The sequence below is a fragment of the Serinus canaria genome, chromosome 4 (genome assembly GCF_022539315.1).
Source record: "Serinus canaria isolate serCan28SL12 chromosome 4, serCan2020, whole genome shotgun sequence".
Lineage (NCBI taxonomy): Eukaryota > Metazoa > Chordata > Aves > Passeriformes > Fringillidae > Serinus > Serinus canaria.
In genome coordinates this window covers 47,772,580-47,843,934 of record NC_066317.1, presented here as the reverse complement: position 1 = coordinate 47,843,934, position 71,355 = coordinate 47,772,580, and the positions used below count along the sequence as shown (strand labels likewise).

Genomic DNA, 71,355 nt, shown 5'->3' with positions numbered 1-71,355 from the left:
GGACAGTCTGTCAGAAGGCACATGGATGAGGTTTTCAGAAATGAGAATGTGAAGAGAGTATCTGTCCTACAAAAAAATCTTGTTCTATCACAATAGATAACAAGGTCAGCCAGTACTGTGTGAAGGTGCAGTATTTAGAATAAACAAACCATTATTCAATTTAACATTTAAAACACGTTTTAAAGCATTCTATCATCATATTAAATACTCATTAGTTAAGCCTAGTCTAGAGGCACAAGAGTATCTGTTAATTTTTACCAGTTGCTTTTCCTCTATGAAGGCTTTACTGAGCTGTGTGTAACTTCCTGATGTCAGCCTCCAGGCACTCCATTAGTCTGTAGTGTTCAGCGTCTCTGGAACCACGCTTTGTGCTCTTCCTACAGCCTAATTTTTTAGCAGGGAAGCCCCCCCAGTTCTGCTGTTCTGATGCTGCAGGCAGTGCTCAGTGACTGGTTGCAGACACTGTAAGGAGACACCCAGGTTATCTGTGAATGATCACATTTCACTCCTGCTAATTTACTCTTCTCAGAGAGCTTTAAAACTTCTCATTCGAATTACTTTTTTTAGAGGTATCTTTAATGACACTGTACTGAGCTGTGTAGTCAGACACTCCCTTAGGCAGGAGGGCAATCCTCAAGACCCTTCCCTGATCCATGAGTACCATGTTTCAGAAGAAGAGAGAGAGAGAAACACTATCAGCTTCCCCTCTGTGACCCAGAACATGTGTTGCCCTCCACAAAATCTGCCGAAGTATCTAAAGTATACAGATAACTGCATTTTCTCTGCTGTTAAATAAATCTGTTTACCAGCATTTCAGGACTTCCCCTCTGTTTATGTGCACCTCCCAGGTGACCACTGCTGACACTTACAAACTAGCTATCTCCCCACCCTGACTTCCCAAGAAGCAGGGTCTGGTGGTGGAGCACTGAACATGCTGGAGCTGCACCTCCACCACATTCCTCTAATTTCACCTCAGGCTCTTTTCAGGGGCTCCACCAGATGCAGTTAAAGTTGGTAATCTAGTCACTGGTCTTCTGTAGCAGCTTTCTGTGCAGAGACAGATGGTACTTAATAGACTGCATACTCCCTTATTTCCAGACTAATATTCGCTTAAACATCCAGGAGACGAACTCTTTTGTATTCAATCATTTTCAATATACCAAAAATAAATGGAAAAGGCAAACAATGTATATTTTTTACTAAAATATGTGTTTCTCCTACCTTCCCCATCCACAGCATTTGTCTCAGCCACTTTCAGTAATATGTTATAGACAGATATTTTGGCTGTAACTATGCAAATATTTGGAATATACAACTGAAATTACCTAAATTTCTTTTCAAATTTGCCATATGACATTAAGTCTGCTACTGCTGGAACAGACTACAAATCTATCAAGTTTAATAGCATTCTCTTTGAACCTTAAATCTTGGTATACAATGCAGAAAGTTTTTTATTGAAAACAAGCAACTGAAATGGCCCATTAGAACAGTTAGCCCAGAACCCTGCCTTGCCAGGTTCATTGCTTACAGTCAGGAGCAGAGGTATAATGCAATTATGTGGCTGTGTATTCTGCAGCATCTCAGGAAAATATATCTGATCATAAGCCTGTTTTTCTCTGGTAAAAAGAGCTTGTGGACAGCTTGATGGCAGAATATGGCTGGTCTTTGTGTGTGGCGATAGCCAGACTGATTGCAAGAATTAAAGACAAAATGCTGCAATTGCCTGTGATTTTATTTAGTTTTGAGTAACATTTGGAGTAATTTTTATATCTAAGGGGGGCTGTATATTTGCCCAGACCTATTCAATTTTTACAGTGCTCATTGGCAGATTTTTGGCCCATTCCAAGGGATGTATTTTATTTTGGGGGAAAATATGTACCTGGGACTGCTCCTAATAAATAGTCCTGGCAGGGTATATAGGCAGGGTTTGTATATTTTATCCGTATGCCCAGAAAAAGACCCAGGCCAATTTTATTTACTTATGTTGACAGCTATTTTCTCACAGTATCTTTTATAAATAGCTGAAAAATTAAGTAATTTCTTCTTGTCTGATTGTTTAATTTTGAGGAGATCTTTAGGTAAAGGTGTTGGACCAAGTAATTTCCTGCCATGGAGTTAAACATTCAGGAGAAACTAATTCCATTAGGACAAAATCAGAGTTTAGAGTATGATAAGTTTTCATTTACTTATAGCTTTTGTAAAAAAAATCTTGCAGCAGAAATGTCCTTAATTAGTACAGAAATTATTAGCTTATTAAGAGCAATTTTGATATTGAACAACAATTTCCTTTGTGCTGGGAAATTTCTTTTGAAACTTTCAGGAACTGCATAGAATTGATAGTGCTGATTTTCCCAGTTAAAATGTTCCATCAATAAAGCCACTCTGAGCCTCATGCATGGTATGGACATGGAAAAAAAGGATCAGAATACAGCATCTCTGTGATCTCTACAGCTCCTTAGTGTTAGTAATGGGCAAGAGTCCTGTTTGCTCAGGATAAGTCAGAAGGTGCCTGAGTACCAGTGTCTCTCAAAACTCTCACAGGATAGACAATCTGTACTGCTAAATTTAAAAGGACTAGACAGTATGACTGACTCCAAATGACCAAACAACCTTTGTCCACATTGGTTTTTGTCTCCTTTACAGATTCACTTTGAAGAAAATTTACGAAAGTAATCTAAACCAGAACAAGGACTGAAAGAGGAACTGTGGTCAGTCTATCACAACTTCTCAAATTCACTTTATGAATCTTTTTTATTAAACAGTTTAAATGCGTCCTGCATCATCCTGACTATCCTGGATTTCCTGGATGCAATGAGAAATGATGCTGTGGATTCAGCTCATGAATCTTTTTTATACTTTCTATGCTGGTCCAATCCAACTTCATCTAGGGACTGCCAGATGGCTCCATGGGATGGATTGCAGAGAGAGGCCAGGAGTCCAAACTTCTGAAATAGATAGGAAAAGTATATTTGCAGATAGGCCTTTGAATTAAGACTGCCATCACATTTTGTAAGGATATCCTTCAGCAGCCTCATAACAGTGAGTAGACTAAGGCACAGGGTTTCTGTCTTTCTCACCTAATGATTTACAACTGAACTTCCTCACTCATGGGTTCTTGTGGTAGTTTAACCATCACCCAAATTCTATTTCATCTAGAAAAATATTTGTCTTTTCTAGTTGCTTTTACTTTTAGATTGATAAACACACTGAATTGTGTGGAGACTTGATACCTGGACAAAAATCTACAAGGAACAAGTAGGAAACCACTAAGTTGATTTTCTCTCCTGGCTTCAAAACCAGTAGATAGTCTAATCAAAGATTAAACCCAAGTAAACTGTTTTATTAGCCTTAGGAATTTTATTCTTCATAAAATAAAGCTCTACTTTGATACCAGGTGTTAATTCCTTTACTAAAATTGATCTCAGCTGATAGCATTACTGAAAAAGCTTTCAGCAACTGATAGAAATTGAAACACTGTCTCTATTAATGTATAACTAATACATATGGTAGACATAATTTAAAGTATTTCTCGAACTAGCTGGCTTGATATTCAGTATTCAAATAGGAAAGAAAAACTATTCACACTGATCTCCAGAGCAGAGCAAAATCAGATGACTAGTGACTGAGCAAGCTAGGTTCATGAAAACAATCTTTTAATATTATGGGCTGAATATAAAGAATGCACAGAACAGATCAAATCCAGAATGCAATACTGTATTTCTATTCACTGGATATCAATGTGCCCCTTTTATTGGTCTTGCAGAATCTGAGGAAGTCATGATTAGATGGCATGAGTGTTCCATTTTCAAAAGAATAGATAAATAGCATGAAAGTTCTCTTATGACTTTAAGAAGAAATTCCCCCCACACTATTTCTGGTTCCTAGTAAACTTTGCTGTTCTTTGAGAAATACCATTCCTACAAGATATCATGCAATTCGACATCTGCAGATGCCAGAAATACTGGGATGCCAACACCACTGAAAAAGTCCTTCAATATATAAAATTCATCTCCTAACTATCCTTCTTGTAATAAATATTATTCACTATTCATTTCTAGTGACCTTTTTAGCAGTGTTAGATTGTTTTATACTTTAAACAAGAAGAATCTTAGTGAGAGGGTCTCCAGTGAAATTTTATGAGATAATTATACAATAAATGATGAACGTACTATTTGCAGTCATCACTGTTCTGTGTTTTATTGCTTTTGTAAGTACTACCTCTAAGGGCCTCAAATGAGGCTACTGAGACTTTGTTGAATGCTGGACTTGCTCAGATTAAAAGAAATCTTGGTGTTTTTGCTTTTGTTCCTGGGCTTTTGCAGTCTGAGGCCCTGACTGAAGTAGGTGGGTTCATATCAACCCACCTCTTATAGCTTACTGGAAAAGTACAAATGTACTGGTCTACTTAGTTTTCAAAACCAATGAGTAGACATAATGCAGTTTCAGGATAATTAGACATCTGGATTATCATAAATGACTTCACTTAAAAGGCATGGTAGGAGTTTAATTTTTCAGTACACATAGAATACAAACTGTCAGATCATAATGCTTTAAGTCTCCATTAAACTGAACCCTGAGAAAACTGCAGAAACAAGAAATTCACCCATGTTCATCACCCATTTACTGTGTAAGAGTTCTTATTAACTCCAGAATAACAAAATGTATTTCAAAACCAAGGTCACCACTGATTTGCTGTGTTACTCAAGTTTAGTGAGAGGAAGACTTGAATTGTCTGATAAGATGTTGTTATCACAACAGAATCAACTGAGAGGTATTCCAGCACTGACAGGGACATAATCAAAACAGATCTGTCTTCTGGCCCTGCTATCACTTGCTGAGCAAGATGTGGTATCTTCAGAGGAGATGTGAAATCTCAGCTTATTCTTTTGGCATAAAATAATATATTTGACCACTAATCATGCCTTTCCCTTTACCTGCTATTTGGTCCTCTATTCTTATTTTTATTAGTTTGCAGCATCTCATCTCTTCTCTAGGCCATGCACTAGTACAGAGGATAGCACCCTGACAGGAGGACATAAAAGACATTTGTGTCCTCATGATAGCCATGTATTTGACCAAGTAAAGAGGACAATTTTACTTTCTATTTATTTTCTTAGGCTGATTTTTTTCACGTATCACAAGGCTATTTTAAATTATATTTTAATTAAAGGTAAAACCCCTTTAGGAATAGAAATGTACTAACTTGATTACTCACTCATAATTTTAACATTTATCAAAAGTCATAGTTAGATCTCCAAACTCTTAATTCTATTATTTTTTGACTCATCTATGTTTTACCTTTGAATTATTTTTTTCCAGTTCTATTGCTATTTGATAAACCCTCTGATAAGCATGTGTAAAGCCAAGACAAATAAATATTTGACACAAGTTTTATTTTGTTGCATGAGGTGATGCTCACAGCTGAAAATAATTAAATTTTATGGTTTATGCCTGAGGCACCTTTGGTATAAAACTGCTCTAAAATACAGATCATGTTTAAGAGTTAGAAGTGTATACACTGCCACTATTGCATAGTAAGGTCACTAGATTAGCAAATGTTATCAATATTCATATTTTTTTTCTGGAACAACATCTTTAGTTGTTTCTTTTGAGCCAAGGTCTTCATAAAAACAGACACACTAGAAAACATTCTTGAGCAAGCAGGTTCTGTGAGCAGTCAAGGCCTTTTAAGGTTACCACGTTTTGAACTCTAGAATTCTGACAGCATCCTTATCTGAGTCATGGGCAACTCCACCATGTTAACTGAATGAATGTTTGGTGTCCTGGCCAAAAGTGTCAAATCTTTGTTGTGAATTTCAAGAGGACAAGCTCTGTGCCCTGCTCTCTGTCCATATTTCAGGCTGCTAGCTCATCAGTGCCTCAGGTCCAAAGCATCCATGTGCTACTGAGGAGAAGCTGATCTGGGGATATAGCTGAGGAATGAGGGGCTGACTTTCTTGGTGCCCAAAAGAGATCCAAAAGGAAGCCAATGACTGGAAACTCAGTGAAGTTTGAGAGACTGATGTTTGGAAATTCAGACAAAAGTCAAGATTTTACCTTGTGTTTGGAGACAGACTGTTCTCATGACTTGTGACTTGGTTTTTAGACACTTCTTAGAGGATTCTGTCCCCAGCTTGAAAGCAGGGGGCAAATTTTTAGGGACATTTTAATTGTTTGACTACAGAATCCACTATGCCATCTCATTTTAGTCACAGAACCTCAGAGATTCTTTTTTACAGACATCTTGCGAAATTGTTTTCTCTCAGAAATTGCAGAATTGCAACATTTCTGAGATTATTAAAATAAAATCACAAAAGAACAAATATGCATGATAGAGAAACACTTTTGCTATGAAAAATTAGTAATTATTTAGAGTTTTGATGTGGCAGCACTAGCAGCAGCAGTTCTCAAAGGATGCACTAACCACGGAAATATTCTTCATTATGTCAGTTTGTTCATAGTGTCCTTTAAAACAAAAGAGTAAAAACAATCATGTCTGATGTTGCCTCAAGCCTCCCAATGAATGGGTGAAATTAATTCCAACCCTCTATTGATGATTCAGAGACTTTCTTCTTAGCATCCCAGAAGGAATCATCTGGGTTTTCAAGCTCTATAAATTTACTAAACAGCATTTTAAGAGTATTTAGGTGTTTTAATTCCACTGTTTTCACTGTAAGGTTCTTCCAGATTCTTCTTGTTTCTACTCTAAATACATTATTAGCAATTTATACTCCTTTATTTTTATATAAACTTCAACCTAAGTAATTGCATGCCTGTCCTGCTGTTACCTAATACACAGCAATTCTCTTCTAATGTCCTCCCATAAAATCTCCTATGCCTCTGAATAATACAAATCTTTATAATCTGTTTCAGTTCCCTATTTTTTAACATATGTCACCAGCCTACACTCCTTAATATTGAGATTCTTTTTCCTTCCTGGACATTTTTAGAGACTGGGGAAGGGATTACAGACATTCTGCTGCAGCATATATAATTTTTTCTGATTTTACTTTTAATTGAATTTCTCTGAATGAATGACATCACTGGTAATTTACTTAATTTATTGATGGATATTCTTGTAAAATATAAAAAGCTTACAGAAATATCTTTTGTTTATTCAATTTATTTTGGACCATGTCAACTTGAAATTGTTTAGTCCAGTGTTATTCTCAACAAATAGTTATAATAGAAAATTTTTTATTTCCAAACCCAAGATTGGTGCAGCAGCTCAGCTTTTTGGTGCAGTATTGATGAGGAAGTTTGTGAGCTGTAGGATTTCAGAATAGCTGCACTGTATGAATACAAATAACTGTATTCTTGTGCCTATATTTTAGAAATCAGCACTTCTCATAATGACTGAATTCATTAAAACATTTATTCTGTTAATAACTTTCACTGTTACTCATCACTTTAATTCCCACGAATCTTTAAGACCCCTTATCCTTCAGTACTTCTTAATAACACGCCTGCTACTCCATGAGGTATTTGCTATCCTGACAATGGTGGGTGTCACACCCATCACTAGTTGTTCCAGTTTCTTCATTTTGCTGCTTAAGATTCTCACTTTGCACAAAACCAAACCAATATTGATTGGAAGGGATCCCAGGGACTAGGTGGTCCCACTCCCCCCTTGAAGTAGGACTATAGCTGAATCTTGAAAATCTTCAAGGATACAGATTCATATCCTGCTGCATGTAAATTATTCTCTCATTTCTTATTGTTCATCTCTCATTTGTCAAGCACATTCCTGTCACTATGCTTGCTACAGCTTTCTTCTTACAACTCAACCTTCTCCAGACTGACATTTCTTTAGCTATTTTAATACCTCTATTTCTTTGGTTTTGGGGGATTTTTTTAAATTGTGCTAAAATTAGTATACAAATTAAACTTTTCCCTTTTCATCTTCTTCTCCCATCTTCTTTTTGTCCCACATTGTCGGTCTTAATCCTAGAATGCTGCCCAAAATCCTTACAATTAATAACTCCTAGTGGCCAAACACCTTCCCCTTTTTCCTACCTCCCACATGAATTTATCTGCTGAGGATATTTTCTCATAGCTTCTGCCTCCTCAATGGGCTGACAGAGAATTATACTGAGAACTGTCTGGGTTTCTTCTCCTTTAAGGATATTTCCTGGGATATTATACATGCAGTCATTGAATTTTGTCACATTGGGTGAACTTCCAGAACTTTTTTTCCAGCTTCTGTCAGAATTATTTTAAATGTTACATCTGCACATTGTTTCTTGCTGCAGATAAAAGACTCTGAAGGAATCATGTGATGAGCTTGCTGGAGTTTTTAATATTTCAAGGTTTTTGATAAAGACCCTCTTCCTAATGTCATCCATGATGATTAAAACAAAACAAAGTTGCCATGTGAGAACTATTTGTAGTCGTCTTGACCAACTGCAATGTAAAGCAAACTTAAAGAACATTTTTATGAAATCTCTGTTTTCTCTTTCAATTAGGAGAATTTGCTTACTTTTCAGATCTGTGCAGCAGATTGAAATTCCTATCAGGAAGAATAAATGGCATAACTCACCAAAAGTCCCATTAAACCTCAGCAAAGAAGCTAAGAGTGAGTGTACTCAGTTTTCTACAGCCATGCCCTGAATTCCTTGTGTTTCTCTTCCCAAGTCACTGACTGATAATACATTAACTATTCAATTTCAGAAGCTGTCATGCATGTCAATAATCTTGCTCTGTGTTTAACTCTTCATTTTACTAGTGACCCTCTCCAGACTGCTTACATTTTTCCTTGTGTAAATGCCAAATATCTCCCTTGAACTCAAACCTCCCTGTGTTTTACCTTCCCAATGAAGTAATCACTACTGGCTCTATATAAACAAGCAAAGATTGCTAAAGAAGACAGGACATTTCTGCAAAACTCACACCATGGAATTCAATAAAAAGTTATGAGCCTCAAAGAATATCCTTCCATTACCAGTCACTCTGGTCAATATATAAATCAGAAGCTTTGTGACTGAGCAAGAAACTTATCCTTGACTTATCAAGTAGACTATCTGACTAATTGGTATCCTTGAGGATTTTTATATCTCAGTAAGAACATTTTCTGGGCTATGGACAGCTTGATTTCATTCAATTTCATGCCATTTCAGCACATGATTAAATGAGATTTAAATGGACGGACTTTACCTATGAGTGTTTGGAAGGACAAATTGAATTAACCTGATTGTCTTTCCATGTATTCTTTATCTTTTCTAAGTTTCAAGCTGTTACTGATTATCAGTGGCTACAAAAACCAGTTGGATAAAATATGTATATACCTTTTTTTGGCAATGATAATAAATTAATCTAACTAATTTATATAGAATAAAATTAAAAATACAGAGAATAATTTTATAAACTGGAACACTTGTCTGCTATGTCTGGAATTGGATATGCTGTGAATGAATAAACACCAATGAATAAAATATCCCCACCTCTGAAATAAGCAATAAAATATCTGTGGAACATGTCAGTGGACATGTTAGTCAACTGTGCTTTAAATTTAATAAACAATATCTAAGGTTAAAAAATACTTCTATATATTCCTATTATGTAATCACCCATCCAGTTTCTGTGACTGAATTTCTGAATGGGATCTATCGAAGAATGTAGAAAGTTACTGATTTCTGAGTTTATCAGTATTGCTAAGTGCCTTTGAAAATTCAGCACTTGGAGTATGTATTAAAAGATCAAGAACAATTTATGCAATATAATAAATGAGATCACTTAAACCTACCCTGGTTACGAAAACATACCAGATCATGTAAAAAACTGTCCAAAATCTAAAGCATTTCTCTGAAGCCTCCTCTAATTTTAATAAGGTCTTCTATACATACCTGTACACCTTTACTGCCTAGGACATTTATAACGATGGTTAGAGTACAGATGATGCAGACAGACATGATCAAAGGTCTAAAGATGCTTGTAAATGAAGCCAGAGGCAGCTTTGTGGCTGCAGAGAACAAAAAAGTGCAGCCCATTTGTTATAGATGTGTGAGAAACTTTTGTATGTGAATGGGACGAGATTCCCGACATACTGGCTGGTACACTTTTGTCAAAAGAAGTCTTTGGCTTTGTCACCTTCAGGAAAAAGCAAAAATATTTTTCAGAGGTTCATTTTTACTCAGTTTATACAGCTTGCAACCTTAATCATTTATCAGCAAACTTCTGCTTGCACTGAAGTGCAAGTGGCAGAATGGAATTATAATATCTCTGCTGAAGAAAACAGGACCACAGATTATAGTGTTATTAGTTTTTAGTTATTAGTACAGAACCATGTAAAGTGTTACATCAATCTTGATGGGGTTTTGCTCAGATCATTTAACAGCCAGTATTTTAAAAAGTGAATTACTTCATTTCACATTTCCCTGCATAAACAGCTAACATTCTCTGCATTGTAACAGAACTTCTTGTGAAAGCTCACAGGTTTGGGGTTTTGTCTTTTATCCTCTTTTGATTCCCTCATTGTAGCCTGTGATCAGTATGAGATAAAGAAACCATTTACCAGCAACCCAATACTGAGTTCAGCATCGATCAATACACTTTCAGATACCTCTCTGAGCTTGCAAGATGATGCTTATCAATCTCTCTTGCTGTGGTATTTATAATCAAACACTACAGGTAGTCGAAAGTTTACATCTATAATTCACTATGGTCCTCCATTTGTTGATATGGTCTCTTGCTGCAGATTTCTAAAATCCTCCTAATTTTCCATTAGTTAATTTTTAAAAGAACACTTGCCCATCTTGCTTTCCATTCTTAAATTTTCAATATTTTTCATGTCCTTAATGGGCAGGACATTGCAAATAAAATACACTGGCAAGGCTGCTCTCTGATTCAATCACATGACAATTATTGTGCCATGCCTTGAATCCTATAAAACACACAAATGAAGTTATCATATTTCTTTGTACTGTCTCAAGCTTACACTTGAAGATTCTGTGTCATTTATTTTATTAACACAGGGATATAACAAAATGCTGAGAGTTATGAAATGCTGACACAGAAAGCAACTCTAAGGAATTTTGCACATCTATTTCACACATCTTCAAAAACTGTGGTTTCTCTCTTTCACTGCTTTGGCACACACTCAGTAATTAAAAGGGTAATGCTTCTAGGAAGGGTGAGTAAATGGAAACTCCAGCTGCGAAGGAAAAGAAAAAAGAACATATTTGATATTGCTACAGACCGTCCAGCAAAAATCACAATGCAATCTGCTAGAGACAGAAGACTTCTGTTTCTTTTTCTGAAAAATGTAACAGGCTTTTACCCAATGTCCTTTATTGTTTCTTGAGATCTGGATAGCCAGCTTGAGATAACCTCAAACAAGAACCAAATTGTTCATAGAACTTTGCATAAAAACTTATTTTATCTTTGCATTATACACTAGTGATACAAATAATGGAGCTAGTTTGGCTACAAGGAACTGTAATCCTATCAATTTTGGAGGAATGTTCTCTCTTTTATTAGAAATAAATGAAAACTGCATACAGATGTTAGCAACAGTACCTTCTTTCAAATCAAGGACAAAAGAGATAAATCATTATTTGAACCTAAAGTGCCCCTTGCTGCAAGGTGATGAACACCACCTAAACAATGCTATGCCATCATCTGTTAAAATGATTGAGAACTGACGCCACTGGAGATTGCATGCTTGTGATGGTGATGCTATTAAAAAGACAATAAAAAATTCAAATTTAAACAACCTTTAATGCAAAATACTGGTTCTATAAAGTATTTATTATGGCTGTCAAAATGCATTGACAAAAAATTACTGTTTATAAAGTATTTTCATAGTGTCTGTAATGAGGTTCTCAGTAATTAATTTGAAAAACCATCAGAGCCTTCTTTGGATATTCAAACTGGCTTCAAATTGTCTATGGAGTTTTGCATATGATTGAATCTGAAAACACATAGTGACTAAGAAGAAAACTGGCAATGCTGTCTCTGGAGTTATAAATTCCATTTCTACCCATATGCTACTGCTTGTGTGCCTAGAAGTAACTTACTAACCTTTTTGACCTAAAGTCTTCATTGAACTTCATCTAATTAATGGTGATGTGAGCATTAGTAAACTTGCACTGCCTGTGGGGAGTCTCAGGCTTTCAGTCTCAGCCTTGCTAAACAAATGTAAAGCACTGCATTCATATTTTCTTCTGTATAATTCTAAAATATGTGACTTGTTTTGCAGACATACTAAGGTGCTTGGTTTTTTTCCCAGGAGACAGCAAATGGATTAGTGGAAGTAGGTGTATTCATCTAGGCCTAAAAGGTCAAAATACACCCCTTTGCATCCATAACTTTTTAAATTAAGAGCATCATCACTGTCAGTAATTCTCTGATAGGTGTATAAACTTTTTTTGGGAAAATATGGAAGTGCTAGTTACAATTTCAGCTGTGTCTGTGCTGATTGTTTTGGACTGCTACAGTGGAGAAATGGGACTGTACTGCTAATGAGATAGATAAGTCCTCAGCAATTACAAGGATACTCTTCTAAATATCTGAACTATCAATTACCAATGCAAGCAAACAGGTGCCTTGATGGTATGGAAGAATCCTCTTACAACTTGGAAAGAAAAAAATTCCTAACACACAGATCAATTTCTCTCTTCCTCTCAGTTCAATCAGTAATGTCATAGCAGAGGAGAACTGGGAAAAGGAGGAGCCAATAGCTGACACTTGATTTCTAAAAATATAACTTAATGTCTTCTTGCAAGTTCAACTAAACAGTAGCATGGTCTGAAGTGCTCAACAGAAGAGACTACATCAAACAAGAAGCAATAACAGGTGCAGAACAAAAGGGGAAAGTCAGAAGAACAAGGATTGCTATGAAGGAAAAGGGGACTAGTTACAAAAGGCAAAGAGGGATTCGTTTCCTATTAAATCTTCCAAAGTATGACATTTTTAATCCATGAACTTTCAGAAATAAATAAAGGCTTAACATTCTATTTAAATGAAATTAAGGCAAAATTATGAAAGAAAACTTTTGCTGTCATGATCAAGAGACCAAACCAGAATCTAAAAATTAATGCTTTGCATAAAGGTGCATTAAGCACGTCCTAAATTACAAGCGCTAAGAAATGAAAAAGCACTCTTGCTGAAGACATGGAATTGTCATCCTAGGTTCACTTAAGAAATACAAGTAATCTTGAACACTGGCCAGGTTTTTTTCCCCTTGTGACATTTCAGTTAAACATTCAGAGGTTTTCATGTTTCAGTTGCATCTAAACAAATCTCCTGGATATGTCAATATTTCATTTTGAAATACAGTAATCGGGGAATGGTTCAACTTGAATTTACTGGGCTATATTTGTACTCTGATTTTTGGTTTAGCATAAATGTTTGTCAGTCTTTTTATTACACACCTGAGAATGCCCAGCAGACACACTGAGAGTCACAATTCTCTACTGATGTTTAGTAATCTCCTCCACCTGCCGAAAAATCATCTCAAAGTAGAAGGTAGTTCTTGTGTCTACTTCTAAGTCACCTAAATGAGAGATGAATGGTTGGGAGAGAAGTGGGAAATCAGGTTCAGCATCTTCAATTTAAAAGTGTTAACTAGCCTAAGATTGCTTAGATTATTTGTAGTTGTTATGGTACTAGAATCCCTATCAGCTGATTCTTTTGCTCCTTTCTTCTCAACATACTTCATTACACATTCTTCCTAAGCGTCCTCAATCAACTTTCAGGTTTAATCACCATAAGTCAGAAATGGGGCTGATTGAAGATGTTGATTCCCAACATCCTCGGTGACAGGAATGTGTCTTGCTGTTAAAGAGTAATTGAACTGAAAGCCTCTGGGAACGATTAGAAGAGCCTGGAGCAGACGCTTGCTGTCCTGTAACCCGTGCTGCCAGGAGGGGGAACCTGCTGCACATCCTTGAGAGAAAGCCAGAAGCACAACTACATGAAGCCACAGCAGCCAAAAGTCAAAGGTGTCGGTCACCAGGCCTGCATTTTGTTTTCTTTTGTTTTGATGCTACTTCAGAGGAGTTACAGACTTCCAACTGAGAACAGAAACATGTTCACATAGCTATCCGGCAATAATTAAAAAAACCACCAATGTTAAAGGCAAGGGGGAGATTAATGAAGGGAGGATTAAACCTTTCCAAGACCTTGCAAATTACATAAGCTACATGTTGGAGAGCGAACAGAAGGCTGCTTCTGCTTTGTGCCATCCTTCTGTCAGAGGTTGCTGATATACCTGTACTTGAGTAAAGCTCCCTAGCTTTATGATTTGGTGACTATTGACCAAAGATTTCAGAAATTTGTTTTAAAAATTCCACTTTTTTAGCATAATACCGCTGACAGTCTTTAGGCACAGGTGGCTTTGAAGAGGTGCGTGTTTGGGTTATTTCTCCCGTCTTTTTACATTATAGGGAACCAACGACACTAAAACACAGGGTCACAACCTTGCACCGTTTTTGTCTGACACCACCGGGCCACCGCAGCACCGGGAACTGCGGAGCGCTACGATTCCCATTTATACAGCTGATGCTCAGCACTGAGCCTCGCCAGGCTGCTATGGAAACCCAGAGCCCTGGAAATCCAGTTGGCCCTCAGCGAGCAAACACTCCCCAAACTGGGGCCGAAGCGAGCATTAATACTGTCGCTGTTGCTGTCATACACACAAGTGCCCCTGAACAGACCCCATAGAGGAGCCGAGCACCTGATGTCCGGGCTGCTGCGGCCAGCGGAGCAGGGACCAGCGGAGCAGGGACCAGCGGAGCAGGGACCAGCGTCCCGCCCACGGGCTCGCCCCGCAATCGCAGCCCCGCGCCCGCCGCGGTTCCGCCAGGCCATCCCCGCGCTGCCTCCCAGCGCCGGCCCGAGACGCCGCCAGGCGCCGTCGGGAGCATCCCAGTCACCGCCTACATTGCCCGGCAGCCCCGCGGCCCGCGGGAAGTGGCGTCCGGCCGCATCCGGGAGTGCGGCTCTGCCGGAGCGTGTTCCCTGCCCGGTGCGGCGCTTGCGGTGGGTCGCGGCCGGGCCGGGTGCGGGAGCTCGGGAGGCGGCGGCTGCGGTCGCCCGTGTTCCACAAACTGAGGCGCTTCTCTCTCCGCAGGTGCGGCCATGGCGGACTCCACGCAGAACGGGCCCATGCCAGGCGGGGCCGGCGGTGGGGCCGTGGTAAGGAGCTCCCGGGCCTGGGGGGACCGGGCCGGGCGCGGTGCTGCTCCGGCGGCGGGCGGGGGGTCCTGCTGGGGCGGCAGCGGGGCACTGCTCGCCCCGGGGCTGGCAGGGGTGGGTGAGCAGCTTTCGCTTTTCGATTGAAAGCGGTGGTGTTGGTGTGCCGCCGCTCTTGAAAATGGCTGAATTGAAAGTAATTCGGTGTGTGCTAGCACATTCAAGTGTGCTAGCATCTGTATTTCACAGAATCGTAGAATATGTTGAGTTGAAAGGGACGCACGAGATTCATCGAGTCCAACTCGTTGGCCCTGCGCAGAACACCCAGAAGTCACACTGTGTGCCTGAGAGCATTGACCAAAGGCTTGTACTCTCTCAGGCTTGGTGCAGTGACCACTTCCCTGGGGAGCCTGTTCCAGTGCCCAAACACCCTCTGGGTGGAAATCCTTTTCCTGATAATCTAATCTGGCCTTCACACAGCTTCATGCCATTTCTGTACTTACATTGTGCAAGTAAGATATAAAATCATATTATGAAGATGCCTGTAGGTTTCTGGTCATTTCCACAGAGATGCACTAGAAATATACAGGAAAAGAGGAGTCTTCAAAAGCTGGTCCAAATTTGGAAAAAAATATGAACACTATCAGAAGGAAGGAGGCTGTTGTTTTGCCTCTGATGCACATATAGCCAAAAGCATTCTGTGTTTCATTAGAGCCTTTCTGGCACTTCGGCTATATCAGGACTGAGGAGGGCAGTGGTTAGGGAAGAGAGGTGCAGAATTACTGTGAAAAGTTTTATGCTTTTTCAAGGCCAGGAATATGTAAGCCAAAACAATACCACTTTCCTTGTAATGTGGTTGTGCTAACTTTACCTGACCCTATATTTTTTCCCCCTCACTAAGAATTGTGGAGATTTAGCCCCAGGTTTGTGCACTGAATTCTAAAAGAAACCTTGAAGCAAAACTCAGGTCTAGAGACCCTACATGATAACATTTGTGAAGCTGACTGTTTAGTGAGGTAGGTTTGGATAGAAAAACTATTTTTCTAGAAGTTCTTACCACTGTGTTTGATTGTAATGTACAAAGGAACCTCTTGTTTTTGAGGAAGCTGAGCTATTTTTGATCTGGCTAGTAACATCATATGAGCCAAGTATTACAGACCAAAAAGAAGCTTTCTGCTTCAAGCTATAATTTGCTTATATTTGAGGTTAGAGAAAGACTTGAAATTTAATATGGTTGGGAAGAATGTTCATTGTATGCAAGTATTAAGATACCAACTTCTCTTTTTTTTTTTTTTTTTTCTTTTCCAATGTAGCAATTTCTCATGGCTAACAAGTTGGATACAGCAATGTGGATTTCCCGCTTGTTCACGGTTTACTGCTCAGCTTTATTTGTCCTGCCTCTTCTAGGGTATGTACTGTAATATAAATATAAATATTATATACTGAAATATTAACATTTAAAAACAAACTAGATTATCTTTGCATAGAATTGTTTTTTCATATAAGGTAAATTGCTGTTATTCAGGTTACTTAGATGCTTCTTGTCAGAATAGCTTACAGATTTTAGATTGGTTTAAAACACTTGTAGATGTGTTTGGAAAATATATTGAAAAAATGTAAAGTAGTGGTAAATGCATGTTTTTGTGTGTAAATGGAGTATTATATTGAGTTGTCTTAGGCACCTGCAGTAAAGCCAGTGTTAAACAGCTTTTGAGTTATTTTCTGGGAGTAGTGCTTATGTACAATAATATAAATAAATACTTCAGGTATTGTTCAGTTGTGATGCAATTCTCAAAGGTAGAAGACTTCTGAGCTTGGTTCACATGGTAACATCTCCTCTGATGATTTGCAGGTTGCATGAAGCAGCAAGCTTTTACCAGCGTGCCTTGCTGGCAAATGCTCTTACCAGTGCCCTCCGACTACACCAAAGGCTACCACACTTCCAGCTGAGCAGGGCATTTCTGGCTCAGGCTTTGCTGGAGGACAGCTGCCATTACCTGTTGTACTCCCTTATCTTTGTGAATTCCTACCCTGTTACAAGTATCCTTTTCTTAAGTCATGCTGATAATCTTTTTAAATATATTAAAAACATTATTCTTTTCATCACCTTTGCCATGATTTGAAAAGCTAGTTGAACTAGTTTGATATGTTTGCTATTTCTAGAACATACTCTATGGCTTATGTTGATTGATTCATATTTAGTTGAATCAGCTCTATAATTAGAGCACTGCATTCTCTGTCTACTTAGATTTTCTTTTTTAAGTTTGGTGGATTTTATGACCAGCCTCCTGTGATATTTGGAGAAGATGGTATTTCATTCATTGCCATTGCAGGGTTTATACATGTCTTCTCACTGTAGCAGACATTCATCATGAAGAGAGATAATTATTCAGTAGTAACTTTCTCAGGTAAGTTATTAAACTGATAAAGTCTTCAAAATTTGCTGCTGTGGATTTCAGAGGTGAGATGTCAGAGCTGACCTTTCTTAATGCCACATGATATATGCTTGATGTCCTACTCTTTAAATCCTTCTGGCAGAGAAGTGTCTACATTCTTGCTCTGTAAAATCAGAATGGCTGGCAACTGCATGTTCTTTGGTAAAGAAATTAATTTTGTAGCATCTTTAAACAGAAACTATGACTGTATTTCAGAGGTTTTGAGTGGTAAGCTCAGGTGTGTCTTCTGTGCAAAGAGAATGCATTTCAGTAGAAGCACACTGGTGTCTAATGGTGCGTGTTATACTTTTGCATACTTGCAGACACCCATATTTTGAAGTTAATAAAAGTGCATAGCAAAGAGGTGTAAGAAGCAGAAGGAAGAGCTATAAATATAGGTCTTAGACTTAGACATATGTTCATCCAGCATAGGTCATTCCAGCCAAACTTTTGCAAAGATCCATCAAGCTGTCACTGGTATAACATCGGGGAGAAATGAAGCATTTGCACAGCCAGTAATTTTCCTTATGGCTTGCTTCAGTGAGTATTTTTCCAGTTCTGCTGTTCTCTTTGCTTCACGCTGCCACATACACAAAGAAGGTTCTTGATGTAAGTATGATATGTATATGTTACAATGAGTACAGTTAGTATTCTCGGGGTTTATAAACAGGTTTGAGTTGCAGTTCTGGTTTGGTTTTCTTTGGCTGCATTAGAGGAATAAGAGTAATTAGAGAAAACTGTAATATTGAATCTCAGCTAATTATTTTTCTCAATAATTATTTTTCTTCAAATGCATTTCTTTGAAGGAAACACAATTTGTGGAACAATTAAAATTGAAATTTAAGACATATCTTTTTCAAGCTAAACCTCTGAATTTTATAGTTCTATTCCAGTAATAAAGTAACAAACTACAGTGTGAGACTAGCAAGCAAAATACTTGCCATTTGGACTTGCTGCTCAATGCTCTGCCTTGTGCATCTTAGTGTAACTGCAGGCTTTGGTGTTCCTAACTGGGCTGTCTTGCTACCATGGGCACTTTCTCCTAGTGGACTAACTAAGGCTAGTGGCTGTCTCTGTGCAGTTGAACCTAAAATTGGTGGGTGAGGGAATTGGAACATTTGATGCTTTCAGTTGAACCCTTTAAATTATGGAGTTCCAAGCCTGCAGTCGTTTTCCTTAGGATATTAATCTCAAAACTGATGAAGTCTTAAAATGCTGAAATGGGTGGTAAATAGCAGTTGTTTGCATTTTGCTTTCTCTCTACTAATGGAGACAGATGTAACTTTAATGTTTTCTGTAAATAATTTTTTCTTCTTTAAAGGCACGAAGTTCAAATAGTTTGCCCTTTTTGAGAAATCTCTTAGAGAAACTGAATGCTAATCAACAGAATATTCTAAAATTCATTGCTTGCAATGAAATTTTCCTGATGCCAGCTACAGTTTTTATGCTCTTCAGGTAAGAATAATAATAAATACTTAAATAATTAGAAACTTGCTACACAAGACTGCTTTCTTTTTGCAAATGAGTTCTCTGTAGCTTAGAGTACTCCATTTGTATGTTTCTGGCTGACAAAGGCCTGAACTTCAAATAAAATTTAAGCGATTCTTAGGCTTCTTAAGTTGGTGCATCTTGACATCAAAAGGCATTCACTATGATGTAACTGAGCACCAAAAAAACTTCCCTTTCTTAGTGTGGGTGATGAGTCACATGGGAGTTTTTCAGGCTTGACACTTGAATTCGCCTACATTTCTATCAGCACATTGTTCAGTAAGTTTAATTTTGGTTCGTTTAGTAGAATATTAAGATCTCCAGCTTCACTGAAAGTGAACTCTTATTTTTGACAATTAGATTCCTGAAATTTAAATGGCAAAGTTTCATTATGCAAAAAGTGTGCAAGCAGGAGTAGGTTGCATTCTCTCCTATGCTGCTTCTGAGCAGTGACCCTTTTGGGTTTTTTTATTCCGATTTTTCTTGCTGTGTTACCTGTTGGAGTCATTTTAGGGATCTTGAACATGTTGGAATCCTACTGAAGTTGTGCAGGCATAATGACCTGCCAGTCACTGAAGTTTGGGTCATTGCCTTTTAATATTTTGAGATGGAATGCAGCCTTTGTTCTATACAAGTTAGAGCATAGTAGGAACATTTGTTTTGAGTGGTCTCATAAACAGTAGAAGGGAGGCGTTACCTTCTTGGATAGGATGCATAATTTGTCTTTATCTTTTGATATATCAGCTGAACATTTCAATGCTTTAACCCTCAAGGATTGCATTCCATCTGAGACCACTTACCAGCTAACAGATACACTCTATCCAGTATCTGAAACTTTCAAGTGCTTTGAAGTTAGTACAGCTTTTTTTTTTCCTTCTCTATCTCTGTGAAGAATGTAGTGTGTGAAATACTGCTGCTTGATATGTCATCTGGTAGATACTGAAGCTTGTAAAAGGTCATATGCCAAACTTAAAAATAATTGAATTGCTAAATGCAGCTATTGTGAGATTTTGTTTTTTAAATGTTGTAGCATAATAAATTGTTTGTCAGCACTGTATAGGTTTCAAGATTTCCTCTTTCTTCCCTCCTGTAGCTTACTTTCACTTCATATTTTTCTTTTGGCTAAAGATGCTGCTAATACTTGAAGGAGTTTTACTTACTGGAACTTACTTATCATAGTGGTTAAATTCAAACAGAATTTTTCAATAATGTGTTATTTAAAGTGGCTTCAGTCACTAAAACTTAGGGCATTTCTGTGCTTCACTGTGTATGGTTTGTGTGCTACGTTTCCACTATTTCACAGCACAGCCATGTCAAACAGCGGTTTTGTGAAATACCAAAGCCTAATTTCACTGTAACTGAAATAACTGGATATTAGCTTGGCATTATAGTCTCATTATACATCTGTAATTGTCTGCAGTGTGTTCTGAGAAGTTTTGCAAAAGATGCTAGAAATATGGTCAGGATATTCAAAGTGCTGCAATTAGATTGAACAGGGTCACTAACTGGACTGCTTATGTCAGCCAGTTTCTGAGCTTACCAACAAGTGTTTTCTTGCTATGGAACATGTGTCCACCATCATTTCTGTAATTCTTTGCACACCACCAGAAATGAGGCATATAAAAATCCTTCATAAATATAAAATCAATACAAGAACAGCACTTTAACTGCTTCATTGAGCAGTTTTATTCTATGTTTCTGCATTTGTAAGTGTATAGTTACGTACTTTTGCTTGTCAGATCTAGATTTTCTGATCCAATGTGACCCAAATCTTAACTTGTTTTTGAGCCCAAGTAGTTTACTTGCTCTTCTTAAAAATTCTTTCTTAAAAATTCCTGGGTTTGGTGTTCTGTTTTGGTTTTTTTGTTTGTCACTAGTAAGCTCTACTGAACTATTCTCTTTCAGTGGACAAGGGAGTCTGCTGCAGCCATTCATTTACTATAGGTTTCTTACGTTACGCTACTCTTCTCGGCGAAATCCCTACTGTCGGTAAGTGCTAAATTGATTTTGGGAGTTCGTGTTTAACTGCATAGTGCTTAGACATTCATTAGACATCCTAAAATGAATACAGAACTCACAATACTCTGCCTGCAAATGGCAGTTGTAGAATGTGAAATACACCTGGATGCTAAATAGAACACTGGCTTGTTAAAGGTTAGATTTATTTCATGTAAGTGATCAGAAAAGTACCATCATTCTTGAATAGGACCTTTCAGTACATGCTTGTGTAATTAAAACTAGACTTTGGGAATAGAAAATCTTTCTTATCAGAGAGATATCCTTATTTTTAGATTCTAGGTACATCTGAGGCTGAGCCCAAGTATGAATAGGCACTTAAAAGCTTCTGTAATAAAAAGAGATAAAAAATTCTGTGGAGGATCTTAAACATGTTCTTTAGTTAAATTAATAAATAAAGTTAATTGTATTTTAAATAGAACCTTACTGATTTTGACAGTTGGTCAAGCCAACATTATTGCTTTAGACTTTGAAATCATAAATATTCCTATGAGTGTTTTCTCAGCTGAGTGCTTTTTAGAAGTTTTCTTATGAGCATTGCATAGCATAAGATTTTGTGAACAGACTTTCCAGTCTACTTGATCAGAAAATGGCTTGCTAGAGTGCCTAGAAAGTGGCTTTGACTGCCATGGTATGCAAAGACAGGTGTGAGAATCATTAGCTTAATTGTCTTCTATTCTCTATTTTTGTAAGAAATCTGTTGTTCCATCCTACTACATATATTTATTTTTAACAACACCAACAATATCTATGAAGTTGCTTTCCTACTTTGGTATCTAAAAATACTTTAAGCTGTACAATACTAAAATTGACATTCAGTAGAACTAGTTTATCCAAAATGTTCTGCTGGCATTTTTGTAGTTTTAAGGGAAATTGGTGATGAGAGTTTTATTTCTCATTTCTGTCTTCTAATAGTTGCTTTTACAGTGCAGGGTTCTTGCATATTGCCAAGAAGTAGCACAAATACAATAGCCTCCCAACTCCTTACACTATTTGTGATAAAGCATTATTCCTTTTTCTCTTTTTTATAGTACTTGTGTAGCCTTTATGGTCTTTCTTTGTTTTTTCTTTTGTTTTTTTGCTTGAGGGTGGAGTTTTTCTGCTGTCTCTAGCTCAGTAACTTACAGCTGAGGATAGAGTTAGTTAAAATGTTAATGCTTAAAATCAAGAATTCTGAAGCTCTTGGAAGCAGTACTGAGTTGGTCTTAAAATGTGTATGTGAGTGTGATATTGAAAAAAGAAGTTAATGAAAAAGATATATGTGGATAATATTTCTGATAAATACTGTAGGATTTTAAAACTGTCTTTAAATCTGATTTTTCAGGACTCTCTTCACCGAGCTCAGGATTGTTGTTGAACACTTAATAACGAAGCCCTCGTGCCCTGTTTTTGTGAGAAGACTATGCCTCAGTGGCATTTCCTTTATAAGCAGATTGGCACCAACTGTTGCATAGCCAAATTCAGGCACTCATGTTTTGTGAACATTATGAGCAGCTGGCACTTCTGCTGATGATTGGAAATTCCTGGTTTTACACTGATTTCACTCCAGGCTGTATAAAAATACATAAATGCTTTTCTTGGAGATAGTATGAAATTTAGCATATCAAAAACAAATAATAGAAACTTAAATTAACCGTGCTGTATTGTTAATTGATGAAAAAAAGTAGCTTCATCCTACCTAAAACATGCCCTGTCATACAAGTTTGTTGTTTTGTTTTGTTTTTTTAAATCAAGGATTGTTTGAGATTGATTGAAAGTTATGATAAGAGATCTCTGCTCACTAGGTTTATGTTAGTTGGAGCTATAGCTACTTTAGGATGTCTCCAGTGGGTAGCAGTTGATACATATACCTATGCAGTACACTTTGGACAGTATTCTTCTGCTTACTAAATGTATCTGTAGAACTGTTTTGTCCAAATTGCTATACTCAGTGGGGAAATACGGCTCACTTTGAAGTTAACACAAGGGATTAAAATCTATCAAGCTGACAGAGATAACACTCCTTTCTGAAGGAGAGGCTATTTTTATTAATAATACTTTAAAAGAAGTATCCCATGTTTCTACCTTGTGACATAATCTTATGTTCACTGTTGGAAGAAATACCAAGACTGATCACAGAAAACTCTGCGGTTTTCTCGTCATAGCAAGTTGTTTTACCAAGCCAAACTGCTGGCCTGTAGGATTTTAAGACTAAGATGCAATGCTTAAACTTCTAACCATGTCTCAAATGAACTAATCAATGTTAATGAAGTAACTTTTGCAGAGTCATTGCAGATTTGATCTTGTGTCCACAAATGTGAGACTGCAGTAATTCAAACATGTTAGCTTTTTAGAAAATTAATCTGTTGGTAGCTCTGTATAAATTGTTATTCCAGTTTCTGAGACCCTCCTTGTTATGAAAAATTTGCATAAAGAATTATGCACCTGTTTAGGCAGCTTCTGAAACAAATGGGTGTAGGATTTCTTGGCATAAATCCATCTGATGACTGATCTGAAGCCAGTGTCATGACTACAGGAGTGAATGTTAAATTAAGTGCATAAATTAATTACACTGATTATGCATTCACCCAGCAGCTGAAGGGTAGGTCATGGAAAAATAATCCTGTGTGAACACAACTTCTTTCCAGAAATTCAAGGCAAAATATTTGCCGAATTTTCTGTAGTTAGTGTTAGTATTCTAATTGCTTAAAGGCTTTCACTGGCCTTCTGTAAAATTCTATGGCACTCAACTATTCTTCCATGGTCAGAGAAACCTTATGAGAAAACAGTTTCAAAAACAGTCTTGAAGCAAAGTATTTTCCTGTAACTATTGAGTTAACTTGTTTGTGATATGGATATCATTCTGACTTTCCAGTTGTATTAGTTTTTAGATCAGAGCCATGTATTTAGAAACTTACTTCATTTTTTTTGCTCAACCTCTTGGTACTGATGAACCAGTTGGTAATTGAATATGATATTCTTTGACTACTTGTCTTGCTCTCTGAACGTGATTAGCTATTAATAGAATACTTGCACACTGCAGAAGCAACTGCATGCAGTTAATGCTCTACAGCTGCTAAAGACTTGCAATGAGATTGATTATGTGTATATCCTGTAATTTGAGGATTTGATAAAAACTTAAAATTTCTACTGCAATAAAAGGAGTGTTAAATGTAACTCGCTAGGCTCTTCAGGCTCATTTTCTCTTTTAACACAACTTACTGATGCTTGAACCTGGAAGTTGAGCAGAATGCTGTCCTGTGTGTATGTGTGCATGTTCTTACATTCCCACTGCTGCTTCTGAATTGGGATATAATGTCTTGTGCATTTCTAAATTACTTTATAGGGAATTTTCGCCTTCTGAAGTGCAAAAATTCATGACTTTTCCTTCAAATTCTAACCCAAGAATAAGCACTGCAACAATGGTATTTAATCAGAGAAAAATCCAGACCTATTTATTACCGTTTCAGTTTCTCAGCATGATTCTAGACCCTCTGTCATGTTGCATGACGTGTTTTTTGAATGGTGACATCATATTCTCTTTAGCTGTTGGCACCACTGCGATGTAAAAATGAATTTGGTCATCTAAGCTGATCTCCCATCCTGGGAGTGGAAGGCAAATAAATCTGTAATTACAGTAAGCAAAATAACATGTTACCTCTGAGCAAATTTTTGTGGTCTGACTGCTGTTATGGGTGAATTCTACTGTTCCCTAATTGTATGATGGTACTAAATTAGAGAGGAGTCTAAACTGGATCCATTGTAATGCAGCTGTAACTGAAGGATGCTGAGTAGAGATGCAACTCATTGAATGCAGGAGAAGGATTAAAAGCAGTAAGTGAATGACAATGCTGTGAGTAAAGAGTTGGAAGACAGTGCTGTGAAGTAGAACTTAGATTAACTTAATTAATCTCTTTCTGTTAAGTCTTGAAAATGGACCAAAAGGAGGAAATTCCATAAAAGGAATTTGATTTGGTTTTGCTAGTAGCATATTCTTAGCTTTGCTTGAAAAATGAGCAGCTTGTGGCTTGGTAAGACTTACCTCTCTTACGTGCCGAGAAAACAGGGAACAATGTTGTAAGAATAATGTTCAAACCAAATAAATAGGGCAACTGACCTGTTCTCTGCATCAACTTTGATTTTACTGTAGCCTTTCAGCTGCCTGAGTGATAACATCAACTTCCCTCAATGCTGGCAAAAATATTCTGTCCTTGTGGCTGCTTCCTCACCACAGTTTGTGACTGTTTCTATTCTAATGATTAAATTAAGTGTAAAATGCTGGTAGTATCCTGACAGCTTGAGGGGTTTTTTTGGTGAAGAGCTGTATGTTCATGCTGCTATGCTGTTCACAGCTAGCTGTGATACAGAGGCTGTGATTGTAGAGAAAGTTTGCAACTGACCATAAAGTGCCTGCCAATCCCAAAATGAAGCAGAAGAGTTTTTGTATTACTGAAAGGTTTCCTACCAAATGTGATAACTGTTTCTACTGGTGTAAATCATACTGCTCGTTGCTTTTTGTTGTCTTAGCTTTCGTATGTTGTGTGTTGCACAGATTCTGTGGGTAGACCCTTGCTCTGTACAAGCTTTCTGTAGAAGTGATGCTCCAGCTTAACACTTGCCTGTTTTCATCTGTAGATAAAGTATCAGGAGCTATTAGGTAGCTGCATTGGAGTAGCCATTGGGTAGCTCCATTGGAGTAGCTAATGCCAGTTGGGATTTCTTACACACAAAGTAACTCATCAATACATCTATCCTCTCCTTTATTGCCTTTTGATTTTATGCATATATTGTCATTGCAGTGCTGTCAGTTTTATGTTTTGCTCCTTTCTTTCATGGGTGTGGAAGAAGTTCTTTCACTTCTTTTAAGTGGAGCTATATCTGTGAATGTTGTAAGGATTTAAATAAAAATTCTTATAATTATGAGCCACTATTTCTTCCAACAGTTTTGGAGCTGCTAACTATGTATGTGATTGTACTGTCCAAACAAATAACATAGCCAATTATTTTGTACAGTCTGTTAGACCCTTTTACCATTAGGTACCTGTATTGCAACATTTGCTGTACAGATGCCATGTTTAAGGAAGTTCTTACCCATTTTAAAAACAGGAATGGAGACATGGAAGGAAAGAGCACTTGCTTGATGTAAGAGTTCTGGCAAAGCAGGAAATAGAAAAGAGTTGGACAAGTGCCCAGATGAAACTGATTTGTTTCTGCTCTACATTTAACTTGTTAGTCCTGCTCCTAAAATTATTGTAATTGTGGTCTTAAATACTTTAAAAAGTACTGTACCTTACCTTGCTCAGATAAAAAGTGCTGTACTTTACAGTGCTCTGATTAAGGGTAAAGAAGATAGCGTGCTAGAACAACACGTTCTTTTAAAGTCAAAATTGATTTTCACGTGCAATGCTAGGTGTGGCCCTTGTATCATTATCTCTGACAAAAAAATAATGCAGCAGAGTAAGATCCCAAACCCTTAATGTGCTAGATGGTAGTAGGGTATGCTAATCTGTTTTAATTGTCTATAATTTTTAATTGCTGTCGTACACCTACTTGTGATTAAACTATATGTACACTGAAATTGGTTAGTGTATCTTTGTATTGTAACTTCTGTAGTGCTATAATTTTCTTAAAGTTGCAGGAACAGTCAGGCCTTGCTGTTTTAAATCACCTTTTAAGGACAGAACCTTAGGCAATTCTTTATTCCAAAGATGCAAAGATATCAGTATGGATAGTGTAATAGAATTTAATCTTGAATGTGGATTCAAAAATATTTTTCATAAAATCTCAGCATTACTTTTTAACTTCTTTGCAGAAGCTAGCTCGGTGATAATGGCAGATGTTGTGCAGGTAAGGGAGTTTCATTGCTTAGTTCTGTGGCATCCAGATGGTATAAACTTTTAAAATTAATTGAAAAATTCATCTTTTACTTGTATTCAAGGACTGAGGCACAAAATGCTAATGTAAGGGCTCAGAGGGGAAATATAGTTCTCCTGCATATTCGAGAAAATGTGAAGCCCTTTCAAGAAAATCTAATAAACATAATAATCGCAGGCTGCTGACACTAAGGAAAAAGCACCTCATTCGCTCTTTCTTTTATGCAGCGATTTACTGGTCCCTACTGATTTTCAAATTGGATCACTGCAGTAAATTATCCATACCAGTACCTGTGAAAGAAAGCACTGGGATCCATATTTGTTCAGTGCTGTGCTTAAATCGGTAAGAATGATAAATTTGATGGTATGAAATTGGAAATACCAAGGGCTTCTCTCAGTGAATGAGCAAGTAGTTCCATTTGTAATTTATTGTGACCCTTTTTCACTGTATGTGCTTTGTATGTCAAATATTTATTTTGAAACAAATTAAATCGTTTTCTGTATTGATACCTATTGTTTTGTTGATGTTCTTGAAATCAAATTGTGTATTTCTTCTGGATTTTAACTATTACCAGTGTGTGTTCCAAAACAGCACTTACTTAAGTTCAAATCTCTGAGTGAGTATGAGTTACTGACCAACAGCTTTGTGTTAAGTGTTCCAGGTGCTTGTTGGGTGTTGTTTCCTTGTGTGTGTTTAGAATAGTGCAGTATGCAGTCAGCTACTGCAGCACCTCATTTACTTTTTCTAGGAAGATTAAGGTATATATAAAAAAAAAATAAAAAGAGCTGATCCCTGTCTTTAATTCATTGGAACTATTCTGCTTTATATCTGGCATAGATAATACCAGATCCTGTGGAAAAAATCTACCTATGTGCTCAGTCTACTGCTATATTTTCAGTGCATGTGTTAGCAGAGAAAGTTGTATACCTGTGTTTTGGTGTGCGGAAACTGCTTTCCTGGAAAAATTGCTGTCATGATCATGCAGATCATGATATTTTCATTTGCTATATGCATCCCTATGAATATTCAGTCGTGTTACTTTGCCAGAGTTAAAAGCAGTATTAAAAGTATGTTCGATGAAGTTGATGCATCAGTTCAGGTATTTCACAGGAAAATGATGTTGAAAATCAGAAATTGTAAAAGATGCAGGACTAGATTATCTGTAGGATTTAAAGCAGTATCAACTATTGTTTTCATGAAGGTAGAAATGCAATAGAAAAAGAAGGTAGAAGAATGGGGAGAAAAATAATGAGAACACAGAAAATCACAGAATCATAGAATGTACTGAATTAGAAGGGACCAGTCAGGATCAGCAAGTGCAGCTCCTGGCCCTACGCAGGACACTCCAAGAATCACACCAGCTCTCTGATGTAAAGATGTCTGGAAATCCTGCTGGATGCTCTATTGCTTTCACAAACCCCATTTCATCATTCATGGTTTCATGCCATAAGTATCCTCTGGATAGTACTTAAATTTTCAAGCTAAATTTTCAAGTAAATTATGTATAATTTATTCTCTATTAAAATACTGTTGAAATAGCCACACTGTACAGGAGCTGACAGTCTAATCTTGATTTACTTAAAATGAAAAACAGCTGCAGAGGAATTATGTGTTCTTCTCTTATTATGTTTGAAAGTTCTGCAGTGAAAAAGTAAATAAGTAAATAATCTGGGCTTCTTGCTTTTTTTTTTTTTTTTGCTTTTCTCTTTCTATGTTGCTTTGCTATATTTTTCTTGGCAATCTGGGGGAAGACCTTGTATGTGCAACTCATGAGGTTTTATCCTGATGTATGTTTGCATAGAACACAATGTAACTTAGTATTAAGTTATAACATGATGTAACTTAGTATTTTAATATTTTTTGATTTTTTTTTTAAATCTTGAAAATCTGGCCAAACAGATGTCTCTGTACAACGATCCCTTTCAACATACTTTCTGCTGTAACAACTTCAGAATAAAGCACAACAAAGAAAATTGTGAATACTTTCAGTGATAAAGTTTAAATCAAAGCCATGGATGAAAAGTTTTTTGTAATGGTAGATGGAAACCTGAGGTTGACTTTCTGAATTTTCATATGTCTAGTGGCATTTTCAGTTGTGTAACTGTATAATACAGAGAAATATTGAAGCCTTAGAAAACTGCAGGTACAGCAACAAGCACCAAGTTCAGCATCCATTTGAGCTCTATTCACATTTCTAATTATCTCAAAATTTTTAACATCACTCTGAGGCAGAGGTAAGATGTTCAGTTGCATTAATATGTATGTACTGTGAATGGATGATGTGTATATATACTTAGTGCAGTAGATAAATGACTAAATAAAATGTAATACTTTGGGGTTTTTTCCCCCTTTTTGGAAATGGTAATACATATCGTACTTCATGATGAAACAGCCTCTTCCTGTCCTCTGGCATCCTTCTCTCTCTGCAAATCTCTTACACATTTGTAAGGGAATAGTTGTTAAAGAAGATTGTTGCACTGCACAGGTGTTTCTAATATACTGCCTTTATGCACTTTGAAACTACTAATTGAGTTTATTTCACATTCTTGTAATTTTTTTTTTTTTTTTTTTTTTTTTTTTTTTTTTTTTTTTTTTTTTTGCCTTACAAGCAAAAGAATCAAGCTGCTATTAAGCTGGTCATTGCTTGGTTCATGCAAGAAATTGTAGGACAAGGAGCAAGAGACTAGAGCTGATGCAAGAAGCTTCCTCCAGTCCTGTGTTCTTACGCATGTCTGTATATTATTGTAAAGAATGAGTAGTTGTTTCAGTACTTTATGTATTATGTACCTAGTATTGTTTTTAAGAATTTTAAGCTAGCTTTCTTGCTTTTGGATGAAGGTAAGTGCTGCTAACCTTAAGAGTTCTTTTTCGTTACTCAGAGGCTGGAAATTTTATTTGATTGTATGATTTGTCTACTTGAAATGAAATTGAATTCTTCCTCCCTGTGCTAATTTTATTCCAAACCACTGACCTCTAGTGGCTGGTTTGCAACTATGAATAAAAATTTTAGTAATGTAATGTGCTCCTTCTGAGTCTCTTGGCTACAGGAAAGTAATTTTCAGTTTAAATTTCTCAGGAGAATTCTGCCTCTTCCCGATTTACTGTCCTTTGGCAGTTACTAGCTGCTGCTAGGGTTGAACCAGCTTGTTGAGGTCTGCTGCCCCCAGTTTAAGAAAGTGCAGATGACTGCTGATGTTAAGGTGAATGAACTGCATGTGATTAACTGGAAACACTTATCCATGTGCTGGAAATGAAAATATTTACTTTTTGTTTATGTAGATCTTTGACCTAATGACCATGAAATAGCTTTACAGAGCTGCATGACTCAGAGCGGTGTTAGGCAAGCTTCCGAAGGTGCACCCTTCTGTGCTTCAGAAGAGTCATTCTCCTTGTGAACTCGCCTGTCACAAAATATTGTCTCATTTTCTGTGAATTTAAATGGTTTCCCTGAAAAACTTAAAGATTGTTTGGGATCACTGGATATTATGTAGTCATACTTTTTTTGTAGTATTGCTATGTAGCTGCTTTGTGTTAACTGTATATGTGTAGGATCATAAAAGGTACAAAAATCAAAAGTCTTTCCCTTTTCCCTTTTTCCCCTTGCTATGCTAGATGAGAGACCCACAAGGCAGGATATGATGGGAAACCTGAAGAGTAATTTAAACTATATTAAGTCAATACCATCAGCTCTTCCAGTGGATCTGGGGACATTGCAAGTGTCTCCACTGTATGAACTTGAACTAGTTAATGAATTTCAGATTTAAAATATTCAAATTTGCTTTATATTACTTCATTTTTTATGCAAGGAAAAATGCACTAAAAATCCTTCATTTCTTATTAGCCTTTACAATCACATATTTCTTGCTAGATAGTAATACTGGAGAATTTCATGATGATGGATTGTTGTAGCTTGAGTAGAACAGTCAGTTACTGAGTTATTTTAAATAAACAGGGATGAGGAAAAAAGTTTTCTAAGACCTATATTTCAATCCAGTCACCTGTCTTTCCTGGTCTGCAACCAGTTCTATGTAAACTTTTCAAGTGTCTCCATAAAACAGGTTCTAAATCTTAAAAGGTTGTAACCATAGTCCCTGTTCTTCCTGAAGACCTGGTAAGGCAACTTAACCCTATAATTTTTTGTAGGCAAGGTAATTATGCTGTATAAAAAAGGGTTCTAGAGTTTTTGCAAAAGGAGGCCTGAGGAAATGACTGATATGGTAGCAAGTCTCCCCCCGTCTTATGAGCAACATTCCAAGATCTTCACACAATTGGTCCCCTAGACAGAGGTTCAGGTGGCACAAAAGCCCATCTACAAGCAATATAGAAATAATATTTTTAATCAGTTCGGCATTTTAGCAACTTGAATGTGAATGAGATTTTACTTTTTTTTCTTTTCTTTTTTTTTTTTTTTTTACTAACTTGATTGTATGAAATACAGGCTTAAAGTAGCCAGTTTGGATGTCCTGAAATACCATGCAATTTATGATGTTTCTCTGTTCATTGCTAGTGATTGGTAACTCATGGCTGAGATGCTCATAAATAAGGTTGATATTTTTTTCTTAGGATGCTGCAGCTGCATGCCAGGAGTGTTGGTACTTCATTATCAATTGCTTTATGTACTTGGCTGTCCCATGCAGAATAGGCTGTTATTGATGCTCTTTTATTTGCTGTTTGTCTCCATTAGTTTTCTCTGCTTGCCAATATAAAGGGTCATTGATATCAGCTGATTGTGTAAATCCTGGCTGGCCACCACACTTAGTATCTATTAATCTATCTATGATATTCCAGTTTTATTCTTTTCCTTCCTGTTTCATACTTACAGTGCCAAAACCAGACAAAACAAATTCAGTTATTCAGACAGATGAAATAGTTAGTGGTTTGTTTTTAGAGAGGAAACAATAAACCTAAACTTAGCATCTCTTCTAGAGTATAGCAGAGACTCTTCAAGTTCAAATGTTTCAAGAATTTCTATATGCTTTCAAACATCTTTATGTAGGGGAAAAAATATAGGGACTCTTAACCTCCTCGTTCTTTTTCAGCTGTTAGGCTCTTGCCAAAATTACAAGCAGCCAGCAAATATATCAGCTGCATGTTAGACTCCAACATTGACCTCACTGGTGCTACTTTACAACTTGCAGTCAATTTAGTATTTAACTCCAGTGCTGTACATCTGGTATTTAATGACACAGCATCTGTTGCAATTCTTCTGATTCATTTGGTATGGCTGCAATTGTACTACTGGGAAGATGAGTGTTAATTATTCTGTGGAAATATTCTACCTCAATCTGTCTCCCCTGGGCTTCTAGGAAAACTTGTTTTGGCAATGCTGCTCACTAGGCAGCCAGAAAAGATGTGCCAACAAACTTTGTTTTAAAATCTAATTGTGTATGTTAAAGACAGGCATGGTAATAACTCTCCTCAGTGATCAAATGCTTTGTGGATTATCAGGTACATTAATTATCCAAATTCCCTGTCAACCTAACTTCTGGTGAGCTCCCATGTTCTTCCCAGTGTGCAAATGAAGACAAGGAAGCCTGAGACATTTTCTCAGTCATGTAAACCAATATCAAAGCTATACTGGATAAAAACCCTTTTATAAAATAGAGTGTAATACAGTGCCAGTGGGACTGATTACAGGCACGGTCCTGAGCCAGGCTGTAGGTGAGCAGGGCAGGAGGTGTCACAGCTGGGAACAGCAGCCCTTACGACCCCGGACTACAGGATCCGCCACGTGGCACTCTCCCTGGAGGAAGACATCATTTTAAATCTCATTTTATCAGCACTGATCTGGGAAGTGCATTTCAGGGGATGGCTTAGGCAAGGGGACCACATTTTCATCTAGAAATCGTGCAAACAGATTTAGTGTACATGCTTTAATATTGTCTGTGTCCAGGGAAAGGCAATGGTGAAGGGTCTGGACCATAAGTCTTGTGGGGAGTTTTTGAGGGAGCTGGGGGTATTTATCCTGGAGAAAAGGAGGCTCAGGGGAAACCTTACCATTGTCTACAACTGCCTGAAAGGAGGTTGTAGCCAGGTAGGAGTCGGGCTCTTCTTTCAGGTAGCAAATGCCAGGATGAGAAGACAGTCTGAAGCTGGACCAGGGAAAACTTAGATTGAACATCAGGAAGAATTTCTTCATGGAAAGAGTCATTAGACATTGGAATGGGCTGTCCAGGGAGGGTGGTGCAGCCACCGTCCCTGGAGAGGTTCCAGAAAAGACTGGCTGTGGCTCTCAGCGACATGGTCTAGTCGACAAGGTGGTGTTCGGTCATAGACTGAACTCGATGATCTCGGAGGTCCTTTCAACCTAATTATTTCTGTGTCACCTATGCTAAGAAATTCAACGCGCGTACGTTTGTTACACGTACCCGTATGTATTACCCTCCACCAGGTACAGTAGCAGAGCAGGGACAGCTTCCCGCCCCGGCCCGGCGTAGCCCCGCTCCGCTCTCCGGGCCAGGCGCAGGCGCGGCGGGCGGGGCGGGGCGGGTGAGTCAGCGGCGGCCCCGCGGTGCCCCCGCACATCCGGGTGCCGCGGCACCGCCCACCGCCGGCCTCCGGCCACCGCCGCCGCCCGGGGCCAGCGGGGCTCCGCCGCAGCCGCGCCGGCCTCCGCCGATGCGAATCGCCGCCCGCCTGCCGGCCGCTGCCGAGCGGCCGCCGCCATGATGCCGGCCCTGGCCGCCCAGCGGCGGGGCTGCCGCGGCCTCTACCGCCTGTACCTGCGGTGCCAGGCGGCGCCGCTGCCCCGCGCCTGCCACGGTGAGTCCTGCGGGGCCCGGGCCGCTGCGCCCCGCCGCGCCGCGCCGGCCGGGCCTGGTACGGAGCTGTGACGGAGCTACTCGTTCGCCTGGGGCACAGCGAGTGCCGGCGGTCGCAGGCGGTGGTGGCAGCCGGGGTCCCTCCCGAGGCGGTAGCACCGATCCCGGCCGCGGGCATCCGCGGTCCGGGGAGCGCCGGCTGCTTTCTGAAGGTCGGCTGCAAAAAGAAGGAAAACGCGCCGGTGTTTTGAGAGCGCGGCGCGGGGCCGGCGTGTCCTCGGCCGGGCTGGGCCAGCCCGTCTGACGTAAAGCAGGCGCGTCATGCCCGTGCCGGGCCGAAGTTTGCAGGAATTACATAAAATACAGCACGGGCTTACAGGGCTTGTGTTGGTGCGAGGAGCGAGCCCTGGCTTGTCCTTTAGGCCACAGATCTCAGGGAATTTGAATTCCCAGCAGTTTTCCCCCTTTTTGTGTAGTCACGGTTAAATTGCAACAAATGCTCTTTTTTTTTTAGCGGTTTCTTGAGCGTGCGTGAATTAGTAGGAAAAATGCCTCTAAATGTGCTGATTAAGCTTCCCCTTTTGACCTGCTCCAGCATCACCAATGCTCAGGAAACAACACTGCTCATCTTGTGCCTCGTATTTGCTGTAGGGTTTGCTGTTATAAATTCATAATCAGTAAGTTCAGTGAACTGCGTTGAGCTCGGTATTAAGGGCTTTTGTCACAATGTGACAACTGCCAGTAAGAGCTGTCCTTTTTTGGGGAAATTTTTCCTTCAGTAAGATTTAGGTCGGTGCATGTAGACATGCAGGTGTGCAAAAAACTGAAAAAAAAAAAAGGAAAGCTGTTGAGGCTTTTGCAAAATGGACAGTTCTATAAAATACTATATTTTTTTTTGTGAGAGCTGTTATTCATGGTTAAGTGGTCATGCTTTGTATGACTTTATTTACTGGCACCTCTTAATTATTTTTAAAAATGTATTTATTTTTTAGTGATTGCTTTCCAAAGCAGACAGTTTCCCTGCTGCATTTCTGGGTGGAGGTGTTATTTACCCTCTCTACAGAAGTATTGTGCTCCCTAAAAGAAACTGATTGCTAATACAGGTTGGTCTGTACTGCAACTCTGCTTTTGGCTAGTCTTTTAGGATGGAAGATTGCCTACCCAGAGTGGTTTCTCAATGAAATTTTTGCATATTTATCTTGTAATTTGTCTCTTGTGAATGCTGCAAAATTTAAGACACTTCTCTGTAAAATGTTTTGTATAATGTTTGCTATGTTTGCTTTTCTATGTGATTCCTGTAGCAAGTGTATAATTTGCACACAGTTCAGTTTCTCTTCATTGGTGTGAAATGAAATGTCATACAGAGTGAAAGGAAATGGCAACCCTGGCTAATGATTTTGTAGTGATTTGTATTTGTTCTTTTATCAATATATGGTTTTTAAAGACTTTGAGGCAGTATGACTAGAATGAGACAATGTATCACAAAATCAATCTTGTCAAAGATCTTTGTTTTTATTTTTGGGTTTTTTCTTTTTAACCCTTAAGATCATCCAGAGGTCTCTGGGAAAAATGCATACTGGAGTGTGGGAAAAACCCCCTAATGTTAGAATGAAATTTAAAAGTGGATGTTTGAAGGGAGGTAGTGAAAGCATGCTATGTACTCTCATTTTGTAATTTTACCCATAAACATGGGTAAAATGAGTGCGGGTCAGTACTTACGAGCTCACTTTCCATAACTTTTGCTGCCAGAGCAGGACTGCTTTTCCTTCCTTTTCCTTCCAAAATGGCTGCCTGAAACAGGTTTTTCTTCCCCTTGTTAGGATGGAAAGTTTCAATGAAAAGTGGGAGCCTGTCATATATTCTGCCATGCAATCGCCTGCCCGTGCAGTTGATGAGCCAAGTGAGAGTTTATACCTCCAATGGTCAGAAGAAGGATCTTGGATCAGAAGATACAAATGGATCAGCCCGTGGAGAAACCCTGCAAAAAGCTGAAACAGGTAGTACTACGCTACAATAAAGAGTATTTATAAAAATGTAAAAGCTTAATATTTTTGCTGATAACAGTTTTTTTTAATTATATGATATTACGATTGCAGAATTCTTAGTATTTTTGGTTGTGGGCATCTATATAGGAAATTCAAATGCATAAACAGGGAGCAATGCTGAAATTTATTTCTTTGTTATTCTGATATTTTAAGGGTTTAAGTTTAGAGTAATCGAATTTAAAGTGGTGATGGAAGAAATGTGGATGTTGAAAGGGTTTAAGTAGTTAAGGGATAAGAAATGGAATGTATTACTCATCTTTCACACTTTGCTTCTTTATTTAGGTTTTTTTTTTTTTTTTTGTAGTATTTCTGGTGTGTTGTGTCAAAGAAATGAATGGTAAATATTGAATGAGTGCCACTATTGAGCATTGTGGCATCTTGAGGCCAGGCTATAAATGACTGGTAAAGAGGGTTGAGCTGTTTCTTCTGCTGTAGCTCGCTAATCTGACTGTTGTTAGAACTGCAGCATTCCCATTAAACATTTGATACAGTGTGCATAACCTGACCTCCCTGCTGTTCGATTGTCGACCTGGTGCTTGTTAGGTGCTTGTGAAATTCAGAAGTGTCTTGTCCTTGCTTCATTGTAACATCCTCTGGTTTTGATGCTTGTTAACTGTGGGGCCGCTCAGATACAGGCTGGGAAGACTGTGCTTAGGAGATAACAGATGCTTTTCAAAATGAAAGCTCTCTTTCTTTGTGCTTTTGTCTACAATGGAGTGGTCTTCTAAAGAAAATTTCCTTTTCCTTGTCAGGATAGCATATAGTTGTTCCTTCTTTAGTAACTTGTAAATTCCTGGGGCTTGCAACAGTCTTTAAAAGCTAGTAACTGTAGCTAGCTAAGAGGATTACATGCTGATGTTTGTAAATACAAAAGTGACTCTTAAACATTGTTCAGTCTTGAAAGTTCTGCTATATCAACCTTTACTTGTTTGAAAAACAGTGGTTGTGAATGGAAGTATTCTGTATCCTTTTTCCTCAATGATGCACTGTGATTTTATTCAGTTGAGGTAGTGAACTTTGAAAGGGTACTTGATGTATATAGATCTCTGTGCATGAATATAATCTTAGTATTTTTGTGCCTTCCCAGGTAAGAAAATAAAGGAAAGGAACAACAAAGGAATTTTGTTTCTTTTGTTTTCAAGTGAAAGGGATGACTGTTTAAGGAATGCTAGTTAGTTATGGTGCAACCTTATTTGCTATGTAGTAAGACCAACTTCATAAATATATGATTTTTTTTTTCAAAAAAGTATCCTTGAATTATTAGCTGTAGTTCTCAGTTGCTTTTAGGGCATTAACTAATTGCCTTATTGGAACATAGTTAAGTAGTCCAAGCTTCAAGAGAATCTGGTCTTTAAATAATTTAAGTACTATGTTAGGCTAGGAGTACCTCATTACTTAACGCTAACCTGCTAAAAATAATCTTCATTTTTAAAAAATATATGACTTTGAATAAGGTAATTTTTAATTTTGTGAATTATTATGAATATCTGGCAAACCTTCAATGTTACAGAGTGGTAGGGCACTAAAGAGTGGGTATATTGGTTTGACATGTTAGAAACATAAGGTTTTTGTTCTGAATGCTATGTTGAAATGTATGAGACAGGGATGCAATATTTGTTTGAATTTCCAAGTAGTACTTCTGATTTCTAATTAGAAATCTCACTAAAATTACTAAAATTTGTAGTTTTCCAAATATTAGGATTCATTTCACTATTGTAAGTTATATTTTGTTGGGTTTTTTAATAGAATCATATCCTCAGGTTTCAAAACCAGCTAAAAGACTTTATTTTTGTTCTAGCTCCAGCTTGTTACCTATGAGTTGTGGATTTTAGTTTAAATATTTTGTGTTTTAAGGAGCTAACTTTTTGTAAATGAAGAAGCTTCCATCCCTTAAAATTGAATCCCAGCTTGGAAGCTCTGAAACACTCTGATACATAGCAGCCATAAGCCATATAGAATTAATTATATTTAGTAACCAAAAATTTTGCAGAAAACTTGTCCCAAACCAGAAGTGCACTGTTAAAATATTTTTTTTTTAATTTGGTGTGCTTTTTGAAGTATGTTACAAATTGGTGTTCTTCTGCAAGCTGCTAGTAGAAGTTTATTGATCAATGCTATATTAAATATTTACTTTTGTTATTTTTTTGTTTCTGTCTTTTGAGAGTTTTAATGTTGGAAATCTGGCAAATCTGGCATTTTCTAATTGTCAGGGTGCAGTGCAATATTGATATATATTCTAATGTCAATCAAACTCTTAACTAAAAAGTAGGTACTTCCATATTTACAGTGAGCTTTAATTTTATTTTACAGGACAAGATACAACCAATGCAGGCCAAAAGCAGTCTTCACCTAAACAGCCAATCCAAGTAAAAGGTAAAGAAATACTTAGTTTATTGGGATTTTACTGCTGTTTGCTAGTTGTCAAAAAAAAAAAAAAAAAAAGTGTAAGTAAACTGTGACTCCTCTTCAATTGTGTAAGCAAGTGATGTGAATAGCGTTTTAAAACACCCTTGTGTGCCAGCTTTGTTTGGTGCAGTTTGTTTGAAAATGACTCAAAAAATCAAATGTAGCAGTATTCCTTCTAATTACTCACTCTTCTGTGTTTGTTGTTTTCACTTAAGCTGCAGAGTTCATTAGGAAAAGACTGATTTGTTTTTTCATGTGTTGTTGCAGTCTGTCCTCCTTGCATGTTTTTAGTCATGTCAGTTTTCCCTCTCAGACTTAATGTGGCTAAGCTGAATACTTGGTCTTCCCTGTTCCTTGTTCTAAGTCTTCCTCTGTTCTTTCTTGTTACTGAGTTAATCTAATCGGTGTTGCTTCTAAATATATTTTTACCACATGAACTGCCTAATCTGAGTTCTGTAAAATTCCCATTTGTGTGTAGTAATGTGGTGGGCTTGGCACTGACAGGACACCAGGTGCCCATCCAAGCTGGTCTGTCACTCCCCTCCTAAGTTGGATAGTGTAGAGAAAATGTAATGAAAGGCTTATGAGTTGAGATTAGGACAGGGAGATATCACTCACCAATTACTGTCATGGGCAAAACAGGTTGGACTTGGGGAAAATGAGTTATTTTATTGCCAGTCAAATCAGACTACAGTACTGAGAAATAAAAATTAAATCTTAAAATATCTTCCTCTAAACCTTCACTACTTTTGCTTTTTTCTACCTTCTCATCCCCAGTGGCACAGGGGGATGTCAGTTTCTTTAGATTTATTGTCTCTTAGTGTATGCTTGCAGGGGGAAAATGCAAGGTAAATAGGAGAAATTTCTGTGAAATAATTGTGAAAATAGATATATGTTTCAGTAAGAGTTTTCCCTCTCTTAATTAAAGATGTGCAAGGAGAAATGTTTGTGTTAAGGAATTGCTAGTGTCTTGAAAGTGGAATTCTAGTCTTAAAATGCTGCTCTGGCTTAGAAACTTCCTGCTCCAAGTATTACTAAGTATTAGAAAGACAGGAACGTTTTTAAAGGCTCACTACTCTTAAACATGCCTTTTACATTGTTTTATTTACATCATCTTTTGTTAAGCTTGTCTTTCTTTTGGAAACACCAAATAGGGTTTTATTTCCCCTCCACATTTACTACAGTTTTATACAGTTATTTAAAGTAGGAGTAGGATTGTTGGTATACTGTGCAATATGCAATTACAGTACAATATATATACAATGTACAATATATGATTTATTTCAGTGAAATTTACCTGTATTTCTCAATGGTGAGCTAGTAAGTTTTTGATAAATCCATAAGTTGTTTTTTGGTAAGGTTAATATGATTTGGGTGTTTATTTATTTTAAATAAAAAATGGGAAGTGTTCTTGATTAAAAATGATCAGTTTTTTCTAACCTTAGTAAATCATGTACTTAGGAAATATCTAAAGTTTTTTTCATCACCTTCACTCGGGAGCTTTGTGGGATGGATGAGATTATTCAGGGACTTAAAAAATTCTTCAAATTCAAGTGGATGAGAGAAATCAGATTATTATGAAAAATATTGATACCTGTGCTGTTAGTGCATCATGGAGAGTCAAGCAGTATATTTTGCTGTTAAGCATCAAAACACAGAAATAAGGCAATGTAGAACTCTGGGAAAAATTTTCTCAAAGTGTTTGAAAGCATTATCTTTCTGTAAGTTAAGTATCCTGTGACTTAAGGAGTAGTTCTGGACCAGCTATAGAAATCATATCAATCCTGTCATTTGCAGGAAGTTCATGTGTTCTCTAAAGTCTTCTCACCAGTAGAATCTGAGCTTTTTGTTTTAAGTTGTATTCTGTAATGTTAGTTCCATTACAATGTTAGGTTTGTTATATTTTTCTGAATGTAACTAGTCTTCCAATAAAAATGTTTTTAATGCATGTTAGTGTATAGTGATTTACGTTTGAGAATAAGATGAAGTTATGTACATACAGAGAAGTAGAAAATAATAGCATAAGTTTAAAATTCCATTTATAATTTTTCTGAATATGTGTGGTATTCTTTTCCTTGTGCATGAAAATCTGCTGTGATAAGAGTACATCTTCCAGACATAAAAAGCATTATAAGTAAAGCATGTATGTTTTTAATTGTTATAAATGCTCAATGTTAAGAGTACTAAATTTGAACATAATAGTTGAGAAAAATTATGTATACAGTCTGTCTCATTTCTCTGTATGCTCTGCAAAGGTCAAAAGTCTTATCTGCAGAAAGTGGACTTGATTATTGGAGAAAATAGAAATGGAGCAGTCTGTTGCTCTTTCAGTTGTTAGACCAAGGGTTTCTAAAAGGCAATATTTGAATGAAACAGCTTTTTTTCAAAGGGTTTCCAAATGGCCATATTTGAATGTTATTTATGTAGCCAAGCACCATCTCTGACATCAAAGTTGGAGAAGTAGCTGACTGTGGCAGTTAGGTTTGAGAACCCTGAACTGCAGCTTAGAAAGTAGCAGTTTTGGAGGTAAATCATTCTACCTTACTCATTTCCACAATGAAGAAGATACCTTTCTCTTCACTGGCAATTTTCTGTATCACTGACACTGTTTTTCAGATTTCCACTAAGAGATACCACAGTGTGACACTAGATTGAATTAATTTTTGAAGTTTCTGCTGTAGTTTCTATGAGTGACTTGTGTATCTATTTTTTTTTAAGTGAAACCAGTCCTTAAAAAAAGAGAGTATGGACCAAAATACACACAGAATAACTTCATCACTGGAGTCAGAGCAATAAATGAGTTTTGTCTTAAATCCAGGTATGATGGGTTTGAGTTGAGATTTAAATTCGAAATATTGTGCATATGTGCCTGAGAAGTAATTGTGATTGTAGAGAGATTTTGCACAAATTTTTCTAAATGTTTTTGTGGTGTACATAATTGTAAGTGGCTGAAGCTAGTTCTTGCTTTGTTTTAAAGTGGACTTGAAGCTTGCACTTGATATTTGTGTTTCAGTACTTGCTTCTTAAAGTAGTTGATTTGTACTTATGAGACCATAAATCTACTTTGGGGGAGACTCCTCTGTTCCTCCTGTTTTTACATAATGGTGTAGATGCCCTAATGTGTAGCTCAGCACAGGAAATTTTATCTGTTTCCCCAAGTAACTTTGTTATCTTCAGCCTTTTGCAGCTTGTGCTGAGAGTGTTAATTTTGGGATTAAATTTTCTTGTCACATGACTGCTGATTTCCATTTAGGGAGGCTAATTCATAAAGCCTCTTGTTTAGCATGTGTGCACATTATCTGTTACATACAGATCATTCACTAAATGTTTTATTATTTAGTGTTTTAATTCTTTGTCTTCAGTATGAGGTATTTCATAGTATGAAGACATGATTTGAACTTCTGGATGTGAAAAACAGTAGTTTTCAATGGCCTGCTAGAGATCACTTGCTTCATGTTGTCTGTCTGTTCTATTTGAAGTAGACAACTTCACTTTTTTTGTACAACAAATTAGTACTATCAAAATGGTTGGATCATCACCCAGACATAAAAGTCAAATTAGAACAATGTGATCCTTTTCTTACACTAAACTCTTTGTCCACTTTCCTTAGTGATTTAGATCAGCTGAGAAAAATTAAACGACGAAGTCCCCATGATGACACTGAGACTTTCACGGTGTACCTGAGATCGGACGTAGAGGCAAAGTAAGAACATTTACAAAGGATGACATGAGAGAGAGAGAAAAGAGTTTTAAAAGTCAGGTTTGCCATGTGGAAGGGCAATAATGTTTTCCATTTTCTATCTGAACATATGTTATATCCTGATTATTATAATTAGATTGTGTATAAAAAAAATCAACAGTATGGTTTTTGCTTGAAAAAAAAAAAAAAGTTGCATGAATAGAAACATTTTTAAGATACTTTTACTTTATGCAGGTCTCTTGAAGTTTGGGGTAGTCCAGAGGCTCTTGCCAGAGAAAGAAAGCGACGCAAAGAGGCAGAGATCAAGTACAGAGAAAGTGAGTATAGAGTTTTCAATTACCTTGAAATGTCACAAGAAGTATGATTGTTAGGAATCTACAAGATAGTGTTACTTTATTGAAAGCATGTAAATTTGTAACTAGCAATTGCTGATTAGGTTTTGTGGCATAATCTTAGAGTAAAATGTTACTATCTATGTAGATACAGTCTGTTACTATCTTGCAATTTATCACCTTTGTGATACAGGAAGAACATACATTTGGTGGAGATCTGTAGACATACTCTTGGGGCTTTCAATTTTTAGATGGTAATTTACATTTTCAATGTTTTTGCATTTTATCTGATTGAGAATTTTGAAAAGAGTTAAAACTGATCCAAATCTTTATGCCATGCCACTATTCATTAATTGTTTTCTTCTGAAAAGATTTCAGCTTGCCTTTGTGTTTCAGAAGGGGAGAAGTACCCCCAAGCTTATTTTGGTGGATTTTTTTGTTGTTTTTTGGGGGTTTTTTGTGTGTAATATTATTTTTGTTATCCTTGCTGGTATTATCAAGAACATGTACAACCAAATCAGTAGTTTGTGATGTATTTGGATTTGTCTAGTCAGTTAAAATCACACAAGAGGCAATACTGCTTCAAGATACTTAGGCTAGAGTAAGTAGTAAATGAGAGGTCAATTTTTTTTGGAACTGTTGTGCCACTGGAATACCCTTCTGTCAAAAAAGGCTAGAACTGCAGACACCTGTAAGTGTACTGAAAGTGTAGTCAGGAGCCTCAAAGTTTTTATTGACCTGAAGAATAATTTTTAGATATAAATAAAATTTCTGGATATAAATAAAATGAACTTGCAGAAGTATATTTTGAAGTTTTTCTCTGTGCATTATCATTTGTTGGTAGAAATGGTAACAATGTACAGGATCATAACAGATTGTATTTGGCATTTTGCATGACTATATAGCAACATCTGTTTCTGATTAACAACATCAAGGGAGGAATTATCTCATAGATCATCTTGCTCTTATTAGAAGTTGGCTGCTGCATAAAAAAAAGTAGACTTCAATTTCTGAAGCTACTGGTTTCTAGTACATATTCACAATGCAAATTTTGTACTGCAGATCTGTTTAGAAACCAAAGGCTGTTGTGGGAATACAAGGAGTTCTTTGGAAATACTAAGGTAAGGTCATTTTCAAGTGCTTGGCTAGAAAAGTGTAGTGAAATATGTTATGACACCTTTTGAAGGAAAATTTGTGTAACTAAATATTACTGGAAGATTTTTTTGCACTGTAATATGCGAGATCTATGTCTGATTGTTGTGCAGTAGTAAATGTTGTGATGACAGCTTGAATGGATTCCTACTGTGACAATGTAATCCACCAGTAAGAGGGTCTTCTTTCAGATGCCTTCTTATCAAAATTGCAGCTGTACTCATGATTTCAAGTATAACCTATTACTATGTGTAGTGAATATATTGTTAATTTAAAAAAAACTAAGAAAGTTTCTTTAAGAAAAAAGACTCTAGAAGATGGTTGCTTTTGTCTATGCACTGCTGGCCCTTCCTTTTTGCTTAAGTAGACACACAGCCTAGATCCAGGTGGCTGGGTGAACAGAATGATTCCTTATTGGGCTCTAGGCCTTATGGCTGCAGTGGCCTCTGCTGGAGACTTCATTGGATGTTTATCTCTTTAATGGCCACCCATTTGCAGGAATACATAAGACCCAACTGCAGTTTGGCTGGAATTTAGTAGGAAATTAATTGCCTTCAAGAACTTTTGCAATACATGGCAGTGCAAAGTTTTTTTTTTAATTTGTATGGTAGGTGTTCTCATGAGATCAAGATTTAGTTATTAAATAAACTGTTATTTCTTTATGTAGCCACGCTCCAGTACAGCAGCTATGTTTTTCAAGGGACCAGGGAAGGTGGTAATGGTAGCTATTTGCATGTAAGTAAAAAAAAAAAAAGTTTTGTTTGTGCAATAAAAAGTTATTTATTTATATTATCCTGGAAATAGTAACAGTGTGTGTATTTAAGACAAAGATGCCTGTGTCTGTAACTAAAGTTAATAGATTTATTTGTCCATTGTTGATAGGAGAGAGTTTATGTGAATACATTGATCAATACATAGAGGTCAGGTATTGAATATATCTCTGATGAGAGAGGAGCAATTTTTTTTGAGTGTATCGCCCTATATAGTTTCTTAAAGTAAAAACCAAAATTTTGAAGGATCTGAAGCAGCAGGTATTTAAAGTTGTCCATTTTTCTTGCTCCTTCTTGAGAGGAAGCTTTTCATACATTTTAAAGAATCTTCCAAATGACTAACAGAAAAGAACTCACTTTTCTCTGTATACTGTTATTTCTTTTCTAATTGAAAGCTGCATTCTCAGAATCTGCTGGGTTTGTTTCTTCTAATTTGAATATACTTTCTGTCACGTGTTAAAATATGCCACTAGAAGATGTTGTTGATAGTTTCTTATGACAATTTATTTAGATACTTTAAAAATTGGCAGTAAATGAAACTCATGTTAAAAAATATAGAGAAGGATATTATAATTCTCTAGTCTGATCTTCTGTGCAATAGGTTTGTAACAATTAAACTACTGATTCTGATAATGTTTGAAGTGAGAATGTAGACTTGGACTTTGGTGTTAATAGTTACCTCTGTGCCACATGGTGTTAATAGTTACCTCTGTGCAACATAAGACAATGTTTACTCCAGTAAACCTGTAGCTGCAAAAATGTCTTCAGAATTCACACTGCACATCTTAATGGAAAAGTTCCATAGATAATTTTTACAGTGTAATCCAGTGACAGCCTTGTCTTCCTGTCTGTTGTCTCACATTTGTATCCTACTGAGAATGGCTCAGACTGAGGATCAAGTAGGGAACCTTGCGCTACAGTGTTGGTGGAGGATGTGTAGGAGGCAAAGCATTGAAAAAATTGAAAAGGAAGTTGTAAAGACTTGTATTCTCCCACTGGTAGAAAATTAGTTGCTCTGAGTAGTGAGTGTGATGGTAGTTTTCAGGAAGTGTAACTTATTTGGTACTGCATAGAAGTTAAGGATTTCTGAAAAATAAATTGTGTATCTTTATCAAGTTTAGCTGAAGGGAGTTTTTTTCACAGTAACCATGCAGAAAATCTCTATGAATTATCTCTTTGCACAGCTCTCTAATTGTTAAACTGATATTTGAGTTGACCCCTTTCTGGCAGATAACACATGATTGTACAGCACTTCTGGCTTTGCTGAAAATGCTAAATATCAAATATTCTGTTATTTCTTCTCTTTGTTTTCAGAAATGGGTTGAATTTTTTCTTTAAGCTACTTGCTTGGGTTTACACGGGTTCTGCAAGTATGTTTTCAGAAGCCATACATTCTTTAGCAGACACATGTAACCAGGTGAGTATTTTTTTCCATTCTGCTAAAGTTAGTACTTGTAATAAAACTGGGAATACAGACAGATACTTACAGTAGTTGTAATGCACTTGAATAAAAAAAATAGGGTGCTTCTAAATTTGTATTAATGTAAAAACAAGAAGTCAGAATGTAGATTTTGAAGATTTTTAGAAATAAGTTGAAAGAGTGGAGTTGCAGTAAGAACTGTACTCAGCTACTTCATGGATCATGAGTGGGACTTGAAACTAAAATGATTTTGGTTAGTGTTTTGCTTAAATGTTAACTAGAAATGCTTTTCCCATCAGTTATTGTAATACAATGACAGACTTTGTTATTTATTCATCTCTATGTAGAATAATGATGAGAATTTGAGCATTTTATTTTCTTTTTCTATTCTTTGATTACCTATCAGCCTGTCACAGCACAAGTAGCCACATACATAGCACATTTACTTTGAGAAGTGGAGTGGCAGGTTCAGAATTTGACATGTAATATTAATGTGCAGGGATAAAATTAATGTTGTTTTTTCCAGTGTTTTCTAAAGTGTGCTTGATGCATATGTTATGAGACCTTGAAATGATATTGCAAGGCTTTGGGGGAAAAAAAATCAAACCTAAAAGAAAGGGTTGAAGGAGAGGCTCCAGCAGCTCAAGCAAGAGGAGTCTTTGGGTAGCTTGTAACTCGTAAAATGCAACAGTCTTGTGCTGCTCCAAATTTGAGGAATCTATGGGACCTTAGAGCAGACTAAATATCTTGAAAAGTCTGTTAACATAGTTTTGGCATAGTTTTTCTTGAGTTGGACCCAGTATGCTTCTCTGTCCAGAAAGACTAAGTTGACAACTCACATTTTGTTTGATGGTTTCACACAGCCTTTCAGCTGATCCAGATGTAAACTGAAGACAGGGGTACTCTTAATTCAGCTGATAAGACTGGCCTCCCCATAAATTTAAGTCTTAAAGGGTGCAATTTTTCACTTGGCCAAGTGTGTCAATGTATGTCAAGTTTGATAGTGTTATTATATATATTGAGGAGCTATTCTGTTTTTTAAATATCAAACTTGAATGTTCCACTGAGATGGGGAGGGTTTGTTTTGTTTTTTCAAATAATTGAGTGTGTGGTTTTGGGAAAAACACAGGAGAAACCTTGCTTCCTCAAAGCAGCTTGCTGCTGCTAAGACTAATTGTTACTATGTTTCATTATCCATAGTCTTAAACAAAACACATGCTTTGCAAAATTAAGGTCTGGATTTGTAACTTCCTGCATCAACAACTTAATACATGCCTAAATAAATATATCCCAGGTAGGCAATTTAGATAGCAAGAGGTTATTTCTTCCTTCAAAATATGCTGACAAGTTGCAGTGTAAAGTTACTGCTTTAAATGTTGCCCTCACCCTACTACACCACAGTCTGAGTATAGTTTCTCTTCAAGAGGGATTTATTTAAATAGCTTTGTTCCCTGAGCAACTTCATTCCGTCACACTGAAGCACAGCAACAGCACTTGTGATTGCACGTAATGTTCATTTTCAGTTGCGATTCTAAAATTATAATTAACAGTAATTATATATACACACCATATAATCGCATACATATTATATATGTAGGTATAACTAACAATTTTTTGGGAGTGGTAAATTTAGATGACAAATTTTGAGGATTATATTCCAGCTCTAATAAGAAATGAGTAGCAAAGCATATATGCAGTTCAACAAATTAATCTGCCTGTACCTTTCACATTCAATTGTTACAGAAAGTTTCTAAATTTTTTTTTAACCTCTTGTCTTAAATAGGCATTACTAGCTTTGGGCATCAGTCAGTCTGCGAGGACGCCTGACCCTAGTCATCCGTAAGCTTTTTGAGTAAATAAAGATTCTGGTAACTATATATAGCAGTAAGATCAGTTTTTGTTTGTGCATCACCTTGTTGTTTTAATTTGCTGTTTTGTGCTATTTCTGAAACCTATTGTTTTTGATTTTACGACAGATAAAATAAGAAAAGGGTTTTCTTTCAAGCTCCAGGAGTTGGAGCTTCAATGGCTTGATGCATGTGTTGGTTTTTTTTTTTTTTTTTGGTTGGGTTGTTTTTTGGTTTTTTTTTTTTTTTTTTGGTGGTAGGCTTTTGCTCAGTTTTATTTTGATTGTTGTTATTTCTCTAAGTTGTTCTGGGCCCTTCTGCCTCTTCCAACTAATAGATCTACTTTTTAAACCCTGTTCATGTGGATCACAGGATTTTTTTAAAAACAAAATTTACTTTTTGTAATTTTTGTCCTTTTCCTTTTTCAACAAAGTGCTTTTATGCAAGCTAGTTAGTTGTACCCTAAGGAGATGTTTTTGACATAAACTGCTCTTTGTATTTATTTATAGGATATTGCTTGATAAGTTCTTACAAGTTCATGAAAGTTATAAGCTGTACTCTCCATGATATTTTCTTGGTTTTGAGCTGTTTTACTCCTCATATGTTTGGACAAGTCATTTGTTCTTTAAGAACTACTTCAAAAATATGTCTAATTTATGGGATTAGTTACACTTTTCTTCATTAAAAGCATCATTAAAATTTGAAAAATTTACATCTTAAATTTGTGCAAATATGAATCATATCTCATTTTTCCCACTTACTCCTTTCCCTTCTTCCTCAATGTAGACAAAAGAAGTGCACTGTTTGTAGATAGAGTTAAAACCAAAAAAAGGAATAAACAGAAACTTTTAATATTGCGTTAATTCCTCCACTGCAGTTAAAACTGCAAGTGTTGGATGTCCGTAGTTAGCTGAACTACTGAGAAATGTGTAAATTTTATTCCCATTAAATTAGCTTTATGAATTATGTAAACTGGCTGCTCACAAAACTGGAGTCCACATTTAGAAGTAGCATTTCACAAAAATCTTAAAGTGATATAAATGTTTTTTATTTTGGGGGTTTTTTCAGTTGTAAAATAAAATCCTCAGCCATTGTACAAGAGTTAACACAGCTGTTTAAAAACAAGTTAGAAAAACATTAATGCTTGATGTCCTTACATGTATTATTAGATATCCTTTTCTAAGTATTTTTTTTTCCTCCCTTGGATTAGATTGGATTTAGCAGCTTTGTCTTAAATAAATGCCAAGTCATATGATAATAATTTAAGACATATTAAAATTAATGGCATACTCTGAGATATCTTTGTAGAGATTGTAGAATCTTATATTCCTAAAATAATTTTTTTTTCTTTCTTCTAGGTATGGTTTCACAAATATGCGCTATATTGCCTCCCTGATTAGTGGAGTAGGCATTTTCATGATGGGTGCAGGACTTTCTTGGTATCATGGGATCATAGGTTTACTCCACCCTCATCCTGTAGAATCTCTTCTCTGGGTAAGCTAATCTTGTTTGGTATTGTATTTAACACCAGTGACTTGATAAAAAACAGTGGCATAGTCTGAAACTCACTTCCTGAGTTGGTTTGAGTCCCAGCACAATTAACTCAAACTGTTCTTAATGAAAATGTGTTTTAAGAAAAAAGAAGAATCTTTAAACTGTAGTTGATCCTGCAGCGAAAGGAGCTATTCTCTAAATCCTGTGTCTTCCTTTCATATTCCTTTCCTCTTTTGGAATATATTGCATGATCCAATTCTTATTGGTTTCCTTCTGTTCAGGGACAACTACATGACACTGTGGGTAATGTGGTTCTGGAATGCTACATTTGGATAGCCTGTGGTGAAGAGATTATATGCATAAAAATATTCATATAATATAATATCATATCTGATTCTTGTTTTTTCCATACAGGCATACTGCATTTTAGCAGGATCATTGGTATCAGAAGGAGGTATGCAGTTTCAAGTTTCTTTTTAAGTATTTTTAATCTCTTAAGATTACAATGTTAGAAATTAAAGTAATAATTGGTCCTTGCTTAGACAGTGAGGTTTTGAGCTCTCTTGCAAATACTTGTAAACAAACAAAAAGAAACATGTGAAAAATTTTCTTTTTTATATATGTCTATATAATAAGAAGTTGAAGAACTCATCATTTGCAAAGTAGACGTGGATTGCCTTTTTGGTATTAAACTATCAATGAATATTAACTGTTCTGATTTGTGTGGGAGACACGCTTGTGGAAAAAGAAGTAACTATACTTTATTCAAAGTACCAACAATCAGAACTTTCTTGATGATCTATTGCTATGATATTATAACAAAAAGCTCCTCTTTTCAAAATGGAAACAAGTCCTTTTGCCTCTAGCAATTTTCAGCAACAGCTTTGTTGTTTCAGCCACCCTGCTTGTTGCTATAAATGAAATTCGGAGGAGTGCTCGAGCCAAGGGTCTTTCATTTTATCAGTATGGTATGTATCATTATGACAGTAAGGTATGTGGTGTTATTTAAGACACAATCTGTTCACTAGTATTTCCATAATGATAGAAACAATTTTCTGTTTTCCCTTTTACTTTTCCCTTTATTGATCTGTTTTCTATTCTACTAACAAATAACATTTTGCAAATTAGGTGAGAGCTGTTGATTTAGGAGTGCTATTAAACCCTTGACTAAGTGCATGTATTTTTCAGGATAAATGGCCCTTTTAATTTTTCTAACATTTTAGAGAAGCTACCAAAATTGGGCTTGTTCTGTGTATGTATAAATGCTTTCGGAAGTGTAAGCATATGCAAAAATTGTTCTTTTAAATTGCTGTTACTGTAGTTTAAGTACTAAGCATAACATAGTATAGCTGAATTTTCAGAGCAATGTAACTTTTTTCTGTTGTGTATGCAGTTGTGCAGAGTCGTGATCCTAGTACCAATGTGGTGTTACTGGAGGATGCTGCAGCAGTCCTGAGCGTGGCTGTAGCTGCTACCTGTATGGGACTGACTTCTTTAACAGGTAAAATTCTGCACAGAGGCAGGCAGAATGTGGATTTCTTCCCATGCATGATATGGACACAGAGCATTTAGTTTATATTGGTTGACTTAAATATGTCTCTGCTCTTCATTTCTGATACTTGTACTCTGTAAGCCAATTTTTGAGCTGTTTTGTTATACAAACTAAGTTATTTTTTACTAAAGATAAGATGATCTGTATGCCAAGTGGTTCAAAGTGCATCTTTGCTGCATAGTTAAAGTTTTCTAAAGAGGGATGATTACTTATTCATCCCTTTTTAAGTATTGAATTTTTAAAGAGAATAAATATTGGAATTTTGTTTCTTGTGGCTTCTAATGACTCAGTTGCAAGGTTCACTTTTTATATAGGAGGAATTTTAAAATTTCATTTTTAGTTTCCTTCAGCAACTTAAAAACACAGTACTATTTCTATAAGTCTGAACATGCATAAGTGTTTGAAACTTATTAAGTACTATATTTCGGAAATGGTTAATACTTCCAAATTTTTGAGTTACTGATAAAAGAACACTGGATTTTGTGCTGCTCCCTATGGTTCAGTGTATATAACTTTGTGTATAAATTTATGTTTACTAATATAGAAACACATACAGACAAGAGTTTTACTCATTTATTAGTCCTGCAGGAGACAGGAGTGGTCAAGGGACAGGAGGGACTTAAGGCTTTGTTTTGTTCCAGCTTCATCTTGTTCTTCAGTTGGAAAAAATTTCCACTGAATTAAGAAAAAAAGTAAAATAAATGATCGACTAGAAAAAAAAACACACCAACCAAAAGTCTCACTAAAAACAAAACCCAGAAAACCCCTGAAAACTATGAACTCTTGTCAGTGTGAAATTAGAATTCTCTGCTATGTTTTAGAAATACTCTGTGAAACTAATTTGCTATATCTTGTTTAGGAAACCCCTATTATGACAGTGTGGGGTCTCTAGGTGTTGGAACTTTGTTAGGAACTGTGTCAGCATTTCTAATCTACACTAACACTGAAGCCCTGCTGGGACGATCCATCGAACCTGAACAGCTGCAGCGGCTTACTGAGTTACTGGAGAGTGATCCTGTAGTAAGGTAAGAGCCTTTACAGCTCAGCCTCTACTATAAACAGCAACAAACAAGAAAACAACATTTCATGAGAGAAATCTGGTAAGATTACTTTTAGTGTGGAATCTTCTGTATTGGGATTTTAGATTCTTTGTTATTGCTAACTTCAATTTCTGCGCTAAAACTTTTAGTAAAAAAAATACTTGTTCCTCTCAGTTGTTCAACAGCTAAAATAGCATTGCAGATACGTTCCAACTGTCACATTAATTACAGCAATTGACAATGACCTAATGAGACAGCCATCACAAATTCATGAAATGCAAGCACTTAAATGATACTATTATGTTGCTTGAATAGTTTATTAGCACCTAAGTATTTAAATTCTGATACTGTTAATATTCAGTGTGTGGAATTCTGTAGCAGTTGGCAGGACGTGCTGCTGTAGTATATGATGCAATGGATTCTTCATGTTACATGCTTATAAATTAACTCATTGCTAATTTCTTCTTCTTCTTAGCAAGTCTGCAATTTGTAGTAAACTTATAGCTCATTGTAATTCTAAATCTTGCTTAAATGCTTCTCAATGAGCTATTTTAGTTTTACCCTATTAACCTTTATTTAGAAGCAAACTTCTTGTTTTCTTTTAGATCTTTATTTAGAAATATATTTCTGTGTAAATCAGCTGAAGTATTGTAGTGTTTTTTTTATTTGTAGTAATTTTTGAGCTGTGGAGGGAAAAACTCCAAGCCCATTAGTTAGTAATACCTGAGTACTTGAAAGAAACTAAGTGCTGGCACCATTGCAGTTCCAAGCAAGAAGTCTGTATGACATGCCCTTCATTGCAGAAACTAAACAAGAATCCTATTTAGAATAGAATTCTGTTAGAATTTTCACATGTCAGTAAATTAAGTATTTGTGGTGGCCCTGGATTAGTCTGAATGGTGAAGGATATGTCAGCAGTGCTGTGTTAGAGTAGGTGAGTTCACCTGACTTCTGTAGTTCTTTTTTCCAAAGTGCACAGGTGGCTTTTGCTTGTCTTAGGCAGAAATAATAAAATTTCTCCTAGGCCAAGTTCCATTTTATATTGTATTCCATTTTGTAGGTGGCTCTAACTTCCCAACAGAGTTCATGTTCTTCTTGCTGTAAACATTTTTTTAAAAACAAGAAGCACCTTAATTAAAAAAAAAAGCATGAATAATAAAAGAAATAAAGACTTGTGAGAAACTGTATATTTTTATTTTTTTGAGGTTAGAAGCTGAAACATGTTTAGTTGCTTATCATACTCTCTGCTTGCACTTTGTCTTCAGTTATCTCTTTTTTAGATCCATAATGTTACCAGCTTTGATTCCTTTCAGTGCCCAGTTTGACTGCGTTCTTACAAAAAGCCTGCTATCTCTAGCTTGGGTAATGTACATCTTCTAAGATTACACTTGGTCTTAATCTCAGTTCTCTGCAATGTAAACTTATATTACCCTTGCTTGTTACTAGGTATAGGTAGGTATGATTTGTAGAAAAAGCTGAAAAAACCAAACCAGTGGCTGAAATAAGGAAAAAAAATGTAGCAGCTGAAATGAGGAAGCCTTTCAACATTAAGTATTTCTTCAAAGGCTTTCCTGTATATTTTCTTCAACACAAGCTTTGACTTCTAGGAGTGTGAGCATTTTCTTAAACATTCAAACTCTCACATTTTCTCAAGTGGAGACATCTAATAGTGTGTTGTACTCTTACATATCCTTCTGACACCAAGTGTAAAAGAAAAAGCTTCCTGATTACTGGCCTGCCTCTAATAGTGACTAATATTTGCTTTTTTATTTCAACCTTTCAGGCATTTCAGTTCTCAATGCAATGTTTTTTGCAGTTGCTGCCCCCAGAATATTCCTCCCTTATTTTTTCAGGCATGGTTTGCAATATTTATTTTCAGATGTGTTTTGCCAAATCAAGGAGATCTATTCAGTATTCAGAAGGAGATCTATTCAGTATTCATCAGAAAGTATTTTAGATCCAAACTGACAGAAGGATCCAGGGACTCTGATATCTACTCCTTCAGCTCCTGTTAGCACCACACTTAGGTGCTATTCCAGCAGTAGCTTGCCTGAGCATTGTGATCCACTGCAAATTATAAAGTATTTGATTATCAGACAATACTAACTGCTGTCCTATTAAAATAAGCCTCCCTGGTGCTGATATTTTTCACTAAGTCTTGATACTTTAATTTTTTTTTTTTAATAACAGGATTGTTTGACAAGACCTACATTCCCTAAAATCTTAATGACTGGAATTAGTGTTCTCAATCTAGAATTCTTCTCTCTACCTTTCTAACTATTTTTCCTTCAGTTGTCAGGTGAAGCCATCCTCACTTAAATGGATGGACTTATTTACTCTTCTTAAATTTTGGCACAGTGTTGTTAATTGGCACAGTGGTTTCTGTTTTAATTCTCATCAGTATTGCAAGATGAAAAATTTGCCTTCACAGTTTTATTCTTAGTTTTAACATTTGAATATAAGTTGTGGAACCTTTTGGATTAGAAGCATTTTCTTTCATTTAAATATCCAACAAGTTTCTGTGCTCTAAGTAGGGAAATGCTTTGTTGTACTAATATAATCTTGCTTTTTTAGATCAAGAAGACAATTACTGCATTTTTTTTTCTATTCTGTTTCTGCAGTAACAACTTTTCATTTCTGTCTAGTAGCAAGCTTGTTTCCATGTTATCCTTTGGTTTTGATATACTTCAAAAAAGTTGGTTTGTATCACACTCTGTGATTTTTTCTTCTAAAAAACAAGCTTCTCCTTTCAGCTTGTTGGACTTTATAATTTATCTTTTAGGCTCATGGCTCTTTATTTCCCCTTTCTTTTCATTTTTCTTAGTAATTTCTAATTGTGGCCCATATTTAACTCATGATCCTGAACAGGCTTTCAGAGTTGTTCTCAGCTGGAAAATGATTTGATTTTATTTTTTCTATACTAACATTAATTTCTTAACTCTCATTGACACTTTTGGTGCATAAATCATTCTTGTGTTCAGCTTAGCTGAACTGTGAGAGATTAGCCCTTCATAACTGTGAAATAGAATATATGATGTGGTACAGACTCTGTCCTGATTCTGTTCTTATGGAATTTAATCACAGATTCATAGGCATAAACTATTTTAAGTGACAGTTTCATCTTTAATTTTACTTCATTGTAACAGCTGTTGTGCTGGAAAATCTGTCATTCTGGTTTGAACAAAACCAAAAAATATTACAACCAATTGCTCAAAACGAATAACTTGATGTTCTCTAATTTTTCATTAATTTGAAACTTGCTCTTTTCCCCTAGTTAGAGTTGATGGTGTCTACTAACCATCCAGAAGCTTTCATAAGCAAGCTTTGTAGCTTAAGATTTAGCATAGACATTTGTATTTTTGAATGATTTGTGATTTTTCTCCTCCTTACTCACTGTCTTATCTTTCCTGAGCAGATTATATGCACTAAGGTAGACTGTTTTCCTTCATATTTATGGAATATGCATAATTTCACTGAATTTTATCAGACTACTGCTTAATGAGAATCTCAAATACCACTTGTTATCTTCTGGCTTAGTTCTGATAGGCACTTGATATGTCTTCAACATTTTTGAACTACATGGCTCCAAATTCTCTTTATTAACCACATCTGTTATCTTAAATACCCTCTTTGGGAAGAGGTAGTTTGATGCCATCTAGTTTGCTCCCATTAATACTGTTTTGATCTGATAACTTCCCACAGAATAGTTGTGTGAATTGGAATGGAGCTGGAGAATCTTTATTGCTACTAGTAAGCTGATAGTTCTTTCAATCTGCTTAAATTTTTACTCAGATGTATTTTTTGGTGTCCCTATATTTAGTTCATGTTCTGTTTCTTTTTTAATATGCTTACCTCTCCTCCACCCTGAGTATTACAAGAAGTATTCTGTAAAAGCTGCCTGTGATTATTCATCTTAAAGTTTCTGTCTCCTGTTTTATTTTGGCTGTTCATTCTAACAGGCTCCTTCTGCTTTCCTCCTGCACTGCCTGTGAAATGATTTCTGATTTATAAACATTCACATGCAAAGAAACATTTCTAGTTGGGAAGAGTAAATTTACTTATGACAAAGGGTACACTAAATTCACAGATTCTGTGACATTGAACAATTTAGCAAAATAAATGGAGGTAAAGTTTGGTACTTTCCATCAAGTGAGCTGCATTACTGAATCTAAATCTTGTGTTAGAATTTACCAAATAGTCAAGAATGCATTTTTCTATTAATAAAACTAAAAGTCTTTGAAATCTTTTATACTTGTCAGAAGCAAAAATTTAAAAAATGTGAACCTTTTGTGATTTGTGTCCTGTGTTTTAGTCTCAACTTATTTTTTCTGAGCTCGATGGGAAAATGTGGAAACTTACTCTGCAGTGGCAATTTAAAATTTTCTTGGCTTTGAAGATAAACTGAGTTTTGTTAATATAATTAGGAGAAAAAAATCTAGTATTTTATTTTGTGTTTATTTCACTCTTGAAATTTATCACAGTATGTCTTGGTCCTGAGTTTGCTTCTTGACCCAGAAAAATTAAGAGCTGTTGTTTGCTACCTATATTCAAATATTAGAATTTGTCCAACAAGCTGGAACATAACTCTGCTACAGAAACCCAGAATTTTTTAAAGGACCAAAGTATAAAGATTACAGCTTTAATGTTCTACTGTTTATTGGGAGTCTTTAAATAAATATAGATTTTTCAGCATTTACAAACAAGTGTATCTTGATAAGTTGTGATAATTAGTTCTGAAGGAACAAAAATGAGTTCCAAACACAATATCCATAATTTTTTCTTAAGTCAAATGTATTTTTGAAAACTCTCCAAAAGATTACACCTTTACTAACTTTAGGAAAGGACACTTCTATAATTGCAATGTGTTCTTCCATTAATTAACCACAGGTTCCTTTCCTCAGAATTGAGGGTACTTAAAGGCTGTTAAATTGTGTCATGTACGCACATGAAAAATTCTCTGCAGTGGAAAATAAGTTGGACTTAAACTTTTAACACAGAGTGGGAAAATTCTCACATTTTTAATTGTGGAATTTTTTTTATTACACTGTCAGTCTAGTTCTGAATATGTGATGCTTTTGGTTGTCTGCCTTCTATTGCAGTGATTTATAGATGTGTTGGTATTGTAGAAACCTGTGGAAGTGATATAACCAGTTAAACATAAATCAGTATTTAATGGAAGTGTGGATGGGCAAAATGAGCTTATTTTGTCAAAGACTGACCTTTTAAAATTACAGGATCATTTTGTGGTGACAGTTTTTTTAACATGAGAAGTCAAACTAGCTAGTGGGTTGTTCTGTGTTGTTTTACACTGTCTTTAAAAATGTTTCAGAGCAATTCATGATGTTAAAGCCACAGACATGGGAATGAGCAAAGTGAGATTCAAGGCAGAAGTAGACTTTGATGGACGTGTTGTTACTCGGTCTTACCTGGAAAAACAAGATATTGAACAGCTGCTACAAGTATGTAGAAAAAATTGCTTTTATAACCCCTACTATTTGATACTTTTCAGTTTCAAGTACCTCTAAATCCAAGACTTGCAAGTAGATGAAATACATTTGACTCCTTCTTTTGAAGGGTTGCAGATGTTCTTACTTTATATTAGTGTTTTAAATGTACTTAGAGAGATCTGGATTAGGTGCTGCTGAAGAAGACCTACTTTTAGGCTGAGAAGGAGGAATGCAGATTTTTTTTTAGCTCATTACCCTTGAGATTGGTTCAGGTGGTCAGAGCCAGGTGCTAATAATGCCAAGGTTGAGCACTTGCGCTGGCCATTCATGTAAGTGTTGGAGTCAATAACCCTTGTGTGTCACTTCCACTCTCAATATTCTATGATTCTGTGATTGTTTTGTTAGAAAGTACAGATTTATAAAAAAACCAACTGATGAGAACATAATTATTCCAATATGTTTATTGAATTAAAAGATTTGTAGTTAAAACTAGAAGCTTGTCACCTGCAAATAGGCGTCTGTTTTGGCCATTTGCCCTGGGTGATGGTGATGCAGTGCTGGGGTTTACAGGTCCAGCCATTCAGACTCTGTGAATATGGATTGCCTGCTTCACATGATTTAGCATTTCAGTGATGTTTTAGAATTAACCATCTTTAGTAAGTGTCAGTCTCTGATTTCAGTATAGTTCAGAGTAGCTTTTCTTAACCCCTCTTTTCAAGACTGAACTCTCTCTGCTGTATTCTTTATGGCAGAATTATGAAATATGAAGAAAATATTTATCTAAATTAAAAGGACAGTTTTAAGTGAGCAAAATGTTTTGACAAGACAGTGTTTTTGTTTTCACTGGTACCTTTCTTATGTTCATTTTTTTGTTTACAAAATTTCTTTTCTACCCTTTCAAAATGAAATACAGATATCTGCATGTTGTCTGTCCATTAAGCATGACTTTGAAGTTATGTTTACTTTTAAATTTTACATTGCAATTTTTAAAATCATTAAGTCAGTATCCCAGTTTTAAAAACATGTTAATGTCAAGATAAGAATTAGGTGTCTGTATGTATAGTGCAATATCTGATCTGTTCATCTAGGGGACTTCAATTTAATGCATTTTTGAGAGGAAGAGTGCTATCAGCTTTGTACCACTGAGACACTGCAAGTTTGCCTGGTTTTATATTGCCAGTTGCTTTGCTGTTGCAGTTTTTGGTACACAAGTCTGCTTTTCATGGCTTTGTTAGCTTTTTTCTTTACCTGCTATTCCCTTTGGCAATTGCATACAACCTCCACTAGTTCTTGCAATACTTCAAGTATTGTTGGGAAAGACCTTCCTGATTGATTCTAGGTTGGCAACTGTTTCTTACACAGGTCATTGTTGTTTCAGTAGTAACCACATGTCAGCTGTAAATACATCATTGAAGGGTAGCTCCTTTCAGTAGGCTTCAGCCATCTGAAGTCAAAGGCAGACATTGTGCTTGCCTTTTGACCTATACTTTTTCAATAAGCATTTCATTCAAATAGCACTGCTGTCAACGTTATTCTTTCCCCAGTTGTGAAATATTTGGTGTTTTTCTTATAAGACTTGCTGTGATTGTAGTCATGAATTATTGTGGTTGAGATATGTTTTAAGCTGGCTCATTTAGATGATTCTTTTTCAGTTAGAGTAGTGAGAAGGGAAAAGGAATTGCTGTCATGCACTTGTATGCACAAGAAGTTGTTTCATAGTTTATCTTTCTGCAAAAACCTATTTATCCTAAATATACTTCAGCTGAGGTAAACTACAGGACAAACAGCTTCCAGACAGGTTGGTGTGAGACCTCTAAGGAAAGCTCCTGACTTTAAACTGAAAGGTGATAGACATAAAGTAGATAGATACAAGAAAAAACTCTTTACCAGGGGGGTGAGACAGTGGAAAAGGTTGCCCAGAGAAGTAGGGGATACCCCATCCCTTGAGGTGTTTAGGGCCAGGCTGGTTAGGGCCCTGAGTAACCTGATGTAGCAGAAAGTGTTCCTGCCCGTGGCAGTGGGGGAACAGCTAGGGGTTCTTTAAGGACCTTTCTGACCCAAGCCATTGTATGATTCTATGGCAATACTGTAGTACCTGCTTTGGTGCTGCTGATGTCTGTAGTTTTTTGGAGGGTGGAGTTTAACATCCTATCTTCCTTAATTTCATTCCTTTCATTTTTTATGCTGTTGGTCTCTTAGTCTGACTTCCTGTCAACTGTCTTCGAATTTCTGATATTATGGAGGAGTCACATTTACAGCAGTGTTTGTCCTAATCCTTGTGGACTTTCAGATGAGCTGGTAATGTAATGCCCAGAGAAGACAATGGAATGGAATAGCAAGAATGTAGAAAATGGAGAAAGAATACATGGGAGTACCCTGCTCTGCCTTGTTGGGGGGAATACCTCAGAAACTTCTAGAAAATGAATGAAATTCTCTAAACTTATTTAGAAACTTAAGGAGGAAATCAATTGAAGATAGAAGATTTTTTAATAAATGCAGGTGTAATGACAGAGCCAGCTGTTTTCATCAAATAGATGCTACTCTTCTGTGTATTTGAGACACAAGAACAGATGATGTTTTGAGAGTAAATGGCAAAAGCTGAAGTGTTTTGTTTAGGTTTTTTCCCCTCCCTCTTGAAATATGTCAAGACCCTCTGGAGTGTTATTCCTTTATTTTCTTTTCCTCATCTCAATCTCTTAAATTTAATTTCTTCCTAGGAAATTCAGCAAGTGAAAACCCTTGAAGAATTAGAAGCCTTTATGCTTAAGCATGGTGAGAATATTGTTGACACGCTGGGAGCTGAAGTAGACAGACTTGAGAAGGACCTGAAGGTAAATTTAACTGCCTATTAGTGAGTGCTTATTCTGTGATATATTTTAAACAAAATCTCTGCATCTCCTTTCTGGGATTTAATTTGTAAATATGAGAGAGGGAAGGAAGTTCATGCTACTAATGCAGATTTTCTTACTCTATTATTATTATCCAAGTTCTGGCCACCAGCAAATCCTTACTTTGCCACTGATCTATTTATTAAATTTTTTGTTCAATTTTTTACCAACATAGAAAAAAATTTCATTCAATGTACCTAAATGTGTCTTTTTTACTGTATTCTCAGAATGCCAGACTATTTATAGGCTGTTGAATTCTGTTTGGGCTGTAAAAAAGAATTTTTTTTTAACTGGTTCTTAGAATTGTATCAAATACTTCTGGATGATGGGACTGCTACTCAACATCTTTCACTCTTGTTGAAGCTGTGCAGTGTTTATCTTACTTTACAAAAGTCTCTCAGCTGTCTTATCTTTTTTTTTTCATTCTGCAATTTAAATATCCTCTGGCTGATACAAGGAAGGGTTTGTTCCCATTTTTGATTTTGTAGGTATATTGAGGCTGTCAGTCTTACCTTCCTGGTATGAATTCAGAACTACCAGTGTACTGACCCCCAGATAAATGCAGTCCTGCCATGACTGTTCCTTCTGCCCATGAGACACTACTCACAAGCATGTCTGTCCTTGCTTGTTATATTTCATAAATATCCTAGTTTAAATTTCTATCCTTAGCGTTGTCCTGTTTAAGAATCAAAATATTATTTTTTATTTTAATTGCACCATCTGAATCAGTTCTTCATGCATGGCTTTAGAGGAGCAGGATCATGCCTAAATTTTTTATAAACATGGATACTGCTTTTTGGTATAGGCACATATATGATTGTGTTGGTATTGAATATACTTTACTGAATATACTAGTCAGGGTCACATACTGGATGTCTTTGAAGTCATGACTTTCTCATGGATTGTACAATTCATGTAATGGTGATAACATATTTCTATAATAGCATAAAATGCATATTTCTTAATAGAAACAGTGTTCTGAATCTTTTATAAATAGCTTCAGTGGCAGAGAAATTGTTTCAGCAATCTTACCTATTATTCAGGAAAGTATCTGTTAAAACTTTAAGAAAGTGAGATATGTATATATATGTGTATCTGAACAGTTTTATATAAAACTCTACTGCCTTGTTAAAATTGAGAGCTCATCCATACTTTATAAAGCATAAGAACTAATTTATCTATGATGTTGAAAAGTATTTTTCAAATAGAAAGATGACTTAGCCTTCCAAAAATGCCTTATAATATGGACAATATTTGTTGAAACTCTTCCTCATTTTGAAATAGTCCCTATGTTACCCAAAAAGGGGATCTGTTATCCAGTTGACAACGTGATAGCAGAAACACATTACTTGTAACCATGTGCAAAAATGTATTTGGAAATTTTCAATACATTGTTTTAAAATTTTATTTCAGCAACGAAATCCTGATGTTCGTCATGTGGATTTGGAGATACTGTAGATTGAACAGGAGAACTCTTCAGGTTGCTGCCCTTGTGCGAAGAAGTGACATAAAGGGCTGCAAAGCTTCTGGGATTGCAGAACCTCAGCACCATACCTCGCTTCCTTTGCTGTAGGCTTCCTGGACTCTTAGCACTGCTTCTGTTTCTGGAAGAGCGCTAGACTTGCAGACAAAAATTCCCATGGAAAAATCAGTTTCAAAAAGCTACTTGAGTTAAATTCCACAGGAGAGTCTGTCCAAGAATATTTGCTGTGATTCAGAACTTACAACTTGAGGTTTAGTTAGGCAAATACAGCTGCCTGAAACTATACAACACATGTAGTTTTTCCATTTGAGTCCCTTTGCAGTCTGTTTGCACTTCTTTAGTTTCTTTCAAGATATCATTAAAGGTTCTTGGGAGATAATAAGATTAGACAGGAAGAGTTTGTTCCAGTGGAACCTGCCAACCTTAAATTGTAATATTTCAACTGTGTGATTGTTTCACAGTTTTTCTTTTCTATGAGGTAAATTGTTTCATATGGGCACTGGCCTTATCTCAATGACCATGACCTGGAAACCTGCATTTTGCCACCATTACTAGTGCACTTGAGGAAAACAAGGCTTTTCACCTGAGAGGAGCCAGCTGTATTGGTTTAGCCAGAGTAAATTGAGTTACTGTGAAAAATTGCTGCATACAAATTTTGGCGCATTTCCTCTCTTTAAATTTTGGTTTTTTCCCCCTACGTTAACACTTGTTTTCTTATTTGTAAGTATCTTCAGATGTGATCTGGGAGATATTTATGGTAGTGCTTATTAAAAATTACCTGGCATTTTTGGCTTTTTATATTTTAATATACTCTATTGCCAGATATGGTCTTTGCTAGAAGATATGAAAGATGTAGCTGGAATATATAATAGTAAAAAATGATCTATTTATAATTAAACAAATGAATACATTGTATTTTTAATTTATTTGCCTTTAGATATTACCTGAATTCAGAACCACTTCCTCTCAATTTTTGTATAACTTGACCTTGCTTGTTTGGGAAAGTAGAGTAATTCTATCAGTGGTCCTCAACAATCCAGATATAAGTGATTAGTTTATAACTTGGAAATGTGAAATTCTAGAACTGTGTACAATTGTCTCAAGGCTTTCTGCAGTAGGTACTCAAGTTGTACCAGATTCTTTGAGACCCAGTCTTTATTAATAAGGACATGAGTATTAAACATGCAAGTTGAAATATAAGTGAAATAGCCATATTTAAGTAGCACTGAGGAAAAGTCTTTATGCACTTTAATGTAAAATAAGATTTGCTCATGGGTGACAGGTGGTAATAAAACCATCCTAGTAACTCAGTTGCTGAGTAATGGCTGAATTGCTGAAAGAAGAAATGTTGATATGAAACAAAAGTCTTCAAAAATCAATTTAAGATTATATTATTCGCATTGCAGCAAATAATTGTGGAGACCAATATGTACAGATTTGACTGAAAGCATTTTAGAATATTTTTTTTTCATGCTAGGTGTCACTTTACCAGTGAACAATGAGAGTTTAAAATAACATGCCTTTTTGACAACTGCAAAGCACTTTGCATGCTGGTCATTTTAAGTAGAAAAACATTCCAGAGTTAAGTTACAGATGGGGCTTTACATACAATAATTGTGGGTGACAGGATCTTCTTGGTACCCTTTTCCATAATCCCTATTCACTGGTGGCTTCTTTATAGCATATTACCTTATTATGGCTAATTCAAAAGAAGGCTTACTTTATCTGCTTTTCTTCTATTGCAAAACTAGTTATCATACTTAAGCCTGATGATTTAAAATGCAGTTTAAAGGTAATTTGGAAGTCTCCCATATCAAATAAATAAGGCATATTTTTTGCACATTATAAATAATTTACCTTTCTCCTTGCCCTTCTATGTAAAATTCATCTCATCTCAGTGTGCACTCTCGTGGTATTAGTCTTATTGATGAAGAGCGCTGGAATCTGGTAACGCGTAACTGTTTTCTTCTCACTGGAATATTTATATGCATTTTGAATTTGAATAAACACATTAATAAACCAGATATTTCAGAAATCAAAAACGTGAAGAGAAGTAAAACGGGGAAAATGTTCTTCCTGCAGAGGCTAGTGAAGACAGCCAATGTGATCCAAGTGGTTTGCATGCTGGAGTTACTGATGAATGAGCAGTGTCAGTGTGCACTTCGCAGGGCAGAACTTTCCCTGCAAGGTTAGTAAATGTTATCTCATTAGCAAAGTGTTCCTGTATCATTTTCAAGAGGAGGTATGAGCTTATATTCTGACATCTGCTCCAAAAGCCTATTAAAATGGGTTTTTTATTCACTGGAGATGTAATAATTAATCTGAATTCTGATCTTAGTTTCCTTATTTGAGTCAGAAGTATACCCATTCACACCTTTTCTTTATATTCTGAGAGAATTGAGTTGCTTGTCTCCTAGTTACTTTACTGATTATAGCATCACAATACATTAAATTCAAGATGCCAAGACTTGAGTGGTTTTAGGTACATTACTGTTGACCAGTCTGAAGACCCAGTTCATTTTTTAAAGTGATGGTGATGGACTACAAAAAGGCAGGCAGTCTGGTTTTGGCAGTACCTTGGAAGTTTACATGTCATGCAGTTGGATAGAAGTACTGATTCATTGAGCCTGCCAGGTTCGAAAAGAATAGTAATTCCAAGTTGTTACATTTTAATTTATATGTTAAAATTCACAAATTGTTTTTAACTAATATGATATTTTACTGCTTTTTTTCCTTTAACTGTCTTTACAGTCAAAACTTTGAGGTAATGTGGGTCCACTACTTAGCTTACTTTTATTTTAATGTTTTTGAGGAAAATAATTAGCTAATAAATTTACATTTACATGATAGAATCCTTGAATTAAAGAACTGTACATGTGTGGAGGAGTGAATTTTTCTTCATCAAATGCAATTACAAGTGGGTTTTTTTACAGATATTAAGGAAAATAAGTGAGGATTTATCTAAAAATAAAGTTATATTCTAGGATTTTTTCAATTAAGGTGTGGTGTTTTAAAATAATTTATTTCTGTAGACTGGCCTTGCAGGTTCTATTTTTTTTTCAAATTTTGTTTAAAGTATGGCTGCCCTCTCTGCTTTGTGGAAGATTTCTTATGTGCTGTGCAGTGACTCATAATTCTGTAAAATTTGCAATGTTTTAAAGACTTGTCTTAGTGTTCCAAAATACTGAATGATCTTAATGTATTTGAAGTCCAAGTTGGCTGGAGACTAATAATACATTTTTCTATAGATTTTTTTTGTCTGTAAAGGATAAAATTTTGAAGTGATTGTCTTTCCCCCAGCAATGAACTTCAAGTCTAAATTGTCTCCATTACATGCTGGAATTAAGTATTTGATGTGGTGTCCCTTTCCCCCCCCTTTTAAAGCATTTATGAAGGATGCAGTGCTAGTAGTAAACACCCCAGTGGATTACTGTATTACAGGGGATGTCTGCTGGCTTGTGTTCTGGTCCAGAAGTAGTGGAGGACAAGTTTGCATTCTTTATTCCCTGTGACTCATCCTTGAACTGAAGGCTTTTTAGACTTTTTTTTTTCCTTCCTTGAATTCCCACACAGATTTTATTGGGTTTTTTAAGTGACTCTTACTTTTCGAGGAAGAAGATATTATAAACATCTTATGTTTTTAAAAGCAGGGCTGAATTCTACTCTTGGTCTGTGAATTTTGCACTGTACTTCTTGTTCATTAATAGTTAAGAATAGTGATTACTGCTTTGAAAGCTACAAACCACATTAGCCAAAACCAAATTTTCTGATCCTGTCAGATTCTTTTTCATCTGTGTCTGGAGACTCATTTTTTGAGAGATTTCTACTGCCCCCTCTTTTATCAAAGGAGAGTACAGGAATGTTTTTAGGTATGTTTTGTCTAGGTTATACATTGATTGCAGTCCTGTGTCCTCTTTATTTGTAATAATTTTAGCTGGGTTTTTTTTCTGTAACAAAGAAAAAAATATGCATTATAGAAGTATCTCTAATAGTGATGAATACATCAAATACAGTTTTCATGCAAAGAGTTTTCATGCACTTGTCTATTCAAAGTGGCAATTTTGGAAAATTGTCAATGAAGCAATCCTTTTTCTAAACTTGACTTAGATGTTTTCCTTAGAGAGAAAACCAGAGCACCATATTGTTTGATTTGAAAAAAAAGTGTTTCATTTTATGGTCATATGTTCTTAAAGCATTTTGGCATGGTAGAACAATTGATGAATATTGACTCCTTTACAAAACCTGCCCTTCTGTGCATACCTAAAGGCTTACAGAAATGAATATAAAATGATAGTGTGATTTTTTTTTCCTTCTAGCTTAAGAACTGTGCTGCTTCTATTCTTATTGCTGTCTCTGAATAGAAAGTACCACTAACATCTCTCTTGCAGTTTACCTGCATAATGTATATGAGAAGTTGGGATGTATCAAAAATAATTTTTTTAATAGAGGGTTTGCATAGCTTAAGTAATTTTTCCTTTCTTATTAGTGAGATACAAATGATTAAGATAAAAAGTAGACTGTATTACATAAAAAAAATAGGAATCCAGGCTCTAAAGCACACTAGTTCAATTTTTGAAATGTATGTCCTTTGAGGAAAATAAAACAGAAGCTGTAAGTGGATGTATGGTCTATAGAAGCTGCAGTCAGGCTTTGCTGAAGCAAAAGAAATTAAACTAAAAATATATGATTAAAAGAAAAGAATCCAAGGAAGGAAAAGACCCAAGGTTTTGAGCACCTGGAAATAGGAAAGGATGAAAATAATCTAAAAAACTTTTCTAGAAATAAGAAATAATGATTGGAGAAGAAAAGAACAGTAAGAAATTATATTTTATTAGAATGTACAAAACTAGGTAGGAGGATGTTTTCTTTCTTTTACCGATATTCTGATAGTTGAGTAATTCCCCCAGCAAAAACTCTTTTTTTTTTTTTTTTTTAACCTATACTGAAAATCAGAGCCTCTGTCTAACTATGTCCTGATATGGTGTTCAGCCTTGCAGGTACAAACCTATTTGTCCACTGAAAGCTGCTAAGGGTGATGTTGTAATCTCAGTTTTTGTTGGTGAGGTATGTGTTTGGTAAGTGGAGGTTGAATAAAGTTATTTGTGGAAGTGGGAGCTGGAGTGAATTAAAAAGAAAATTAATTGATTCTTTTAGACAGAAGATGACTGAAGCACCATACTGAATGTGCTGTGGGAAAAGAAGTGCTCTGTTCTAAGGTCTACAGAATTCTTGCAGTTAGCTCTAGTCATTGATGAATATATTAGTCTTTATTTTCAGTTTGCTGAGATGTCTGTGGATAAGCAAGATTTCTAATTAAATCACATTCTGAAAAGGAGATAAAACATTCAAAATGTAATGTGAAAAGAATGTATGTTTTTAAATACCACAGACACTATAGCACATTATAATAGATAGGCAGAAAATATTCTGTATTACCTAGGGCGCTTGTGGACATTTTTTCCTGTGTAAATCAAAGCCACCAATCAAAATAAGAGGTGGTGGCTGGTTTTTATAAATGTTGCACTAACAGCAAGCCCGGTCAAATTTTTGTATAGCCAGCATTCAAAGTTCTGTTCTGGGTAAGAGGTGCTTGTTAAAATAGTGGAATACAGGTCCATAATCTAGCATAAATTTGTGTTTTTTAATCTAAATTTAGACTGTTTAAAACTTTTGAGGTTGTGATCTTCTGAATTCAAATCTGAAGTCAGAAGAAAAAAATAGCAATGATGTATAAATGATGTAATATAAAAGGGATTTTGTAAGTTTCTGTTCAAATTAAATATGCTGAAGGACTGTGTGATAAGTGTTCAAAAAATGCCTAAAGCGTTTGGAAAGCATCTTGGCTATTGCCAAGATGGTATTAAATTTGAAAGTTCTGCCACAAGTGAAAAATCCTCACTGTTGACTTTCAAAGGGCAATGTCAAAGTCAAAATCCATTTTTCCATGCAGTCTTTTAATCAGATTCACCAGCCCCCTCCCCACCCCACACCTTGCATTTTGATGTATTGGCTTTTTCATTCTGTGTCTTGGTTACTCCATATTAGTATGGGGAAATCATTTTGATTTGTGAGGTGTAGACATTGGGATACTTACCTGCAAATGTTCTTTGTTTTGTAATTATACTTGAATTCAGTACATTCTGTATCGTGGCTGGAAGTTGTAATTACTCAGTAAAATGTTAAATTGCCAGTAAGGGTCGTGTTCTGTTAATTTAAGCAATTTTATATGTATTGGAAAAATAAGCAATAACACTGGCTTTAGGCAGCTGATGCTTTGCTGTGTTTCTGAATTCCAATTGCCTATAACTATTTTATGGATGCAAAACAAAACAAAGGTTCTGTCCATCTATTTGTGCCACTCTGCCTTCGTGACGCTGGCACACACTGTTCAATAGCATGTGCCCAGTGAGGGAGCAACATGCCCAGCTGGCCAAGCTCTGGATTTGTTCTCTGAACCTCACTGTCAGCTCTGCCTTTCATCCTATTCACTCCCTGCCTCAAAGAGGGTGGCTCCTTCCCCAGTGCTGGGAAAGCTCTTTCTTTCAGAGGCCCCACTGGCACTGTCTCTGGTTTGGACTGCCTGTCCTGATCCAGGTGTAAGGATGACATGAAGAAAGATAGTACTACAGATGGGGTGCATGTCTGTGTATAGCCAAGGGTATGAAGAATTCCTTGAAGAAGTTGGATTTATGTGTTAGGCTTGGATAGTAACTGTAGTTTCACAATCCCAGCAAAGCTGTCCAAGCCTCTTAAGAAAAAGCTTGAAATTATTTAGCTTAGAAAGGATTTAATGTACTGTCTGGTACACTTAAGTTCCACTTTTTATCACTAATACCAATAAAACTGCTTATTTATCCAGTTATGGGAAGAACTCCTTCTAATTGGGCTAAAAAAATTTTATGTGATTGGAAAGAAGAGTCAAAAATGTCAGAAATCTGGCTGATGAAGTGGAGAAACTTGAAATTTTTTTTTTGTCTGTATGGTATCAGATACCAGAAATAAAGTGGTCAAGCAACATATTGCAGGAAAGGTTTTGGCTATGCACTGTATGTCCTTATTGCTAAAGATGTTTCATTTCATAGTTTGGAGACACCCTTTCTCAAGGGAAATTTGTTGGTTTCCTATGGTTTTGTTGTGTTTGCTTTTTTTCTCTAATGAACCAAATGACACAAGATCCACCTGAGCAGAGAAGTGACAGACTTGAGGGCCTCATCTCTTGTCCATTTGAGGTCAAGTTCAAATACTGGGCTGTCTTTGGGATGTAGGAATAACCAAGCAAGTGGTCTCAGCCACTTGAAAGAGGGAGAGAGCTCTGTCATTTCATGTAATGTAACCTGGAATCTTCCAAATCCTTTCTTTATTTGCTGTCTGTGGCATTTATTGAAAGGCCATCCCAAAATAATTGTGTTAAGTCGGGGGTAATGTGTTGAAGTGGGACCTTGCAGCCAGCTGGTTGGAGGTGATCTAAAAAGGCCTGTTCAAGAATGAGTTTTGTCTGTCTTTGCAAATATTTTATGAGGGACTTATTAAAAGATCATGAAAAGTAAACCTTCCTTTAGTGTTTGAATTAAACTTTTTTTGAAAACCCTAGGAAAAGGGACATAGTTTCTGTTTTCACAGTTGTTGACAGCTCAGCTCCCAGTAAATTACGTGTATTGATTTACCCAAGATCTTTGTCATTTTCTTTTTTTTTTTTAAATTTAGACTTCAGTTCTGATGCTGAATTGGGGCTTAGTAAGATCTTTTCTAGGTTCTCCTTCTGACACCTGAGGTGACTGAAATGTTATTCACTGCTCTAGTGTAAACTGATATTCAGTGTTTTAGAGAAGTACCTTTTTTACCCCAAATACTGATTCAACAGCAGTTTACCATTAAATCAGGCTACTCTGGAGACACAAAGCATTAAGTTTAAGGGCTTAAATGTGGGGGTTTTATTTTTCTCCAAGGCAGTCATAAAGAAAATATATCTTGAATTTGATGCACATAAAAATGCATTCATATGTGAACCTCTGTCTCTGCATGTTGTAACTGTATGTAGGTGTCTTTGGCTGCAGATTTGAACTCACTGATGTTTCTCATGGAAGACAACTTTCTCAGCATCTCAGCAGAAATAAAAATTAAATACTCTGAAAGAAGATGCTAATGAATTTGGACAACTTGGAAACCTTGAGGCAAGAAGGACTTTCCAGTAAGGCCATGATTTGAACCCATTCTGCTCCTTTTCCTTTATGCTTTGCACTGATTTAATTGGTTCTGACCTTTACTGTAGAATCTCAGTTTCCAGGTGGTTCAAAACAAGGGCTTTAGGTGTAGAAGACTAATTCCAAAATCTATGTTCTGGGTGCTCCATCTGATGAGTAGGTAATTGGACACTTCTGGATCCTTGAGGGAGATGTGCAGTGGTACTCTGGCTAGCATTTGGAGGGTTTACAAATGTGCCAAGGTCAACTTTTTCCATGGAAATGTCTCAGCCTGGAACAGTCTTTCTGATGCTGTAGGTGAGAAAGATACCCCAGGTGTTTCCTTGACATTTTGTTTGCCAAGAGACTGTGTTGGAACTTGCTGCTCTGCTTCTTTGGATTACCCTTTAGCAAATAACAATTCCCTCTTTCCATCAATAAGTAGTTCAGGTTTTGGCTTTTTGAGGTTCTCACATAATTTTGGAAGAAGAATTGCAGCTTTTCAACCACATTGCTACCAAGCATTTTTGAAAGGTTTAATTAGACTTTTTCTGCTCTACTATTGACCCTGTTCCTAAATGGGGACTAAATATTAACTTTTCTAATGAGAAATTACTTTGAGCCATTAGCAAAGCTGTTTCTTTCAATTTTCCTACAAAGACAACCTAGGCTGAGGCAATTACATCTGTCAGATGAGTGGGAAAGTTTAAAGCGTTTTTAAGGACAAAAGGGTTTTTTAGCTTTTTCCCAACATTGTTGGATAAGTTCATGTCAGTTTTTTTCCCTCAACTTATCAAATTATTCTGCTGGTGTGGCTTTTTTCTTTTTTCCCTTAGTGTGATACATTTGCAGTAAAAGCTGCTTTTATGCTACAGATGTTGAAAGGTCTGTGGAGGGGGGTTTTTGCATTCACAGGGCAAGAGATCTGCCAAGTATTGCAAGGGGCTCCCTGGTGCAGCAGGGAAGGTTTATCCCTGGAGAGCTGCTTCTGTATGAACTCGCTAGGAAATAACCAAGACAGAGCCTCTGATTTAAACAGGCCTTAAGAGTGGTCAGGTCACATCAGTGGTGTTGGCTTGCTCTGCCAATAACTAAGGTTGATGTGATGACTTCCTGGAGCTGTGTTCGCACTCACCTTGTGCTGAAGCCCTGGGGTACTGCTTGTACTGATGAGCATAAGTCAGGAAAGATGAGTTCTTTTTGAGATATGGTGTTCTTTTTGAGATTATGTGCATGTTTCCAAACAGAAGCTCACTTTGCAAGTCAGTAGACATTGTATATTTGTCCATGCTGCCTGAGCTAGTGGCAGTCCACTGGCTTCAGTCAGTGCCTCAGCAGAGGGAAGGAGGCAGAGTAAACCCTGCCTAGCTGAACTCTTGAGGACAAGATTTTGCAATGTGAGTAATCTTATTAAAGTAACATTAGAAACACTTTAATAATACGAGCTTGCCCCTGAGCTTGTTCAAAGTAAATGAGGTAAAAACTAAATACCTTCATATGCATGAGGTTCAATGTCTGACTTGGACCTCTAAGTTGTCTTCAGGGACATCTCGTGCCTCAGGAGAGATAGAACTGCCAGCATGGGCAGGCTTCTGAGGGCACCAGCACTGCTGCACAGCAGGAGCACAGTTTAGCCATTGCCTTACCAGTATGTTTAACAGGTATTTAGTGGAAGAGTGATAAAATGCAAAGTTATTGAATTACACTCCCCATCAGTGCTGCTTGTTCCACTGCACTTCCCAGGCCTGCCTCTTCCCCACCCCAGTACCTCCTCTGCACCCCTTCTCTCTGCCTGCCCGGCCCCAGGCATTACCTCTCATGCTTATCCCCCTCCATGCACCCTGCTGTCAGACCTAATCTCTCTATTCAAGCTTCATAAACCCAGTTGCTGCCTTTGGTCCCCTGCTTAGATGC

At 36.5% G+C, this 71,355-nt stretch overlaps 2 protein-coding genes across 3 annotated transcripts; both read left to right on the top strand.

Annotated features, from left to right (window-relative positions):
• Nucleotides 1-14,859: 14,859 nt before the first annotated feature.
• On the top strand, nucleotides 14,860-27,430 carry TMEM33 (transmembrane protein 33). Of its 2 annotated transcripts, none has more exons than XM_030239116.2 (8): nucleotides 14,860-14,965; nucleotides 15,071-15,135; nucleotides 16,446-16,540; nucleotides 16,985-17,172; nucleotides 18,109-18,176; nucleotides 18,889-19,022; nucleotides 20,961-21,044; nucleotides 22,396-27,430. In XM_030239116.2, the coding sequence occupies exons 2-8, from the start codon at nucleotides 15,079-15,081 to the stop codon at nucleotides 22,523-22,525; spliced, it is 756 nt and encodes a 251-aa protein (XP_030094976.1). In that variant the 5' UTR covers nucleotides 14,860-14,965; nucleotides 15,071-15,078; the 3' UTR covers nucleotides 22,526-27,430. The 2 variants fall into 2 exon arrangements, with proteins under 2 accessions (XP_030094976.1, XP_030094975.1); XM_030239115.2 differs by having other exon boundaries at nucleotides 14,861-14,979.
• A 5,698-nt stretch (nucleotides 27,431-33,128) lies between these two features.
• On the top strand, nucleotides 33,129-67,451 carry SLC30A9 (solute carrier family 30 member 9). The gene is given in 19 exon segments (XM_050973640.1): nucleotides 33,129-33,441; nucleotides 33,444-33,686; nucleotides 35,506-35,682; nucleotides 38,041-38,103; nucleotides 40,855-40,954; nucleotides 41,747-41,839; nucleotides 42,071-42,153; nucleotides 43,231-43,289; nucleotides 43,988-44,055; nucleotides 45,405-45,507; nucleotides 47,294-47,349; nucleotides 48,716-48,851; nucleotides 49,266-49,305; nucleotides 49,748-49,819; nucleotides 50,245-50,352; nucleotides 51,263-51,428; nucleotides 56,773-56,902; nucleotides 59,608-59,721; nucleotides 61,192-67,451. Coding segments are annotated over 19 exon segments (2,001 nt in total). The 5' UTR covers nucleotides 33,129-33,296; the 3' UTR covers nucleotides 61,237-67,451.
• Nucleotides 67,452-71,355: the final 3,904 nt, after the last annotated feature.

What these genes read in the sequence shown, in the direction of transcription:
- TMEM33 (XM_030239116.2), top strand. Translation starts at nt 15,079, where the DNA reads ATGGCGGACTCCACGCAGAACGGGCCCATGCCAGGCGGGGCCGGCGGT. An exon ending in GGGCCGGCGGTGGGGCCGTG is followed by an intron (nt 15,136 to 16,445) that starts GTAAGGAGCTCC and finishes TTTCCAATGTAG; the next exon opens with CAATTTCTCATGGCTAACAA. An exon ending in TTTGTCCTGCCTCTTCTAGG is followed by an intron (nt 16,541 to 16,984) that starts GTATGTACTGTA and finishes GATGATTTGCAG; the next exon opens with GTTGCATGAAGCAGCAAGCT.